Source organism: Miscanthus floridulus, chromosome 8 (assembly GCF_019320115.1).
Source record: "Miscanthus floridulus cultivar M001 chromosome 8, ASM1932011v1, whole genome shotgun sequence".
Classification (NCBI taxonomy): domain Eukaryota; kingdom Viridiplantae; phylum Streptophyta; class Magnoliopsida; order Poales; family Poaceae; genus Miscanthus; species Miscanthus floridulus.
The window spans coordinates 73,670,928-73,742,397 of NC_089587.1; the positions used below are offsets into that span (position 1 = coordinate 73,670,928).

Consider the following 71,470-nt stretch of genomic DNA (forward strand, 5'->3'; position numbering starts at 1 on the left):
AATCATTTTTATTGTATTTCTGAGCCTCTACCCTCTATCTCATCTTCGAACATATCTTTTGCAAAAAACTTCTTTGGAGCCTAAGCTGCCCTTTGGGCAAAAGGTGGTGAGGGAGTTGCCGTAGCCTAGAGGCGTAGGCCGTCTCATGGCTCGGTCGGCCTTTTGGCCCTGAGACAGACTTTCGGTCCTTAGGTTTTTTACAATCGATTTGTCAGAGTACGCGAGAGAGTTTGGCGTAGAAATTTTTTTTGAAAAATGACTAAAAACGGTGTCTGGGACTTTAGGGGGGAGGTCCCCCCTTCTAGCCCCCGAGGGAGGTTCGGTTCTATAGAGGCAGAGCCGAGTCTTGTTCGAGCCTCATGGTGGGCACCTCTGTAGAGATAGAGCCGAGTCTCCTTATAGCGTTATCATAACGCCGATCCCCCATCGATGGGCTCGGGGGTTTCTCGAAAAATTAGAACAACTATAGAACGCTTCTTTATTGTATTTCGAGAAACAAAGTATACAATGCTTGGGAATTTAAGGGTAGAAGTGATGTAGCTGTTCTATGTCCCAAATGTTGGTGAGGATTTCACCCTTCTCGTTGGCTAGCTTGTAGGTCTTCTTAAGCATGTCGTCGAAGAGCCCGGGGCCTCTTCCCTCCGCTTCCCCTTGGCGTCGTTGTCGGGGAAGAAGGCCCTGACAGCCTCTTTGCCCAAGGCAAAGTTGGTGGTGATGTCGAGGAGCGCGGCCGCTGTGGTCGGTACGTTCCGGCCTAACTCTCGGATTAGGTCTCGGCAGGAGGTGTCAGAGAGGAACGCCTAGACAATTTCCGAGTCGCCGACGCTGGGCAACTCGGTGCATTGCTTGGTGAAGCATCGAATGAAGTCTTAGAGAGACTCGTTCAGCCTCTGGCGACAACTCTTGAGGTCCCAGGAGTTCCTGGGGCGCACGTATGTGCCCTGGAAATTCCTGACAAAGACCTTTACCAAGTCGCGCCAGTTGTTGATCAGTAAGGGAGGGAGGTGTTCGAGCCAGGCTCGTGCCGAGTCTGACAAGAACAAGGGGAGGTTGCGGATGATGAGCAGGTCATCGTCCACGCCGCCTAGCTAACAAGCCAGGCGGTAATCGGCCAGCCATAGCTCGGGGTTGGTCTCGCCGCCGTACTTTGGGAGGTTGGCCGGTTGCCGAAACTAGGCCAGGAAGTGGGCGCCACGGATGGCCTTGCTGAAGACTCGAGGGCCAGGTGGCCTAGGAGAAGGACTACGGTCCTCCCCACTGTCGTAGCGATCGTCTCGGTGCGGGTGATAGCCTCGAGCGGGCCCATCAGTGTCGTGGCGCCGTCGCCTACTGACCACATCACGGTTGCCTTGTGCCTCGCGTCGGTTGCTGACGCGGTCATGCACCGAGGGGCCTTGTTGGCTATCGGTTCCCGAGCAGGCTCGGGACGAACCGAGGCCTCTCTATCCTACCGCGGGTAGTTCCAAGGTGCCCCCGTGCCATCGAGAGGCGGAGCTTTTGGCCTGCTATACCGTGGCGGTCTCGAGGAGGTCTCGGAGCTCGCCATGGACCCGTTGCCCCTCCGAGGTAGAGGGCTCGGGCATTGTCTGGAGTAGCATCGCTGCTGCCGCGATGTTTTGGCTGACGCGATTGAAGATAGGGGGTTGCTCGCCCCCTTCATCGTTGTTAATGCGGTGGTTGACGTCGCAAGCCCTCTGCCGGGCTGCTCCGCCGTCACCGTGGCCCTGCTACTCTTGCTCGAGAGTGTCTTGGAGCTACTACAGAAGGAGTCGGTCTTGTTCGACTTTGGCCTGAAGCTCATGGAGCTGCTCTAGGTCTAGGCGTCGAAGTTCCTCGGGGGCGGGGTTCTCATTCTGCGCTGCTGGGGGCTCGACGCGTGGAGGTGTGGCGTCGCCTGCCCCCTCGTCCTCATCGCTCGCGCTCGGCATCCCGAGCTCGACATTGAAGGACTCACGAGTGGGATCGTAAGTGCCTTCGTCATCGGAGTCAGAGCAGCCGAAGCAGTAGTTGCTCGCGGCCATGAAGCGACGCATGGCTTCAGGGTCGCGAAGCCTAGAGAAGTCCGCTCCGGCCCACACCTCGTCCTCCTCCGAGGAGTCAGAGTGGGTGTGGGTTGGGGTTGTGGCGATGAGGTAGAGGGCTAAACATTGGTAGGTGGCGGCATTGCCCAACCCGAAGGGGTACGGGGATGATGTCATCACCGGGCTCCGCTCCACCGGAGTCGACTCCTTAGGAGGTGGCGGGGCAGAGCTTGATGACGGGGCATCACTGCGTGCCACCAGCATCTTTCCCTTACCCATGCTTAAGCTAGACAGGTCCCCAGCCAGGGACTCTGTACCAACAGCCGAGTATGGGATACCGGCAGAGCGCGGTGCATCGCCCTGAGCTCGCGCGGTGTTGGGGTTGTCCCACCCGCGTCGTGCCTGGCGAGCGCGACGAGAGCGGCGGCCCAGGCGCCACCTGCGCCTAGGCTGCTAGTGCGCGATGTCGTCGTCGGTCAATGGGGCTCTGGGTGGATGGAGTACCATATCGTACTCATATCGCACGGGATCTGCCATCCAGAACTTGTTGGGATGATTGAGCTGACACGTAGTAGCTCCCCTACCTGGCATGCCAACTGTCGGTGTTTTAGATCCGGGGGTCCTCAACCGACTAATCCCAGATGGTGATGCAAAGAGACACAAGGTTTATACTGGTTCAGGCAATAGGTGCCCTACGTTCAGTCTGAGAGAGCGATCTTGTATTCCTTGCACCGAGGTGCTTGTAGTAGGGGTTTACAAGCTTGGCGAGAGAGGGAGCTAGTCCCAGGTCTCTGCATAGAGTGGCGTGGGTTGCTTGAGATGTTGATCTCTCGCAGTGAGGAGGCGTGTGTGTTACAGAGCGTTGTGCATTGCTCGTGCGTGTATGTGTGTGTCTCTAGAAGCGGCCCCGGTCACTCCCTTTTATAGTCGAAGGGAGGCACAGGGGCGGTACATGGATTTGCTACGTGGCGTTTTGTGAGCAGAGGCGGCATGTCCGGGCTCTGTAGCTCGTCACTGTGGCGGTATGGTCGGTGGAGCGGCCTTGTCCTGGTGCACTGGAGCGACGTGGGAGCTCCTGTGGTGGCATGCGCGCCTTCTTCTGTTGGAGGCATGCCGGTCCCAGAGTGTTGACAACATAGAGAGCCAAGGCCCAGTCGGTGCAGAGGCTGAACCATTGTGGGGGGCTCGGCGGGCGTGAGTCCCGAGGCTATAGGGGCCCGAAAGCAGATAGCCGAGGCTTCGGAGGGAGCAGTTGGTCTTGTACGTCGATTCCGAGGCTACAGGGACCCGGACATGATGTTCCACGCCGTGCTGTCCTTGGAGTAGGGGTTAGGCAGCATAGTGCAGCATGGGTGTCAGCCGTGGGCACAGTGCCGAGCACAGTGGCCGGTAACCCCTACCCCGTCCTGTCCCGGACGGCATGGCGTCGATGTGACTCCCGTCTCGTCGGCCACTCCGTTGTATCGAGCCATCATTCAGCTGACGTCGCGGGAGTGGTTGGACGCGTTAGTTGGACGTGACGTCCTGTTAGACAAGTCGGTCAAGGCGGAGGTGACGGGGTTGATGCCGAGCCTGCCTCGAGCGAGCCGGAGAATCAGTACCTCGTCCGAGGCCTTACGCGCGGGGCCTCGGGCGAGGCGGAGAATCGGTACCTCATCCGAGGCCTTGTGGTTCGGGGCCTCGAGCGAGGCGGAGAATCGGTACCTCGTCCGAGGCCTTGCGGTTTGGGGCCTCGAGCGAGGCGGGGAATTAGTACCTCGTCCGAGGCCTTGCGCGCGGGGCCTCAGGCGAGTTGAAGAATCAGTACCTCATCCAAGGCCTCGTGGTTCGAGGCCTCGAGCGAGGCGGAGAATCGGTACCTCGTCCGAGGCCTCGTGGTTTTGATCTAGGCCGAGCCCGCTTCGGGTGAGCCCGGATATTGTTCGAGGTGGGCCGATGGTTGTCTCTTGGCTCCGATATTTACAAGGTCTAAGCGATTTTTTCGGTTCTTGCTTAGGGGACCCCTTTTTATGGTACCCAACAGAAAGCACGAGACATAGAGTTGTCAAACTCACGATCGTTGTCACATTGCACGGATTTGATGGTACAACCAAACTGAGTGTGCACAGAGGCGTAGAAATTGGAGAGGATAGTAAAAGTGTCGAACTTTAATCGAAGAGGAAAAGTCCAAAGAAAATGAGAGCAATCGTCGAGAATAACGAGATAATATTTAAATCCAGATACACTGACAATAGGGGATGTCCACAGGTCACAATGTATCAGATCGAAATTTTTAGTTGCTCTAGACAAGGAACTAGTAAAAGGCAAGCGAACATGGCGCCCAAGCTAACAGGCATGGCAGATGGAGTCATCTTTAGACTTGCTGCAGATAATGGAAGATGACTGGGCGAGACTCTGAAGGGTAGCCTTGCCGGGGTAGCCGAGACGACGATGCCAGGTAGTTGGAGAAGGAGTGGCCACAAGAGCACAAGGATCAGAAGGCAACGACGGGAGCTGCAAGGTGTAGAGAGCCCGTGAGCTGTTACATCGAAGGAGGGTGTTCCTGGTACGGAGATCCTTCACAGAGACACCAAGAGGGTCAAACTCCACAGAAACAAAGTTATCAGTAGTGAACTTGCGAACAGAAAGAAGATTTTTAATGATGTCAGGAGCTATAAGGACATTGTTGAGACGGAAAGGGCCAGGAAGAGTGGAGTATCCGGTGCCAACAACCGGGAGAGTGGCGCCATTTCCCACAACAATGAAGGAAGGAAAAGAGGAGGATGGAGATACGGTAATCATACTAGGGTTGGAGGCAATGTGAGACGAAGCTCCCGAGTCGATCACCCAGTCCGAGGAGTTCCGTGGCGGGGTGAGGGTGACGGTGCTGAAGGCATTGGCGAGGGACTGGGGATCCCACGGTGACCAGAGTGATCGTCGCCGTCCTGAGAGTCGTCGTCGTGGAGGGAGTCCGTGCGGAGACGGTCCCGGAGGGCAGCGGCCTGCTGTTCCAGGGCGTCGACCTGCGCGCGCTCCTTGTCGAGGGCGTCAGCAGCGGCACGAACACGATCCTGAGCAGCAGCAGCGGACTTGAGGAGGTCGGCCTCCATCTGAAGCTGCTGCGTTCGGTGTTGGTGGAGTGCAGGGAGGTGGCCTCCTGCTCCATCTTCTGGGCGGCGGTGAGAGCTTCATCACGAAGCTTGATCGCGCGCGCTCATGGCCACTTCGACCTCTGGCGCCTCCGCCGCGGTTACCGCGATCAAGCTTCGTGATGAAGCTCTCGCCGCCACCCAGAAGATGGAGGAGGAGGCCGCCTCCCTGCACTCCACCAACACCGAACGCAGCCAGCAGCTTCAGACGGAGGCCGACCTCCTCAAGTCCGCTGCTGCCGCTCAGGATCGCGTTCGTGCCGCCGCTGACACCCTCGAGAAGGAGCGCGCGCAGGCCGACACCCTGGAACAGCAGGCCGCTGCCCTCCGGGACCGTCTTCGCACGGACTCCCTCCACGACGACGACTCTCAGGACGGCGACAATCACTCCATCTCCTCCGACGCCACAGCCATCGCTCATATGCATAGCCAGGCTGCCGCTGTCCAGAACATCAAGAACTTGATTCCAATCGTTCTGGACCTCCAGTCCTCCAACTACTCCAGGTGGCGCGGCTACGTCCTCCTCATCCTCGGCCGCTTCGCGTTGAAGGACCACGTCCTCAGTGACGCCTCCCTCTTCAACAATCCAGCGTGGTCCCGCATGGACTGCGTGGTCGTCTCCTAGATCTTCAACACCATCTCCACCGACCTTCTAGACGTCATCCACGAGCGTGACGGCATCTCCGCTCGGGCAGCGTGGCTCGACATTGAACAGCAGCTCTGATACCATAATAGAGGAAGGGCAGTAGGCTTAAATTACTTAATCAGATTACAGAAGAAGTTCCACGTATATATAGGAGAGTAGGGAGAGCCCAAAGGGCCTGGCCAGCCTGGATGTGGCGCATAGGACTAAGAGATTACGGCTAAGAGGTAATTAATTCTAACAGTTAGAAAGACATGGGCGCAGCGTTGCCACGCTCTCCTTTTATTGTCCTATGTGAACTCTGAAATCTGTATATGTTGAGTACCAAACTTAGATCCTGATCATAAATAGGTAACATTATTATCAATAGATAACTACAGGCGACATAAACATTCAAAGGCCCTAAATAGTCCTCTCTGGTTCTCCGTTACTTCTTTTGCTCCAATTGTCTGCCACAGGCTTTCAGAGGCTCAACATAGAGGTATTCTGCATCTTCAGATACTTTCCGACACATATTGTGTACCTACTGATCCTGAGATGCTCCAGGTCTTAAATCATACTAAATTGCACGAATGCAGTTCAGAATTTCAGATTATGGCATGGTAAATTCTAGAAACAGAAGTTCAGAGTTCTTAAATCTGCAATCTTCGTGTGTCTACTTGCCCCACTGCAGCCACGTCGGTCATGACATGGATGCCTACTTTGAATATGTGCCCCCAAGAACACGGTAGGATTTCATAAGAGAAGAGAAGGATAAACAACCGAAAAAGCATGAGCACCCTGCTTTGAATGCATGCTTTACATGATGCTCATGGATTCTGCTTGCAGTTGCAGATTTGAGGAATTCATTAAGGGCGTACCCAGTGCAGAGAGCTCCTGCTCTGTACGGGGTCTGAGGAAGGGTGTCGGTGGCAAGCCTTACCCTCGCTTGTGCAATGCGAGGAGACCACGACTCGAACCCGGGACCTTCCGGTCATAGGCGGTAAGACTCTACCGTTTGCACATTGTTGCCCTGAAATCATGTTTGTTCCTGAACTAATCATGGATGACTGTTACACTTACTGTATTCCTGTTTCACACATGGAAGCCAGGCAACTCAGACACGACATCATGGTGTGAACTCAGAAAACGCTGTAGCAACTAATCCTTGGCTAGTATTTTCTTTTGGTGACTTGACAACGACCTGGCTGAGAGGATCAAACAAAAATGAACAGCAGCTGCTCTGTTTGTTCCTCAACCCTCATGCTCTTTCTCCATCAGACGCAAAAATGGACCTATGGCTTCTCAGAGCACAACTTATGCCTCTTTCTCCCATGTTCATATCTTGGGAGCGAAAAAAACATGCTGCCACTCCAATTCTCACGCAAGAAATACGGCAGCAGATTTCCCACGATTTCCCTTGCCTTTGCTATTGTTCTGCTCCTCTTCTTGGCCTCTCCCACAAGCTTTTGCACCGAGCACGAGAGCAACTCCCTGCTCCAGTTCCTCGCAGGGCTCTTGCAGGACGGCAACCTCACCATGTCATGGAAGAATGGCACAGACTGCTGCAAATGGGAAGGCGTTGCCTGTAGTCCAGACAAGATGGTCACAGATGTCTTCTTGGCTTCTAGGAGCCTTCAGGGATTCATCTCACCATTCCTCGTAACCTCACGGGCTTGTTGCGCCTCAATCTATCCTATAACTTGTTGTCTGGTGGCCTACCGCTGGAATTGGTGTTGTCCAACAGCATCACTGTGCTTGACATCAGTTTCAACCAACTCAGTGGAGAGTGGAGACCTGCAAGATCAGACATCTGCAGCCTCTGTACGGCCTCTGCAGGTACTGAACATCTCAAGTAACTTGTTTACAGGGCAGTTTCCATCGAGTACATGGGAGGTCGTGAAGAATCTGGTTGCACTCAACGCTAGCAACAACATTTTATTGGGCCTATACCAACTGTGCTTTGTGTCAGTGCACCATCCTTTGCTATGCTTGACTTCAGCTACAATCAGTTCAGCGGAAGTTCCCTCCAGGCCTTAGCAATTGTTCCATGATGACATCTCTTAATGCTGGGCATAACTACTTCAGTGGGACTCTTCCGGATGAGCTCTTCAATATTACCATGTTGGAGCACCTCTCTTTTCCAAAAAATCAATTGGAAGGATCACTCAGTAGTAGTATCAGCAAACTCATTAATTTGGTGACCCTAGACCTTGGAGGGAATGGATTTGGTGGCAATATCCCAGATTCTATAGGTGAGATCGAGAGACTGGAGGAGATTCATTTGGACTACAATCACATGTCTGGGAACCTTCCATCAACTCTTAGCAATTGCAGAAATCTTATAACCATCGACCTCAAGAACAACAATTTCTGTGGAGAACTCACCAAGGTTGATTTCTCCAACTTGCCCAATCCAAAAACCTTGGATCATGTGTGGAACAACTTTACTGGAATAATCCCAGAAAGCATATATTCATGCAGCAATCCAACTGCACTGCGGCTATCTGCAAATAAGTTCCATGGCCAGTTGTCAGAAAGAATTAGCAGTCTCAAGTTTCTCTCATTCCTATCACTTGTTGACATCAACCTTACAAATATCACAGCTGCACTTCAAATCCTTAGCAGTTGCAGGAACCTAACCACCTTGCTAATTGGGTATAACTTCAAGAACGAGGCCATGCCAGAGGATGAAATAATTGATGGTTTTGAGAAACTCCAGGTCCTTTCCATGAGTTATTGTTCATTGTCTGGATTCTGGAAAGATACCCCAATGGTTAGCAAAGCTCACAAATTTGGAGATACCATTTTTATATAACAATAAACTAACCGGACCAATACCTGACTGGATCACCAACCTAAATTCCCTCTTCTATGTAGATTTATCAAGCAACACCCTTACAGGAGAAATTCCAACAGCATTAACAGATCTGCAAATGCTAAAAACAGACAATGTTGCACCAAAGGTTTTTGAGCTGGCTGTTTATAAGGATCCGTCACTTCAATACCGCATTCCCAATGCCTTCCCTAAAGAGCTAAATCTACGCAACATCAACTTCACTGGCACCATCACAAAAGAGATTGGTCAGTTAAAAGCACTCCTTTCAGTCAATTTGAGCTCCAACAAACTATATGGAGAGATCCCTCAATCAATCAGCAACCTCACAAATCTGCAGGTGCTCAACTTATCAAGCAATAATCTCACTGCTACAATTCCAGATGCACTGAAGGGTCTGCACTTCCTTTCTCAATTCAATGTTTCCAATAATGACCTAGAAGGCTCTGTTCCAACTTTAGGCCAGCTTAGCACATTTCCAAACTCTAGCTTTTACGGAAACCCAAAATTGTGTGGTCCAATGCTTGCAAATAGTTCAGGTAAAATAACATTGGGCTCCAAGAAGCGGCAAAACAAAAAAAGCTATAAGCTATCTTTGTGCTTGCATTTGGCATAACTTTTGGAGGGATTGCCATTCTATTCTTGCTAGCTTGCTTCTTTTTCTTCTTCGGGACTACAAATTTCATGAACAAAAACAGGAGCAACAATGAGAATGTCATACGAGGAATGCCATCCAACCTCAATTCAGAGCAATCCTTGGTGATGGTTTCACGAGGCAAGGGAGAAGCAAATAAGCTCACATTCACTGATCTGGTGAAGGCTACAAATAACTTTATAGCAAGGAAAATATCATAGGCTGTGGAGGTTACGGGCTAGTCTACAAAGCTGCATTATCTGATGGCTCCAAGGTCACCATAAAGAAACTTAGCAGTGAAATGTGTCTGATGGATAGGGAATTCTATGCAGAAGTTGATGCACTCCCCATGGTGCAGCATGACAATCTCGTGCCACTCTAGGGCTATTGCATCCAGGGAGATTCAAGGCTACATGGAGAATGGCAGCCTGGATGATTGGCTCCACAACAGGGATGATAATGCGAATTCATTTCTTGATTGGCCGAGGAGGCTAAGATGGCACAAGGAGCAAGCCAGGGTCTGTCATATACATCCACAATGTGTGCAAGCCTCACATTGTTCACCGTGACAGCAACATCCTACTGGACAAAGAATTCAAAGCCTGTGTTGCAGATTTTGGGCTATCCAGATTGATCCTCCCCAACAGAACGCATGTTACAACTGAGTTAGTTGGCACTCTTGGTTACATCCCCCCTGAGTATGGGCAAGGTTGGGTGGCTACCCTGAGAGGCGATAAGTACAGTTTTGGGGTAGCCCTGCTTGAACTGCTCACAGGCCAGTTGCCCGTTCCAATCTCGTTTGTGTCAAAAGAACTCGTCCAGTGGGTATGGGAGATGAGATCAGAAGGAAACATATTGAAGTTCTGGATGCAGCACTACGGGGCACAGGGTATGAGGAGCAAATGTTGAAGGTGCTGTTGCTTGCCAGTGTGTCAACCATAATCCATCGATGACGCCAATAATACAGGAAGTAGTCTCTTGCCTGGACAGCATAGCCGCCAACCTGAACATGCAAGATATTTCAGTGAATACAGAGTAATGTGCATGATAAGTGTACTTGAGTGCATAAGATGTACTTGCTTTTAGTGTATAAGATGTATAGGTTCACAAGCACTAGTTCTGCTGACTTATCACACTACCTTTTGTACATCTCAACAGACTGATAGACTTTGTTAAATTCACCTCTCTGACCCCCTCTCGTGAACAACCGTCCATAACAATTCATGAGAAACAAGCTACATTGTAAGACTAATCATGAGTGAAACATAGGTTACTGAAAACTATTCAGTTCCACCTCGATTTGTTCCCATGAATTTCTGGTGTAAAAAAAATATTTGGTCATTTATGCGGCTACAGTTGCAGTGTCAAAACTGCCAACTAAATGCAAACCGGAAAGGTAGTAGTGATAAAAAAGCAGCAGCATCCTCGACAAATCAGGATCGAAACAGTGCGACAATCAAATAGGGAGTCACCAACACCGAAACGGCAAAGGTCGATAATGCCTCCCGATGTGAAGGCCCATCCCCAATCCGCGACCACGCCATCCTCAGCCTGTAGTTGCGACATCAGAGTCGAGCGCTCTGCTAAAACCTATATGTGCTCGGAAATCTCTCTCAACGCATCGAAATCACTGATGAAGTGGTGAATCAAGTAGAGGGTACAGAGTAGTCCCACCCAATAACATCGCCCCACACTACAACAAGCGAATAGAAGGCAAGAGAGGTGATGAGCTGACCCAAGTAGGCGCGCAGCTGGCTCTCCGTTCGGCCGCGCGGACCTCCAGAAACGGCAGCGCCGCCGTTCGCCGGTGCGGCGCGGGGAAAGGAAGCGGAAACGCGAAACGTGGTGAAGGGAGAAAAGGCCGATTTCGCGTACGTATGGACCGGCAAGCGGGCCCATGTTGGTGAGGCCGCGAGGAAAGGATAACATTTTGATTTTTTTCTTTCAAAAAGTCCACGTTACCTCACTAGTCCTCCCTAAACTCTAAAACCACTCCCTGAACTTTTAAAACCATTCGTTTTACCTCCCTGACTGGTTATAAGCAGTTTTCAAAAGCGATTTTATCTTTTTCTTGTTTATTTATTTTGGCTGAATCTTTGGAAAATCATAGCAAATCACAGAAAAATCATAAAATAAAAAATCCAATTTTGTTGGACTCCACATGAGTAGATCTAAACAGTGAACATATAATATGGTGTGTTTTAGAACAAATTTTCTTATGTATCTTTAGATCTACTCATGTAGAGTCCAACAAAATTGGACTTTTCATTTTTATGATTTACTATGATTTTTCAAAGATTCAGCCAAAATAAATAAAAAATAAAAAAACCGCCTTTGAAAAGCTACTTATAACCGATCAGGGGGTAAAACGAACGATTTTAAAAGTTCAGGGAGGTGGCTTACCCGGTTTTAGAGTTCAGGGAGGAAAATTAGACTTTCGCAAAAGTTGAGGGAGGTAATATGAACTTTTTCTTTTTTCTTTTAGCAATCTCCATCCTTTAGGCCTGTTCGGATATCTTGGAATGGACACCTGGAACGATTTCCAACCGGAACGATTGTCTAATTTGTATAACATTGATCAGCAGGAATAATTCCTGGCCTCGTTCCACACTAACCGAACAGGCCCTTAAGGAAAAAATATCTCCAAAAATAAAACTGATACCAGCATCAGTTTTGTACAGAATATTTAGCATACTGATTTAGCCACCTCTGGTGTTGAACTTTATTATATACAGTATAAATACATATTTTTACTCTGAAGTCCAAAAATTGATCATGTCTGTTTTACAAGTGAAGAATTGCATTCACAGGTAATTATAATTTTATTTATTATGCATAGTGCAGAAACACAAACAAAAAGTGTGATAAAAATTATTGTCTAATACTTAGGTTCAAATAGAGCCACGAAAGTAGCCAAATCGTTTTCGGCCTGGTACTGCACGCGTTAGTATATATGAGAGCTGTTTACATCACAAACCATTTGTGCAGACTGCCCAAACCATTATAGCAGAGCAGCCACAATGAAGATTTGGAGTGAAAATGAACTTTATACGACCACCACATTTGCACTAAACTCACAAATTATTGCCTACAAGACAAGGTACTTTACAAAAAAAGATAGAAAAAATTGTATGCGGTATTTTTTTCTGAGATATTTACCGAGTTAGTGAGTTTGATACAAAGCCGAAGCCGGCCTGAAATCACCAGCTGAGTCCGACATACATTTAAACCAGGTCGTTGTCATCCAGTATCCACCAGAAACCCACAGGGCCACAGGTGCCAGCACAATGGAAAATTTCAATTGTCAAACGCGTACCACAGCCACAGCTAGCTAGGCTTGATTATGACGACAGCCAAAAAGTAAACGCTTCCTTGGGTCAATAAGAACCATAGCACTCAGCATAAATTCATCTATCTCGCCCTCCATCACTTGCCCTTCTGTAGCCATGTTCATACCCCACACAAATGGACGCTTTGAATTATTGCGTGCGATTTGTCCCTCCAAGGGGTGTGTCCTTCGTTCAAGATTTTGTCTGTAAGGCAGGTTTGTTATAATGGAACTGATAACAGAAGTGATCCCAAACAAAAAGTAAAAGACATGCTGTAGCATTTTTAAAAGCAATCAATCATGGATGGCTAGTCCTAGTATTACGTACCATTTGGCACATGGAAATCAGCTTACAAAGTGTTGTAGCAGATGTAAAATCCAGACAAGGATGTGCCTGTAGCAGCCGCTGCTCCTTTTTGTACTTCGTGCTCTTTCTTCATCCTATCTCAGTTAAATTTATAAACTCTCTGGGCACAGCTTACGCCTATGCTTATGCTTCCATGCTGATTCCTTGAGAAAAGAAAACATGTGGACTCCCCATTTCTCATTCATGAAATACAGCAGCAGATTTCCCATGAGTTTCCTTGGCCTTGCTCTCATGTTGCTGCTCCTCTTCTTGGCATCTCCGACAAGTTCTTGCACGGAGCAGGAGAGTAACTCCCTCCTACACTTCTCCGCAGGGCTCTCGCAGGACGGTGGGCTCACCAACTCATGGCAGAATGGCACAGATTGCTGCACTTGGGAAGGTATCACGTGCAGTCCATACAGGATGGCCACCGATGTCTTCTTGGCATCTAGGAGCCTTGAGGGGGGAATCTCACCATTCCTCGGCAATCTCAGTGGCCTACTGAGGCTCAACCTATCCTACAATTTGCTGTCCGGTGTCCTACCATTGGAATTGATGTCGTCCAGTACCATCATCGTCCTTGATGTCAACTTCAATCAACTCAATGGAGGCCTGCAAGAGCTGCAATATTCAACCCCTCTCTGGCCTCTCAAGGTACTGAACATCTCGAGCAACTTGTTTTCAGAACAGTTTCCATCCACCACAAGGGACGCGATGAAGAGTCTGGTTGTGCTAAATGTGAGCAACAACAGCTTCACCGGGCAGATACCTTCTGTATCAGTGTCACATCCTTTGCTGCGCTTGAACTCAGCTACAACCACTTCAGTGGAAGTGTCCCTCCAGGGCTCAGTAATTGATCCAATCTCACATCTCTAAGTGTTGGGGACAACAACCTCAGTGGGACTCTTCCAGATGACCTTCTCCATATTGCCCTATTGGAACACCTCTCTTTTCCAAATAATCAGTTGGAAGGATCCATCAGCGACATCAGTAAGCTGAAAAATCTGGTAACCCTTAAGGGAATGAGTTCAGTGGTGATATATAGATTCAATAGGTGAGCTTACGAGACTGGAAGAGATTTGTTTGGGCAACAACAACAACATGTCTGGGGAACTCCCATCAACTCTGAGCAAGTGCACAAAACTCCAAATTATCGACCTCAAGAGCAACAGTTTCTGTGGAGAACTCACCAAGGTCAATTTCTCCAACTTACCAAATCTAAAAACCTTAGATCTTATGGGGAACAAATTCAATGGAACAATTCCAGAAAGCATCTACTCACGCAAAAATCTAACTGCACTACGACTATCCTCCAATAGGTTCCATGGCCAGTTGTCAGAAAAAATCAGCAATTTGAAGTCCCTCTCATTCCTATCCCTTGTTGACATCTCCCTTACAAATATCACAAGTGCATTTCAGATCCTTAGGAGTTGAAGGAACCTGACCAGCTTGTTAATTGGACTCAACTTTAAGCATGAGATCATGCCCGAGGATGATATAATTGAAGGTTTTGAAAATCTTCAGGTTTTTTCCATGAATGATTGTTCTTTGTCTGGGAAAATGCCTCCTTGGTTATCTAAGCTCAAAAACTTGGAGAGGAAACCTGACTGGATAGGAAACCTAGACTCCCTCTTCTATATAGACATATCAATACAGGTGAAATTCCAACAGCCCTAATGGAGCTGCCAATGCTAAAAACAGGCAGGGTTGCACTAGATGTCTTTGAGCTGCCTGTTTATCCGCTTTATACACCTCAATCACTTCAATACTGCACGCCTAGTGCTTTTCCTAAAGTGCTGAAACTAGGCAATAATGACTTCACTGGTGAGATTCCCAAAGAGATTGGTCAGCAGTCCAGCCAGAATTTAGTTAAAGTTCCATTACCAACTGTGGTTTGTACAGCAACACCAAAGAACATTTGAGCAATACGTGGGACTTGCACTGGTAAACCTGCCCAAAGACATTCCTCATCAGTCTTTTGTGCCATCAAGACTTTTTGCACATAGATTACCTTGGATTGCAAACCTATAATATCTGGAACTGGAAATAGAAATAGAAACGGAATAAATGACGGGCACATAGGGATTACAAGTAAACATCTTATTACACATAAGAGAAAAGTTAAGAACCTGAAATGTGTGCTTCAGATATTAATCTTTACCTTTCTTGTTTGAGCTGCATTAGAGAAATCTAGGATCTAAGCATCTTCAAGAGATGATCCACAGGAGAAAGGCACACCATGCAGTAGTAAACCTGTCGAGAAATGATATGTATGTGATATCAGATTATGCATTATGAATAATACTTTTTGTGACTATAATTTTTTCTACAAAGTAATATTCAAACAATGAGGAAACAATGAGGAAAGCACTAGTCATCATATTCAGGGGCAGCATAACCATAGGTTCCACCACCCCCATTGATACATGGGTCTCATTACCTTCAGGAATCAGGACCAGCTTTTGCTAGGCCAAAGTCAGATAGTTTAGCATTATAAACCTATGGCACTGGAAACAAAAAGAAAAATCATTATGTCAAACGTATATATGTATTGCCGGTGGATGATATGCATAGAACTGAAAAATGAGAAGAAAGCACGAGCAAGCAACTAACAGTTAAGGAGGCAAGCAAGCCCTTTAGCAGTTCCCAGTGCGATTGAATCCTAGTGCCCCAGGATTATGGTGCAGCTGTCTCTGTGAACATGGAAAACAAGATATGTGGTCAGCGTGGTACAGAGCCACAGCATGGTGGTGGCGAGCACAGTGCAGAGGAAGGCCGGGAACGCGCAGCACAGAGAAATGGAGAGGGAGGAAGACCGCGCACGGCAACGAGGGAGGGGAGGCACTCCGCTCGACCCGCGCTCGGCTGGCCGTGAGGAGCTGGGAACGGCGGAGGGCGGAGTTCGGCGCGGCAAGCGGAGCGGCGGAGGGGACATGTGGCCGGTTGCGGGCTAACGGACGGGCTACGTAGCAGCTTTGATATTTTGGTTTGGTTGGGAACGGGGTTAACGGGTTGGGGTCCGGCCGGACGGACCCGATTACTGGACCTATTATATACAGGAGGGCCTCTTTCGGCCCAAATCCCTAGCAGCCCAGCCCACTTTCTCTCCTGTTCCACTCTCGCACGCGAGAAAGCGACTCGAGATCCACCAGCCGGCGGCGGCGGCGGAGCGGAGATGGGAGCTGCGGGTGGAGAGGGAGCGGGCGGGGAGGACGCGGGCCGTCCAAGGGCGGTCCATCTCAACGATGTGCAGGTGGAGTTCAAGTGCGCTCGACGTGCTCGCTGCCGCGGGGGATGTACGAGATCAAGTGGCTCAACGGGCACATCAAAGCCTGCCGCGACGCGCAGACTGACCGCCAGAAGAAGGATCAGGAGCGCGCGGCCCAAAGGCGTGCAGCAAAAGGACGACAAGGCCACGGCCGCTGAGGGGTGAGGGCCCAACCATCGGGTTCAGGTTTCAATGGATTGACTTCGCAGTTCTATACCTAGGGTTTTTGATCAGATGACCTATCTTATCATTTCTCGTGAGACTTATATACTTTCGCCGTTTGAATCGGCAGATCTTATCGTTTTATGTGGCGATGACATTGACGGGAGTTTCAATAATTTCATTCGAATCTGTCTATCCACGTAATGAATTTGCTATGTAGCATTTATTGCTGTCCAATATGTTACATTTATTGTTGTCCAGTTATTCCTCCCTAGTGCCTCGTATTGCCTTGTGTTTTATATCAGTCATATGTGGAGCATGCAATTAGAACTTTGCTTTACATATGGCATATTCAGAGCATTCAATTAGAGCTTTGCTTTACATATGGCATATTCAGAGCATGCAATTGGAACTCTGTTTTAGATATGGCATATTCAGAGTTATGACTGTCCCAAATAAGATAAGCCCATTCAGGTTTTGGCAGCTGTTTCAAGAAAAAAAATGATTAGATGGCAGAAAAAAATCATAATATGCATTACTCTGTACTAGGTATTTGTTTCAAAATCAATAAAACAGAAAAGTGCATTGAAAAATGAACTAAATTGGAAAGGTGCATTGACAAATAAACTAAATTTGAAATGGTTCAAAAAATAGTAGAGCACTCAAGGAGTTTTTCCGATTTTAAATGGTTTATTTTTCAAACCATTATGTTTCTCCAAAGTCTCCAATTGGTTTTTACACATGAGTTCCAATTTAGCTTTTGTGAGTGCTACTTCCAATTTAGCTTCTGAGTGCTAGTTCCAATTTAGCTTCTGAGTGCTCTATGCAATTCACCATCTCTTGTCTGATTGGATGGCTTTTAGGCTATTTCCTTTATGGGCAGAGGCTATAGCCATCAGATCCTAGTTGTTCCAGTTAATGAGAGTTAATTCTGTTCATTGTTTGTTGGATACTTTATAAGCATGGGTTTGCTAGAAGATACATGTAATGCTATTTGCGTTGCTGCCATGCCAATTATTTCTCTTTCCATGCTAGCAAAAATAACCCATATCCTGAAATAATATGCCTCTCTGTAATCATTTGGTTCATTTTTTAAACATTTCAAATGGGGCATATATAGGCCTTACGTTGAACACAGTTTATACAGTAAACACAGTAGAGCAGAACTTTTGGCATATACAGTAGTGGAATGAAATTTTGGCATATACAGTAGTGGGATGAAATGTTGATTATTTGAACTTCTGGCAAGACTAGCAATTTTAGGTCAGAGCTGCTTGGCTGAGCAATATGGAATACCTCAGATTCAATTTTGGCATATACATGGCTGTGCTCTAAAGCAATGTGTTTCCTTTTTTATAAGAATCATAGTTATTGCCATAGCTGATAACTAGTGAGGCAATCGGATGCATTACCTTTCAGAATTATCTTGCTGCTATTCTGAGTTTCTGACATGGTGGTGTAAAGGAAAAAAATGTGGATTTCCTTTTGTTTTATAAGAATCATAGTATTAGGGAACTGTTATTGCCATAACTGATAGCTAGTGAGGTACATCGGATGCCTTGCCTTTAAGGATTATCTTGCTGTGGTGTACGGGAAGGGTGAAAGATGTGGAGCAAATTTGATGTGCTTATTTTAGATATATTTGTGTAGTCTCATATTTAATTACTTGACTTTTGAAGGATTGCACATATGTTGTGACACAATAGAGTTGAACATGATGATAATTTCAGAAACTAGCATTCACCTGACATAAAATCAAATTCGTTGGGTTGGTAAATGGTTTTGCATGTCACCAGTTCAGTGAGGTTTCTCTGCTTGTCTACTGATATTGTACGAAATAAACACAATATTTACCTCTAGCTTGCAGAGAGTCTCCATATGTTCAATGATTGTTGTTTCTTGACAGTTCCATCAGTACCTGCAAGAAGAGACTGCACTGAAATGTTGATTTATAGGGATTTCATATGCTGGTGGGGAAGAACAAAATTCATGATAAAATGGGATACATGGGTGGGTACACTACACGGGAAATAATAACTTATGTATTGGAGCAATTCCATATCAGAACTTGATGTTGATGTAGGTGCATCTGTTGCTGTTGTGTGAGTAAATTGATTTGGAAGTATCAGGTTGGGTCACTGGAGCTGCATGTGAATGATCGTCATCTATAGCGTGCTCATAGCCATAGGAAGCGATGATGGTCATTTCGGTATGAGATATCAAGCTTATAGTAGCTCTGTTGTATGATGCCAATTTCAAAAAGACATAAATAAACCTTCACTAAGTAAAGTTAGGGCATATTTGCGAATGCTCCACCAACTCCAACTCCACCATGGAGTAGCTCCACAAAACCTGGAGTTTCTAGAGCACCCTTTTAGGTGCTTTACGAACTCCACCTCTTTTTCTGGAGCAGAGCTGGTGGAGTTGTTCTTATTTGGCTAGCGAAGTTTGGAGCAGAAATGAAAAAGGTGGAGCAGAGAATTCTAAAACATAGCCTTACATGCCCACGAAATTACTAAACCGGGGGGGGGGGGGGGGGGGGGGGGGGGGCTAATAATTCATAATATTGGCATTGTACAAGCACAATGCCAATCATGGATGCACGGCCTAAATCTTTAAACAGAGGCAAAAGTCAACACGTGAAATCTTTTTGTGCAGCAATGTATTTGCTCTTACAATTAGCAATTGTTCAACACCACTTGCAGCGAACTATATGCTTGGCTATAGTATGCAGCTAATGCGTCAAGTTTTTGTGCTGCTACCTGGGTATAGAAGTCTAAGTTAACCTAATTGATCAAATACCAAGGCTATACATTTTTTTTAGAATAAATTCTAAACCTGTGTGTGAAATACAAGGACTCATGAAATTGCATCACACATGTGCTACCCATATAAAATTACATGACCCATATTTTATCATGTTCTTCTGAACGACACAATACCTCTTGTGGAGTTTTTGCAGAACCTATGAAAAATAGCAAGTACACAAATAAATAACTTAAGGCAAATAGTCAACACTGATCTACATCTATGTGCATTCTAGTTCCAGATGGCATGCAAGGAAAAATTAAAATTTAGTTTATAACCATGTTGCTGGCACATGATCAGGTAATGATGAACTGAACTTTGTCTAGGCTAAACCATGTGCTTAACTGCTTATAATTATATAGTTACCATATTGATCTTGAATGGGCTACATGACAAAAAGTAGTCTACAGAACTATTGGTTATGAATGAAAATATTGTATTAAAAAAAAGATAAACAAAACTGCACACATATACAACCTCCAACTCCACTGTTTCATAAAGGGACGATGCTCCAATGCAACATGCTTAGATATAAAAGAAATGCACCATACAACCACAATTTCGAGGGAGTATCCTACCTTCATTAGAGCAGGACAGCAAGAAACATGCCAGCATTAGCTGATTAGCGTTTGCATCCCTGAGCTGCAAGAGTAAAACCAAACTCAATTCAATAAGATTCAGTAGCAGAACAAACACTGGCTATGCAAAAATAAAGGAATATATAGGATTCGTCTTGCAACCCAGGTGATGCCGTGATGAACCCCAAAACTGGACCAAACCAAACTCAATTCAATTAGATTCAGTAGCACAACAAACACTGGCCACGCAAAAATAAAGGATTACATAGGATTCATCTTGCAACCGAGGTGATGGAAACCAAAACTGGACCACCAACTAAACCAATTGAAAATCTGGCTGTTCACACTAATTTGGAGCCCACAAACGGCCAAGGAGGCATTAAGTTGTGAACCAATGGACAATTTCACTCCAGTCTAAGAAAAATATACCAGGAAAAAAGAGAGAATTAATTGTCTATGTACATTTGCTGCAAACTATCACTGCTTTTAACAGCAAATCATGGCAGTGTGAATTTATGAATATGCGAAGGTCTAGTCTGCAGCTCGGCAATAGCCAAGGTGGAATTAGCTCTTTAGTATAAGCCACTTATGCATTTCAATCAATCCTAAAACAAAATAAGGGAAGACAGACAACTTTTATTTTCTCCATGGCAAGTACATATCGCCACTGCTTCTAATAGCAGTCCTCACTATGAATCCCTATCAATCGAAACACTTACTTTCCTCGTCTCGGCCTCTCATGCTCTGTTTACTAAAAAGGATACATATGCGAAAGCATACTAAAAAGGATACATATGCGAATTGCAGAAAACTATTTACCAAGCAGCAAAGGCTGGAGATGACACAGGACAAACATATCCTAATTGCTAAGCCTCACCGCCCTCTTGTCTTCTATTCTAGAGAATTGAATTTACATATGATTTGAAACCCACATTTTCTGAATAGGAAAAGCTACATTGCATCATGACTACAAATAAAGACCAGAATTCCAAACACATCTAGTCAAAGGGAGAACTGCTGCCTTTGGAGGCAGGACCAATACACAAACAAAGCCATACAGGTATTGAATAAGGATCGCAAATTTATAGAGTAATTCTAGGTCAACGCACTGAAATGAAAACACTATAAACATGACTGCAATCCTGAATCGATGAAAAGCCTATCAGCACCGGCGATGCAGTAATACAAGTGGCTCATCTTTATTGATGGGGTTGACAACCACTCAAGCTCAAAGGCAACGGTACCCAATTTGGCTCGCTCGAGCGATAGATAGCAAAAATCACTGGAAAAATTTTGCTAGCCCAGAGGCAGTTAGCTGCCTAGCCAAATGCATCTGCTGGCTTCAAATCTTTGCTCGACAAGATTGAGACAAGGCTTGCCTGAGGAAGGAGGCTTTCAAATGATTGTGTAATGCATATTGCGAATTTTTTTTATAAAAAAAACTAGGGAGTTGCAGTTGCATCTGTCCATTGCAGTCGCAGGACAAAGTTTGGAATTCAGGTTCAGAGTAGACTAGTTTACAACAAGCTTGCTGTGGGGTCCAGCATACGGTGTCCTCCAAAGTTGAGATGATACATATATGAATATGATAAACAAAAACATCCCAGATAGCCAGATCTCCAGTTCCCTTAACAGCACAGCTTAGCGTGGCGAGCTTAGGGCATCTCCAATGTATAAAATCACCCCTTGTTCTACAATAATGTGATGTCACCTATCAAATTCATCACAATGCATTCGTCACCTATCAAATTCATCACAATGCATTCAATCATAGGTTGAATCCATAAGTGGGACCTATGAGATTTAAAGAAATAGACAGCCCAACCACCTGTCCGCTGTCCCCAAGCTGACACCACCCCCCACCCCCACCCCCCGTGCCGTGCCCCACCCGCCACTGCAGTCGCCCACGCCACGCCTGCCTGGGGGCGAGCTCGCCCGCTTGTCCGGAGCTGAGTCAGCAAGCAGCAAAGACAACTTCCCTGCAGCAGGAGCAACAGCAGGAGAGAGAGAGGGGAGGATGGGAGCATGTCCTACAGCAAGCAGCGGCGCCTTCATGGAGTTGGGTCGAAGCAGCAGCACCCACTGCTGACGCCCTGTGGATCCACTCGAACGAAAGACAGCAAAAGACGATGGGTTGATGGAAAATATATAATAACGCGATGCAGACTAATGATGCCACTGGGACTGTGGTATGATTTATCAGAAGAAAATAAACATGGATATGGGGAGTGTAAGGAAGGTTACTACTACCCATACCCTGTTCTTGAGGAGCAGAGTCTGTTATACACACTAAAGGAGTAGATAGACTCTGTTCTCCCCTGTTCTGCGGGAGTGTAGACTCTGTTCTACACCCTAGAGGAGTATACTCTGTTTTGCAAGGAGTGTAAGTGTAGACTCTGTCCTCGAGGAGTAGGCTTGGTGCCTGCCGAGCCTCGACTCGCACTCGAGACGAGCGCCTGCATAGGGCCGCCGTGGCACCTGCGACTAAGGGAGCCAGAAGAGCATGGCCTCAGACGCCGCCGCCGCTGGTCCTGTTCTGTGGTGTCGCAGAACGCCGTGTCGCTGCTGCGAGCAGAATGTGCAGATCGATTTGTGTGAATCCATCCATGGACGGAGATCTATCTTTGGTGTGCGAGAATTTAAATCCAGCAGCCTAGCGTAACTGTACATGAAGGAAGGTGTCGCACCAGGGGCCGCGGCGTCGGTTCAGAACGCGGCGGTCTCGGCGGCCGATAAGTCAGCCGAGTTCTGGCGAGACCCCGCTAGCGCCGGTGCCAGTCCGGCCGCCCGGGAGAGCAACCGCCGCGCCTCCGATGGAGCAACCGTAGGGGGGGCTTCCTTGCTAAGCAGAACTCCCCTGCCTGGGCGTGCGCCGGGAGCAACCGCAGCTCCTCCTCCTGCGGTGATAATTCTTAGGTCCTGGATTTGGTTACAGGTAATCCACACTTTAGCCAACGGCATCGCTAGCGTAGAGTAAGTGAGTAACTAGTGTTGGATCGAGATAGATAGTTATCTTACCTTTGAGATTTTTCATCATCCTTGGTCGCCATCGCCGGCCACCGCATCCGCTTCGATCCGGATGTAGCAGATCTGAGCGTGGTGCGGCCTGGACCGTCACTGACGGGCCGGGCGGCGACCGCCGGCCACCAGACATCCTTGGAAACTGACCGGGAAACATGGCACAGGTTTCTGCCCTCCGCCTAGCTCCCTCCCCTCCCCTCCCCTCCCTGTGATATGTGGATGAATCACATGTTCACATGGAGGGATTTCTTCCATGCATGGAACGGACTGGAAGGAATTCGTAGATCTCAAGCCTCCCCCCTCCTGTCATGGAGCTCGAGATAACGCGGATTTGACTTGCATCCAACAAGGGAGCCGGGGAAGACCTCCCACTTCCACCCCACTATGGTGCTCCGGCCGGTTGGAGGGAGCGACCACAAGGTCCAGCCAGACACAGCCGGGGGAGGTGAACCGGAGGAGTTGTGTGGAAGGAAGGGGAATTGAACGAGGAAGGAGCGAAGAGGAAGACGATAGGTATGGTAGGCCAACCGACAGAGAGAGAGGGGTATATATATTGTATACTCCTAGGATTAGTAACAACAGCGTCGTAGGAGTATACGGTTTACATACAGATTATTTATTAATTAATTAACAGCTACAGTGCACGACAAGCTAGCGGGAGAACAATAATAATTCGAGTCCAGACTAGTTTAGCGCAGGACTGGTTTATAGCGGTACAGGGTATGAAAAGAAATCGTCCACGGAACGACGGAAGGAAATTGGGGAGAGATCCGGCCAAAGCGGAAACGTCCGTTTCCCCCACAAAAATCCGCTGCCAGCCCAAGCTGTTGTCAAATGCCCAAGTAAAGACTTGCGTTTGCAGTTTTTTCTTTTCTTTTTTGTGCCTACCATCATCAACCCTGAGCAAGATTTTTGCCTCGATAGGACGACGCTGAAGCTTCTTCCCCGGAATGAACAGCAAAGCTTTGGTGACGACGATGACGACCTAATTTTGTGTCGTGGCCCAATTCGCTTCGCTGAAAAAATAAATCGAAATACTGTTCCGACTGATTTGTTGTGAGAGAACAACACTGTTTTGACTGAAAAAATAAGCTAAAAAGTACGGATTATAAGAGAAACGAACAGATCTCATATCTTCAACTCTTGTTTCGGGTGTTTGAATTTCATCGAGATGTTACCTGTTATTAATTGTGCTTTCGTGTTGGATTCTAGCTACAGCCAGCTGTGCTACAACTTCATTTCTGGGTCGTTTCTGCTATGTGATTATGTGTTCGTGTTCACGTTTTTTGTTGCGTCGTCTTTAAGCTCACTCAGTTTTTGGCTCATTTTCTCCTTCACAAACGACTATCTAGGTTCTATGTCAGCTCATAATTTTTGGGAGGGTTCGGTTGAGCTGGATTTAAGCTGTAGCTACTGCTGTAATAGTGTATTACTGGGAGGCAAAACTGCCACAGCAACTCCTCCTTTCCATTTACACCCTCAACATATATAATAAAGCTACAGGATCTTTTTTATCTACCCACCTGGCTAACAGTTATTAGCACTTAATTTTAGATACCAAATAAGGGGGTAATTATGTGCTAATGAAGACTAATTAATGGTTACAGCCCATTAACTCTTATTAACCCATAATCAGCCTATGCTTAGCCCACTATTATAGGATGACCTAACTTGTAGCTCTGGTATCTAAACACTCTCCTGCTCCCTTTGTCCTAAAATTATAGTGGCTTTTGAATCACTACCACAAAAGAGATTTTCACATAAATTTCCATAGATGGGCAGGGCAGGGATCATGGTCCCGTTAACCATTGTTTTCAAAGACGGTTATAATGCACACCTCTGAAAAATAGATTAAAAAAAAGTCATAGGCCCGTCGATGAGCCTGTTACCGAGCCCGCTCCCAAGCTCGCCACCATCGCCAAGCTCACTCGCTCCTAGGCACATCAACACCATCGAGACCCACCACCCCACGTTGCCCTATACAGAGAGATGACGAGGTGACGACAACGAAATCAAAGCTAGATCTAAGAGAGGGTAAGAGCAGGATCTCACCGGCAGCCACTTCTGAGCATGTGGATCTCGCCGGCAAGAGCGTCGCCTCCCTGTGGCCCTCTCGCCGGGACGGTCGCCACCTCTGCTCGCGTGAATTTCGGTGGCAAGGTTGTAGCCTCCAGATCCATTCGCCCCTAGTTGGGGCGGCCACCACCTCTTTGCAGCCCTCGCCGGTAGTGGCGGAGCTACGTGTAGGCCATAGTGGGTCATGCCGCCCTTGACAATTGAGTTTTCTTAAGGATGGGAAAAGATGATGCTTAGCAAGTAATAGGTATTTGTACACCATAGAAAACTTTAATACTATTGGCCCCTCTTGAATTTCTTTCAAGCTTTGTCATTGCTCCTCGAGATGGCCGCTGACTCTGCGTGGATCTCGCAGAGCCAACTATCGCCATCGAATCTGTGCGGCACTATTTAGGCCTGCCACCACCTTTGCACAGCCCTCATCGGGCCGAGCGCTGCCTCCACGTGGCCCTAGCCGAGCTGGCTTTGCATGTGGAGGTGCAAGCGGCTCCCCACACATGCGTTGTGTGGGTTGGTGGAGATAGGTTGCCTGCACCGGTGGAGGTGAGGGGCGTTGGTCGAAAGAGGTTGCTTATGCCAACAAAGGTGAGGGGCGGAGATCTTAGAGAGAGAGAGAGAGAGAGAGAGAGGAGAGAGAGAGAGAGAGAGAGAGAGAGAGAGAGGAGAGAGAGAGAGAGGGGGATGGAGGGATGGAGGGGATGGAGGTGAGTGATGGGCGAAGTGAGAACGATAGCTAATGGGTGAGAATCTAGGAATGAGAGGATGCGAGTTAGGGTTCCCTTTCTACTGGGCTGGTGAGCCTCGTTGCTTTTTCCTGAGGCAGACCACTTAAGAGGCCTTCCTCTAAAAACAGGTTTTATTTTCAGTAGTGGGCTCAACCTCTATTAATCAATTTTCAGATATGATTGTTGGTTGTACTGTCTTCGTAAATAAATCGTCCGGCTTTGAAAATAGCTAAGCATTTTAGGAGACCAGAACATTTATGCCAGCTCAACAACATGTGACCCAAAATCGATGTTTTTATCGTGAGTTGAAGTCAAACTAACCTAAGTTTAACTATTATAAAATGTATTTTTATACTTTACCTATTTTAGGTCGTAGATGCTTAACATATCAATTTACTCAAACTTATGGCAGTTTGATTTAGGACAAATTAATTATATTCAAGAACCGAGGGAGTATATAGCAAGGTGACATTGTTTCAGCTTATTTTAGTTTTACCCTTTCATACTAGTACCCTGGACTAGTTGTTAGTCTTCTCAAGTTTTGTTATAATCTATCTAAACAGATGGACTAAAAAGGTGGACTCATTTTTAGTGTAGTTCAACTAATTGTTAGTATCTTCCTATAGTCGATGTATCTAAATAACATAGGACCCAACTTTATTCAAATAAACTTTACTAGGACTAACAATTAGTCACTGGTGATCCAAACACACCCTGACACGAGGTTTCAGTTCTTTAGAGAAAAAAAGGAAAAGGAGTTTGGGGGACGTTTTGGTTTAGTTGTACAAGAACGCAAGATCCAAACAATTAGCAACTTTAGCATAGCTTAGTTGGTTGTGGTGGAACCTACCTGCTTAAGGTTCAAGTTCTTGAGTTAACGCTTGCACTCGTATTTTTTTTGAATTTATTTTAGGATTTAATAGCCTCTTTCTTTTGGTGATAGACAATATGCCCGTTGACAGCGAGACGTCATCTCACCAAATGTTTGGCTAGCCATACTTTTCTCTTCTCATTTTACAAGCAGCTTTTACCAGTTCTTTGGCAAACAGTTTCTACGCTAAGGTTTTGGCACGTCACACCTGTAGTTTGGCCATGTGAGGAAGCAAGCCAAACACACCCAAACTCAAATCCATCTCTTGAGCACTCGTTTCTTCGCTAAGCCGTCAGATTCATGTTTGTCACTCTTGGGACTTTGCCCCTAGATGGCTTGGCTTTGCCCGTAAAGCTCCCAACCCATGTGATGAAGCTCCAAAAAGTTTGTATTACCCTTGCTTTCTAGAATTTCTTGAGCTTGATCTCCATGGTCACTTGAGAGGAGGATTGGAGTTGAACGAGATTCTGGACTTTTATGGTCACCTCAACAATGATGTTGACATAGGCATGCCTTGGTGTGTGGCTAAACTTCGAGTAATCTTTTTGTCTTGTGTGCTTGTTGTGGTTTCCTTTGTTTCAAACCCCTTCTCTCCCTCTCTCGTGTTGTGAACTTTACTTTTTCCACCCAATCTATCTCTAATATGTGGCTGCTAGGATTGAGAGGGAGAAAGAGCTGAGGGAGAGGCGACGACGGGTGGGCTACAGTCCCCACGGTGCTACAGTAAGGCGGGTACTGTTCACGTCCGTAATTGTGGTGGCTGGGGCTGCGAGGGAAGCCAGAGGCCGCCCGGGGTCCTTGCCCACGGCCGAGCAAGAGGGAATGGATTTTCTTCTTAATTCTTGATTGATTAGATTAATATATCTCCTCTCCTTATATAGAGAGGTTTACTTGACTCCCAAACAAGGCTTACTTGACCCTTAAGCAAGCGATCCTTATCTCTAATTAACCCTAACACTAGCGGCTATACCGCTAGCCCAGGCCCAATAGGCTCATGACGTACTCTAACAATCTCTTAGCAACATTTTAGGTCAATAGAAGGGTACAAAGGGGGTGTAGCAACATCAAGGAAGTATGGTAATTTGGTGATCTATTTTTCACTGAGTTTTGATGGTGATTTCATGAGTTTCCGTGATCTTCGAAATTTCTAGAGATTTCTTTGGAAATTCTCGACATCTCAGAAATTTTTGGACAATTTTTCATAACTTCCAGGCTTTAGCTAATCCCCTGTTTTAAGTGTGAAATAATTTTTAGGTTTTTAGGCAATGTTGATCCTTTTTGTATTTGCTCACAAAATTGGCTAGGCCAAGATATCAAATCGGCTAGGTCTGGTTGCTTGTCCGAGTAGAGTTTGGAGATTCATGTTGAGTTTGAGTTATAAACACTCTCCAGGTGAGATAAGACCACACACCATATAAATATGAATGGGCACAACCAATCAAGGGTATCCAATCAATCAAACACAAACCACGTATACTTTATCGTCTCTCAAACTCTAGCTTTTCAAACCCCCATTATTTGATGTTTCTGCAAGCTCCTCTATGGCGTTTGTATAGACGTTCTAGGTGGCCTACTGACCCTAGAAAAATCCAAGGTGGATACTCCTAGGATACAGTGGCGGAGGACAAAATAAAATCTAGGTATGGCAAAATCGATAACATATATATTTAAATTAGAAAGGTTTAAAATTATTCATATTTACTTTCGATCATGTGACCGGACATTGGGCCTCTGACTGACCGGACGCTGGAAGGCTGTGTCTGCTCAGAGCTGACATAGCTGCACAGAAGTTAGGGTAACTGACCGGAAGCTGGCTGTGTCCGGTCAAGTACCACCGGACATGTCCGGTCGAAGAAAACTGGTTTTGGAACCTTACTGTAAACGACCGGACGCTGAGGGTTCAGCATCCGGTCACCTGTGCCAAAGCGCCTGGTCAACTGTCGACCATTGAGATCTGACGATTATAGTTAAACGCAGAATGACACGTGGCCGCCATCGGGCGGCCGGACGCTGAGCCCTGCGTCCGGTCAGTAGGACCAGAGTGTCCGGTCACTCCGATCAGTGTCCAGTGAAGGGGTACAACGGCTCTATTTCGTGGGGGCTTCTATTTAAGCCCCATGGCCAGCTCAAGCTCATCCGCTTGCACATTTTTCATTGACATAGCAACCTTGTGAGCTTAGCCAAAGCACTCCCACTCATCTCCATCATTGATCCATCATCTTTGTAAGATTGGGAGAGAATCCAAGTGCATTGCTTGAGTGATTGCATCTAGAGGCACTTGGTATTCGTGTTGCACTGCGGATTTCGCTTGTTACTCTTGGTGGTTGCCACGACCTAGACGGCTTGGTGCAGTGGTGGAGGATCGGCACGAGTTGGTGATTGTTCATGGCCGTCTCCGGTGATTGTGAGGGGAGTTGTACCTTCCCCGTCGGAGTGCCGAAAGGTAACTCTAGTAAATTACTCGTGTCATTGAGTTACCTCACTCGTGGGTAGGTTCTTGCGGTGTCCAATCGTGTGGACGAGGTTTGTGCAACACCTCTTAGCCGCCGAACCACCAAGTGTTGGTCGACACAATGGGGACGTAGCGTGTTGGCAAGCACGTGAACCTTGAGAGAAAATCGGTTGTCTCTTGTCATTTGTATTCTTCTGGTGATTGACGTAATCTTCATCTTGTGATTGGTTCATTCCTCTACACAACGGTATAATCACCCGACTTACTCATTTATATTCTTGCAAACTAGTTGTGGTAAGCTCTTTAGTGTAATTAGAATTGAGAGCTTGCTTTGTTGTTTTAAGTTCATCTAGTGGAACTCTTTAGAGTAGCAAGATTGAGAGCTCTTAGTGAGTAGTAACATTGCAAGTTGTGTGCCTAGTAATCATTGCAACTAGAATTGTTGGATAGGTGGCTTGCAACCCCTATAGAGCTAGAGCAAGTTTGCATTTCGCTATTTGACATACTAATCAAATTGCTCTAGTTGATTTGTAGATTTTTAAATAGGCTATTCACCCCTCCTCTAGCCATATTAGGACCTTTCATCCTCGCTCCTCGGTGCTCGGTCATCGCCAACGACGCCGGGGACTCCTCGCTCCTCGGTGCTCGGACATCGCCTCCTATGTTGGGGATTCCTCGCTCCTCGGTGCTCGGTCATCGCTAGCGACGCCGGGGACTCCTCGCTCCTCGGTGCTCGGACACCACTAGCGATGCTAGGGACTCCTCGATCCTCGGTGCTTGGTCATCAACAGTGACACCGGGGACTCCTCGGTGCTCGGTCATCGCCGGCGACGCCGGGGACTCCTCGCTCCTTGGTGCTCGGACATCGCCGCCGACGCTAGGGACTCCTCGATGCTCGAACATTGCTGCCTACGCCAGGGACTCCTCGGTGCTCGGTCATCGCCAGCGATGTCAGGGACTCCTCATTCCTCGATGCTCAGTCATCGCTAGCGACGCCGAGGACTCCTCGCTCCTTGGTGCTCAGTCATCGCCCGCGACACCGGGGACTCCTCGTTCCTCAGTGCTCGGACCTCGCCAGCGATGCCGAGGACTCCTCGCTCCTCGGTGCTCGATCATCGCTAGTGACGCCGGGGACTCCTCGCTCCTTGGTGCTCGGACCTCGCCAGCGACACTGGGGACTCCTCGTTCCTCGGTGCTCGGTCATCGCCAGCGACGCCAGGGACTCCTCGCTCCTCGGTGCTCGGTCATCGCCAACGATGCCGGGGACTCCTTGCTCCTCGGTGCTCGGACCTCGCCAGCGACGCCGGGGGCTCCTCGCTCCTCGGTGCTCGGTCATCGCTAGCGACGTCGGGGACTCCTCACTCCTCGGGGCTCGGTCATCGTCAGCGACGCCGGGGACTCCTCGCTCCTCGGTGCTCGGTCATCGCTAGTGACGCCGGGGACTCCTTGCTCCTCGGTGCTCGGACATCACCGCCTACACCGGAGACTCCTCGCTCCTCGGTGCTCGGACATCGCCGGCGATGCCAGGGACTTCTCGCTCCTTGGTGCTTGGACATCACTAGCAACGTCGAAGACTCCTCGCTCCTCGGTGCTCGGTTATCGCCAGCGATGTCGGGGACTCCCTTGCTGCTCGGATCTTGCTACGTCTTGTCGGTGTGCTATCAAGCTACTCCATGCTATTCGGATCAGGGTGCTGATCTTGGGCAGCACGTCTGGGGGCTTAATACGCGCATGTCAGACGACGTCAGCAAGCTTTTAGACTTCTTTGCCCCTGCTACAAGATTCATTCTTCATCTTTCAGCAGGCTCGGGGACTAAGTGGGCACACTTCACCTTGTGGTGAATGTGCTTGTTCTCATCTCGAGGCTACGCCCGGGGACTGGCTTTCTGCTCAGCTGGTCTTCTACTTTATGACCTTGGCACCATGTGACTATGTGACCTACTGTCAGGCTCAGAGACTAGCTGTGGGGGTATGGCCCCCAAGACATAGGCTGCACCATCAGAGGTGGCTTAGCCCATAAGATCAAGGCGTGCACGATGCTGCTCGGCGTGTATCGCAAGATATTGTATAGTACCAAATAGGATACTTTACTTGTAACCCTACCCCTCCAGAGTATATAAGGAGAGGCAGGGGTCCTCTACTCGACATCATGTATTCGATACAATACACCAAAGACACAGAACGTAGGGTATTACGTCGATCAGACGGCCCGAACCTATCTAAATTGCTGTCTCTATGCCTTGTGTCACCATCCGGTTCCTGATCATGCGCACCCCACCGATAAATCTACCATCGCGGGATACCCCTTGGTGGACTGCCGACGATATTCTATTGATACTAATGAACATGTTAGATCTCATCTATCGCTATGACTAGTGGGGCATGAGGCAGAATCATGCAGGCCGTAGAAACAACAATAGACTCAACGACACTAACTTATTACTAATATCAGTGAGGCATGAGGCAGAATCATGCAGGCCGTAATACAATAATAAGATCATGGGGCTAACACATCTTTCAACCTATCGTTACTTCAACGATCTCGTGATGCGAACTGTTCATGAAAGCGCTCGATATTGGCTAAAACAGCCGATTCAGGCATAGCGCATAGTTAGGGTCATGTCCTCTCAGGAACAGATCTACCAAACAACTATCCCCACTCCATGGTGCTAATAGTGGGGTATGAGGCAAAATCACATAGACCATGATAACTGACCATAGAACAATTTTCGCTAGCCAATAAATCTACTCAAGATCAAACATGCCTTAACCGCACGCTATGCACGATCAAGATTGATGTAAAACAGCCGATAAAACATAACTCATCATTTAAAGTGCAGATTAGATCAATTTAGATTAACAAACGATGGGTTAAAAAAGATATAAGGCTGATCTAGATCAATCTCAATCGGACGAAGTGATATTGCTTTAATTAAATAAATAATGGAAGCAATAAGCAATATCAGTAACTTAATGAATCTATCAAAGGAACGCCACCCTTAGATAGAGTCGATAACTTGACCTTAATCTAGTTCGAGCAGTGGAGGTCGACCGGATCGATGCAGCCGTACCTGAACTAAACAAGAGTCGATAACTAACTTATACTAGAGTCGTAGTGGAGGTCGACCGAATTGATGCAGCCGTATGAATAGAGGTATAAGCCATGACGGTACTTACAGACAAGCAGTGGAGGTCAACCGGATCGATGCAGCCGTACTTGATAAAGAACTCACCGAGATCTACTCTACTCCTTCTCCTAAGGGATGGCCGGAGCCAAAAAAAGTAAATAACTTGTATTTGATTGATTGTGTCTTTAATAATAGCCGAGGTTTGATATTTATACCCAGGACCGACACATGACTCCTATCTAAGCATGACTCATCACAATCTTTGACCCTAGAGAAAACATTTCTAATTTAAGATTACTTGAACTCTAATATTTCCTTTTTGTAGAGTCAAACATGTCTTATCCCGACGCCGATCGTAGCCTTTGTCGTTATCTGTTGGCGCTATCTGAAGAAAGCCGATTCTAGTTCTGCATTCGAATAAGCTAATATCGGTCTGCACGTGATTGATTCCTTGATGACATGACCTTGGGAGCTTTCAAGCCCCTGCGACTCTTCTTCCAAATTTTGGTGTAAACACATTTATAGCATTTAAGATATATTTAATCCATCCTTGAGAGACGCTGGCTGTGGTACCCTATTGTTCTGGGGCTCAGAGCAACACGATCCAAGCGAGGGAGGGGGAGGGAGCAGCTGCGATAGTGACCACTGTAACACCCTGGTGTTACATTGTAATGTTTTGCTGAAGCATTTCGTAAGCATCTGAATTATGTGCATTTGTGTATGATAGGCTTTATAATCAATGTTTGGCATTGAAACATTTTTACGAAACGGGAAAGCAAATGTTAGGTTTTGTGTCACATAACGTGTTATTTATCTTAATCAAATTCTTGTTAAAACAAAATGTTATAAAACGTTTTGCGAACGGCGATAAAAATGTGCGGTCGAAGACATGGATGGCTAGCGAGTACGTCCCGGGGATCGGGTTTGGGATTCGACGCGAAACCATTCGAAATCGACGTCCTCCGCGTAAGTTTTTGAAGAGGTCGACGAAGCCACCTTTGGCAATATTTGTAGAACGATTGGCTTAAGGAGTAGAACAATGTCGCGACTGTGGGTGATGGCTCGGTGTACCCCTTTTCGCATCGAGCAATTAGCTTAGCGTTTGGAGCACGGCGTACACGTTTTCTAACCGCTTTAAAAACCATGCATGGCCTCTAACTAATTCCTGAGCGCGGTCACCACCCCGGTTAGCTTGCCAGCGCGCTCTGCCGCGTGGGTCAGAGCCCACCGCCGCGCCCGGCTGCGCTTGCTGCGCCGTGCACGCGCACGACCTGCGCGTCCTGGCCACTGCCTCGCTGCTGCTCGCCTCGCCAGCTGACACGTGCGCCCTGGCCGCCGGCCGTGCTCTGCAAGCGCCTTGCCCTGCCCTGTCGTGGCCGTTGTCGCCACCGGGTCCTGCGTTCGCGTCGCCAGCGGCTACGCCGGTACCGTGCCTTTGACTTCCTTGGCCGCTTGCGTGCTGGGCAACTGCCTGCTTCGCCATCACCTCGACATCGCGTCGCGGTGCCCGTTGGCTGGCACTACCTGCTGCGGCGCCATGACGCGTCTCATCGTTTGCTGCAGCGGCCGTGCGGGCGGCTGTCTGGAGCACGCCCTAAGGTTCCCCATGACCAGGCACGTCGGTACCGAGTGTTGACGCCACAGACGAGCCATGCCGTGCTAGGACCTTCCCTGTCTCCGTTGTCCCCTTGCCCGTCATGACGACTCCGCCAAATTCACCGTGGCAGCAACGCCTCGTTTCAAATTGAGCATGTTTTCGACTCCACTAGGTAGCTTGCTACCCTACCGACCCCGCATAGCCGACTGTAGCCATGCCATAGGCCCTAATTTTGGAAAGGCGAGTTTCGGGTCCTTAAGACCAGGAGTGCCTGCGCCGTCGGCTATCCTCGCCACCAAAGCCGCTCGGTCCAATTCCTTGCGCTAATAGGCTCTCCTCCAGTAGGTTGTCACCGTGCTCACCATAGCCTAGGCCCTACCGCCGTAGTGCAGCCCGTGGCGCGACCGTGCCATTGCCGTGCTCCGCCGCACTCATCGCGCACACGTGGCCGGCTCGGCCTGAGCCATCTCCGATCATTTCTTCACGTCTTCCGGTTCCGTGGTGAGTCGCTGGTACTCGTCCGCTCCTTGCTTTGTCCCGGCCGTGCTGATGTTCACCGAAACGGCATCGCCGTACTTGCAGGGTGCCCACCGTCGTGGTCCGAGCTCGCTGCGATGTCTCGGTGCGTGTGTCTCCGCCCTGCGCTTTGCGTTCGCACATAGGTGAGTGTCGGCTCTTTATTTTGGTAAGGGGAGGGCTGGGGTGACCGACGTAGTCGCCAGTGCCGCGCCGTCGCGCCGGTGCGTGCCCTAGATGGTCAGGGACTTCGCCGCGGTGAAGACGTAGAAGTCGGAGGCTGTTGTTGTAAAAGCGCAGACTGATTAAATAGTGACTTAGAGTTTGCTGCGATTTCATTGTAGTATGGCGGTGTCCGTGCATAACTACCATCGTGCGCGGGCCTCTCCCGTCGCGGGCCGTGGCCGGCTGGGCCGCGCGTGTGCGCATGGGCCGCGCTGCTCGGGTGGGTGCGCCGCGCAGTCGTGGGCTGAGGTCGCGCGTTTTGGGCCACGAAGCCAAGTTTCGGTTTCCTCTATTTCGGTGTATTGGAATTTGTTTATTTATTTAGGTTTTGAACTGAACTTCGATAATTAGTAGTAAATTGCATGGTTGTCCAAAAATAGTGAAACTAAGTTTGTTAGGTTCGCAAAAATGTCATCTACCTGTTAGTACAGTTAGTTCACCATTAACTGTTAGGATGGTAGGCTCATAAGATTAAAGTAGAGAGCTTAATGGTATATCGATCTTTAATTGCAGGATTGGTTGTGGTAAACCGACAGTAGTTTTAGCTTCAAAATTGTTACGGTAGGGTCCTTAGACCTTTACATACTTGCTGTAAAATGGGTAGCCGTAGAGCGAGTTGCTTAATGGTGTAGTTATTATCCTTGCTTTAGGGTATGTGTCGTAAACTGGCATTAGGAGTAGGAATATCCGTAGTCACCGCAAGAATATATGACACGTTCATACTTGTTAGTAGTGCGGGTACGTAGCTTAGACTTTAGTGGGTAAATCTCACTTAGTAATTTAATAGGGGTACTTTTGCATTGAGAATTGCTGTTGCTATAGTGTTAATCATTGCATCGTCATTTCATGTAGATCACGAACAGGTAGACTTCATACCCGTCGGTGATCCGGAGTATGACGAGGTGATCGAGGAGTACGAGGAGGAGCTCTTCGCACAGGAGGGAGCCCAGGAGCCTGTTGGTACTGACCTTGCTGACCCGGCACCTACCCAAGGCAAGCCCCGGTGCATAACCCCTATTTTTAAATGATCACTGAATATATTTATATGATATGCATTTACGTTACAGGCATTTTATGGAAACTACATGCATAAATATATCCACCATGAGTCCTACTAGTATAGGTCGAGTAGCTGCTATGCTCAGGATGTCGGTAGCGTGAGTAACCTGTCGTTACTCGCAAATAGGTGATTAAACTATGATATCATGATGAAATAATGGAAAGGAAAATGGTGACCGGACAGGGATGTGGATTTAGTACTGGTGGGTGTGAGGGGTTGTGTCCTACGGCCAACAAGGCATAGCCCGGTTACACTTTTTCCCTATCTGTGTCGATTAAGGACCGGTCGTTGCATATGACTCTAGGCAAGTCACAGATTATTGTCCCGAGCACATACTTGGGTATAGGCGCAGGGAAGACTTGCTGCTCTCTTGTCGTGGATCCGGCTCTTTTCGGACCGACTGATGGGAAGAGGAGGTGGTGGAGGTCCTTGCACCGCACTGAGTCCGGGACTCAGAGGCGGGGGCTTGGAGTCCAAGTTTGGACAGGGACCTAGACACCCGGGACAGGAGAGTGGTGGGTTAGTCCTGCTTGCGCCTGGGGTACAAGCGGGGCATGTGTCTTCGGGGCACCCAGCTGGGCACATTGATTCGCAAATCGCCGGGTTATCTGGTACGGCTTGTCTGCGGTTTAGCACCATAGTAAGAACTGGAAGTGGAAAAGGAGAAGGAACAGTATCAATTGCTCAACCCTTGCTTGAAAGTAGAACATGTGCTTATATAGATTGACTAGATGAAAACTTAATACGGCTGATGATAATAATGTATCAATAAGGACTCACTATTAGTATTGCTTTTTGTTAAAAAGAGAAATAGCAAACCATAAAGCCTAGCATATTCCTTAGAGTCGGAAAAGTATTCCCACTGGTCGGATAAGTCTTATGAGTACATTGTGTACTCAGGGTTTATTTATCCCTGTTGTAGGTGATGCTTGAGGAGTATCTTGTGTGGAGGATTCTTCTGGTGGGCTCAGACGAAATCCTCGTTATCTTATCGCTAGATGTTATCTTTTAATATTCCGCTGTTTATCATTCCGCACTCTATATTTGGTATTGTAATAATGTACTTTTTAAGAAACTCTAATGTATGAGATGGACTTGTGTTGTAACTCGTTTTCATTATTGGATCCTTGGGAAAAATGTGGATCTTTCGAGTTCTCCCTCGGGGTGTGCCCGATGGACATCGCTCATTGTAGTTGCTTTCGGGGTGCTTAGTGTCTGGTGGAAGACGAGCGCCTCCGTAAGTACGCTATTTCGGGTGGTTCTGCCACAGTTGGTACCAGAGCCAATAATGGTCACGAGTTCCTCACTCTTTTACAAAACTAAAAGTTGACCAACCAAAGTTTTGTGAAAAGTAGGATGCGATTAAGTTAAGTATAAGCCCTAGCTATATGGTATATCTAGGATAGCGGCACTAGTTTTATCTAATCAGTTTCTGCAGGTACACTGACTTACGTGACGTAAGAAATCGCTTAGTATACGGAAAGTGAGTGTGCGATGTGCCGAAAATTTTACGAACGCCGCTATATTCCGGCTTGAGTGAACGTATAGGTCGAAGCATGCATCATATAATAGCATCTTACTTGAACTAGGAATCCCCCTTCACGTATAATGAAAGTAGTAAATTGGTAGGACTAACTTAATGAATGCCTTAATAAATGTGCTACCATTTCTTTAATCCCTGGATCCTGATCGAGAAGGTGTCCTAATGGATGGTTCATCTCTCTTACAGATGAATCTGAGGTCCAGACGTGGGAGCACCAGTTCGGGAGCAGCCAACGAGGGCCATGGTGACAGTGCTCGGGCCTTTGAGCGTGACAACGAGGGAGCTCGAGAGGTTCCACCTTTGGTTCCTCATCCTTTCCCACCACCGCCACCACCTTCGCCGCTGTCCCCCGCGGAGGTCATGGTGGAGTTGTTGGCTGCTCGTCAGGAGTCAGCCGCTGCTCATCAGGATACAGCTCATGCCATGGAGATTATGGCACAGGCCATCACGGGTCTCGCCCGTGGAGGCCCCAGAGGCAACGGTGGGAATGGGGGTGGTGCTCACCGTCCTGAGGGACAGTCCTCTTACCAGGACTTTCTCAAGACCCACCGACCCACGTTCACACCGTCGGACGATCCGTTGGAGGCGGAGCACTGGCTTCGCACGCTGGAGCAGAAGTTTTGGCTGCTAGGAGTGGCCAATGAGCAGAAGATGCACTTTGCGTCCCAGCAGCTTTTGGGGTCCGTAGGTGCCTGGTGGGAGACTTTCCAGGCCGCGGAGCTGCCGGATCACCCGGCAACGTGGCAAGAGTTCTCCATCGTCTTCCATGAGTTCTTCATACCTGCTGGTGTTATCCACCAGAAGGTGACCGAGTTCATGGAGCTACGTCAGGGGAGCAGGACGGTAATGGAGTATGTGACCCAGTTTAACCACTTGGCTCAGTATGCCGGTAGTCAGGTGGACATGGATGACAAGAAGAGGGATCGCTTCTTTCGTGGTCTCACTCCTGCTCTTCAGGAGAAACTATACCTAGGGAACTATCTGACCTTTGGGGCTCTGATGAACGCCGCCATTGCTCTTGAGGGTTTTCAGTGGGCATCTCAGGTGGATTGGAAGCGGAAGCGGGTGGTAGCTGGATCCTCCAGCCACCCTCATACTCAGAAGGTGCAAATTGTGAGGCGGGGGCCCTATCAACCATCCGGTGGGCCTCCGTTCCGGTCACCCCAGCAGACATCACAGACTTCCGCTACTCCGTACAAGGCACCTCAGCAGCAGGTGCAGCCCCAGCAGACTCAGGGACAGCAGGTCCCACCTCGTCAAGGATTCGGGAACAAGCCTGGTGCTTGTTTCAAGTGTGGCAAGGATGGCCACTATGCCAAGGAGTGTCCTCAGCAGCAGACAGCTCAGCCGTCTCAGCCGTCTGCAAATTCTAGGCTGATTAAGAGGACTTTCATCAAGAGGAAGGTGCCCAGTAGATCTGGTCAGGTGCACTTCACGGATGCTCAGCAAGCTGTGCAGCAGGAGACAGTTATGGCTGGTATGTTTACCATTGAATCCCATCCAGCTTTGGTGTTGTTTGATTCTGGTGCATCGCATTCCTTTATGAGTATGGGGTTTGTAGAGCGGCACAACTTATCACTATTGGCTATACCGTATGCCTATAAGATCCGTACTGTGGGTTCTCAGATGTTCATCAATACCCGCACGGATACAGTAAGTTTGGTATTAGCCACCCACACTTACCGTCTATAGTTCATGATAATGCCTGGACAAGGCATTGATGTTATTCTTGGAATGAACTGGTTGCGGGTGTATGGGGTAGTATTGGATATGAAGAGAAAAAGTGTAGAGTTACGGCTTCCGTCTTCTAAGGATAGGATGTCTCTCATCATACCCTCAGAACCGGTCTTACCTGTTGCTGCCCATGCTGAAGCCATTCCTGATCTTACCTCCATTCCAGTAGTATGTGAGTTCCCAGATGTTTTCCCTGAAGATCTTCATGGATTGCCACCAGACTGTGAGGTAGAATTCTCCATTGAGCTTGAGCCTGGTACTGCTCCTATCTCCAGACGTCCATACCGCATGGCTCCAAGAGAACTAGCAGAAATGAAGAAGCAACTGGAGGAGTTGATGGACAAGGGTTTCATCCACCCAAGTTCTTCACCATGGGTTGCCTAGCAATTTTCATGAAGAAGAAGGATGGTACTCTATGGATGTGTGTGGATTACCGCCCCCTCAATGCGGTAACAGTTAAGAATAAGTATCCCTTGCCCCGCATAGATACTTTGTTTGATCAGTTAGCTGGTGCCATGGTATTCTCGAAGATAGATCTCCGATCGGGCTACCATCAGATCAAGATCAGGCCACAGGATATACCAAGGACAGCTTTCTCTACTAGGTATGGGCTGTATGAGTACCTAGTGATGTCTTTCGGCCTCACCAATGCCCCGGCCTTCTTCATGTACCTGATGAACTCAGTTTTCATGTCGGAGCTGGATAAGTTTGTGGTAGTTTTCATTGATGACATCTTAATCTATTCCAAGAATGAGGAAGAGCATGCCCGTCACCTTCGGATAATACTGACTCGGCTAAGGGAGCACCAGCTGTATGCTAAATTCAGCAAGTGTGAGTTTTGGTTAGATCGAGTGCAGTTTTTGGGACATGTGTTGACACCTGAGGGCGTTTCTATAGATCCCAGCAAGGTGCAAGATGTATTAGATTGGAAGTCTCCTAGGTCTATGCACCAGATCCGTCAGTTCCTTGGGCTAGCTGGATACTATCGATGTTTCATCCCTGATTTCTCCAAGATAGCCCAGTCCATGACTAAGCTGCTCTAGAAAGAAGCTAAGTTTGTTTAGAGTCCAGCTTGTGAAGAAGCTTTTCAGTCCCTGAAGACTTTTCTGACCACTGCTCCTGTATTGGCTCAACCTGATATTGAGAGGCCCTTTGATGTTTACTGTGATGCCTCAAAGATGGGATTGGGGTGTGTGCTTATGCAAGAGGGGCGTGTGATAGCTTATGCTTCGCGCCAACTGAAGAAGCACGAGGTGAACTACCCTACCCATGATTTAGAGCTAGCTACTGTAGTTCACTCTCTAAAGATTTGGAGGCATTATTTGTTGGGCAACAAAGTGCATATCTTCACTGACCACAAGAGCCTTAAGTATATTTTCAATCAGTCGGAGTTAAACATGAGGCAAAGGAGATGGTTAGAGTTGATCAAAGATTATGATTTGGAAGTCCACTATCATCCAGGAAAAGCCAATGTGGTGGCTGATGCTTTGAGTCATAAGTCGCATCAGGTTGAGAAAATACCCTTGTCACTCCACCACACTGAGGTGCTAGCCCAGATTGCATTGACCTCAGAATTGCTGGAGCAAATTATCCAGGAGCAGAAGGGAGATCACGAAGAGATTCCTCACATCAAGAAGTTGCTAGCAGAAGGGCGTGGACCTCATTTTAGCATTGATGAGCAGGGAGTCATAAGATACAAGGATAGGCTGGTGGTTCCATCCAATGAAGAGCTGAAAAGAAAGATTTTGCAAGAAGCCCTTCATTCCAAGCTGTCTATCCACCCTGGTAGCAACAAGATGTACCATGATCTGCGCAAACTGTACTAGTGGTCCTACATGAAGCAAGATATCACCCAGTTCGTTGCGGAGTGTGACACTTGTGGTAGAGTCAAGGCAGATCATATGCGTACTTCTAGATATCTGCAGCCCTTGCCCATTCATGTTTGGAAATGGGAGGATATTTCCCTGGATTTCATTATGGGTTTACCCCGCACCTCCTCGGGCTTTGATTCTATTTGGGTCATTGTGGACCGTCTCACCAAGTCTGCCCACTTCCTTTCGGTGGACACTAGATACAATGCCAAGAAGTATGCGGAGTTATACTTTGATTGGATTGTGACCCTATATGGAGTTCCTCTCACCATCATCTCTGATAGAGGGTCAGTTTTTGTCTCTCGTTTCTGGGAGAAACTCTAGGAATGTTTGGGTACTCGTCTTCTCAGAAGCTCGACATACCATCCCTAGACTGATGGTCAAACTGAAAGGGTGAACCAGGTGCTCGAGGATATGCTGCGGGCTTGTACCATCTCTTTTCCTGAGAAGTGGGATCGTTGTTTGAAGCTGGCAGAATTTTCTTATAATAACAGCTATCAAGAGAGTTTTCGCATGGCGCCATTTGAAGCTTTATATGGACAGAAGTGTAGGACGCCACTAAACTGGGTTGAAGTAGGAGACCGTGGATACTTTAGGCCTGATTTCATAAAGGAGGCTCGAGAGAAAGTAAATATAATTCGTGAACACTTGAGGTCAGCTCAGAGTCGACAGAAGGCTTACGCAGACAAGCGAAGAAGACCTTTGGAATTTGTAGCTGGAGATTATGTGTATCTCAAGGTATCTCCTTTGAGAGGGGTACATTGGTTTGGTGTCCATGGCAAGCTAGCCCCTCGGTATGTGGGTCCATACAAGGTGTTGCAGCAGTGTGGCCCCGTTGCTTATCGTCTCCAACTCCCTGAAATTCTCTCGGTAGTTCACAATGTATTTCACGTCTCGCAACTGAAGAAATGCCTATGAGTTCCTGAAGAATCTGTGGAAATAGGACTTCCGCTCCAACCTGATCTGTCCTATGTGGAGCATCCTATAAAAATCTTGGATGAGAAGGAGAGAGTGACCAGGAATAGGGTAATAAAGTTTTACAAGGTACAATGGCAAAACCATTCAGAGGACGAAGCCACCTGGGAGCAAGAGAGCTACTTATCAAAGCATTACCCCCATCTCCTCTCTGGGTCGGATATTTAGTTTTGCGCAAAATGTACTCCCTACATCTTTCTCACACTAGGCACAAGAAATCTCGGGTCAAGATTTTGTTTTAGGGGGGTAGATTTGTAACACCCTGGTGTTACATTGTAATGTTTTGCTGAAACATTTCGTAAGCATTTGAATTATGTGCATTTGTGTATGATAGGCTTTATAATCAATGTTTGGCATTGAAACATTTTTACGAAACGGGAAAGCAAATGTTAGGTTTCGTGTCACATAACGTGTTATTTATCTTAATCGAATTCTTGTTAAAACAAAATGTTATAAAACTTTTGTGAACGGCGATAAAAATGTGCGGTAGAAGACATGGATGGCTAGCGAGTATGTCTCGGGGATCGGGTTTGGGATTCAACACGAAACCATTCGAAATCGACGTCCTCCGCGTAAGTTTTTGAAGAGATCGACGAAGCCACCTTTAGCAATATTTGTAGAACGATTGGCTTAAGGAGTACAACAATGTCGCGACTGTGGGTGATGGCTCGGTGTACCCCTTTTTGCATTGAGCAATTAGCTTAGCGTTTGGAGCATGGTGTACACGTTTTCTAACTGCTTTAAAAACCGTGCATGGCCCCTAACTGATTCCTGAGCGCGGTCACCACCCTGGTTAGCTTGCCAGCATGCTCTGCCGCGCGGATCAGAGCCCACCGCCGTGCCCGGCTGCGCTCGCTGCGCCGTGCACACGCACGACCTGCGCGTCCTGGCCACTGCCTCGCTGCTGCTCGCCTCGCCAGCTGACGCGTGCGCCCTGGCCGCCGGCCGTGCTCTGCAAGCGCCTTGCCCTGCCCCGTCGTGGCCGTTGTCGCCACCGGGTCCTGCGTTCGCGTCGCCAGCGGCTATGCCGGTACCGTGCCTTTGACTTCCTTGGCCGCTTGCACGCTGGGCAACTGCCTGCTTCGCCGTCACCTCGACATCGCGTCGCGGTGCCCGTTGGCTGGCACTACCTGCTGTGGCGCCATGACGCGTCTCGTCGTTTGCTGCAGCGGCCGTGTGGGCGGCTGTTTGGAGCACGCCCTGAGGTTCCCCATGACCAGGCACATCGGTACCAAGCGTTGACGCCGCAGACGAGCCATGCCATGCTAGGACCTCCCCTGTCTCTGCTGTCCCCTTGCCCGCCGTGACGACTCCGCCAAATTCGCCGTGGCAGCAACGCCTCGTTTCAAATTGAGCATGTTTTCGACTCCACTAGGTAGCTTGCTACCCTACCGACCCTGCATAGCCGACTGTAGCCATGCCATAGGCCCTAATTTTGGAAAGGCGAGTTTCGGGTCCTTAAGACCAGGAGTGCCTGCGCCGTCGGCTATCCTCGCCACCAAAGCCGCTCGGTCCAATTCCTTGCGCTAATAGGCTCTCCTCCAGTAGGTTGTCACCGTGCTCACCACAGCCTAGGCCCTACCGCCGTAGTGCAGCCCGTGGCGCGGCCGTGCCATTACCGTGCTCCGCCGCACTCATCGCGCGCACGTGGCCGGCTCGGCCTGAGCCATCTCCGATCGTTTCTTCGCGTCTTCCGGTTCCGTGGTGAGTCGCTGGTACTCGTCCGCTCCTTGCTTTGTCCCGGCCGTGCTGATGTTCACCGGAACGGCATCGCCGTACTTGCAGGGTGCCCACCGTCGTGGTCCGAGCTCGCTGCGACGTCTCGCTGCGTGTGTCTCCGCCCTGCGCTTTGCGTTCACACATAGGTGAGTGTCGGCTCTTTATTTTGGTAAGGGGAGGGCTGGGGTGACCGACATAGTCGCCCAGTGCCGCGCCGTCGCGCCGGTGCGCGCCCTGGATGGTCAGGGACTTCGCCGCGGTGAAGACGTAGAAGTCGGAGGGTGCTGTTGTAAAAGCGCAGACTGATTAAATAGTGACTTAGAGTTTGCTGTGATTTCATTGTAGTATGGGGGTGTCCGTGCATAACTACCATTGCGCGCGGGCCTCTCCCGTCGGGGGCCGTGGCCAGCTGGGCCATGCGTGCGCACATGGGCCGCGCTGCTCGGGTGGGTGCGCCGCGCAGTCGTGGGCCGAGGCCGCGCGTTTTGGGCCGCGAAGCCAAGTTTCAGTTTCCTCTGTTTCGGTGTATTGGAATTTGTTTATTTATTTAGGTTGTGAACTGAACTTCGATAATTAGTAGTAAATTGCATGGTTGTCCAAAAATAGCGAAACTAAGTTTGTTAGGTTCGCAAAAATGTCATCTACCTGTTAGTACAGTTAGTTCACCATTAACTATTAGGATGGTAGGCTCATAAGATTAAAGTAGAGAGCTTAGCGGTATATCGATCTTTAATTGCAGGATTGGTTGTGGTAAACCGACAATAGTTTTAGCTTCGAAATTGTTACGGTAGGGTCCTTAGACCTTTACATACTTGCTGTAAAATGGGTAGCCGTAGAGCGAGTCGCTTAATGGCGTAGTTATTATCCTTGCTTTAGGGTATGTGTCGTAAACTGGCATTAGGAGTAGGAATATCCGTAGTCACCGCAAGAATATATGACACGTTCATACTTGTTAGTAGTGCGGGTACGTAGCTTAGACTTTAGTGGGTAAATCTCACTTAGTAATTTAATAGGGGTACTTTTGCATTGAGATCACGAATAGGTAGACTTCGTACCCATTGGTGATCCGGAGTACGATGAGGTGATCGAGGAGTACAAGGAGGAGCTCTTCGCACAGGAGGGAGCCCAGGAGCCTGTTGGTACCGACCTTGCTGACCCAGCACCTACCCAAGGCAAGCCCCGGTGCATAACCCCTATTTTTAAATGATCACTGAATATATTTATATGATATGCATTTACGTTACAGGCATTTTATGGAAACTACATGCATAAATATATCCGCCATGAGTCCTACTAGTACAGGTCGAGTAGCTGCTATGCTCAGGATGTCGGTAGCGTGAGTAACCTGTCGTTACTCGCAAATAGGTGATTAAACTATGATATCATGATGAAATAATGGAAAGGAAAATGGTGACCGGACAGGGATGTGGATTTGGTACTGGTGGGTGTGAGGGGTTGTGTCCTGCGGCCAACAGGGCATAGCCCGGTTACACTTTTTCCCTATCTGTGTCGATTAAGGACCGGTCGTTGCATATGACTCTAGGCAAGTCACAGATTATTGTCCCAAGCACATACTTGGGTATGGGCGCAGGGAAGACTTGCTGCTCTCTTGTCGTGGATCCGGCTCTTTCTGGACCGACTGATGGGAAGAGGAGGTGGTGGAGGTCCTTGCACCGCACTGAGTCCGGGACTCAGAGGCGGGGGCTTGGAGTCCAAGTTTGGACGGGGACCTGGACACCCGGAACAGGAGAGTGGTGGGTTAGTCCTGCTTGTGCCTGGGGTATAAGCAGGGTGTGTGTCTTCGGGGCACCCAGCTGGGCACATTGATTCGCGAATCGCCGGGTTATCCGGTACGGCTTGTCTATGGTTTAGCACCGTAGTAAGAACTGGAAGTGGAAAAGGAGAAGGAACAGTATCGATTGCTCAACCCTTGCTTGAAAGTAGAACAGGTGCTTATATAGATTGACTAGACGAAAACTTAATACGGCTGATGATAATAATGTATCAATAAGGACTCACTATTAGTATTGCTTTTTGCTAAAAAGAGAAACAGCAAACCATAAAGCCTAGCATATTCCTTAGAGTCAGAAAAGTATTTCCACTGGTCGGATAAGTCTTGCGAGTACATTGTGTACTCAGGGTTTATTTACCCCTGTTGCAGGTGATGCTTGAGGAGTATCTTGTGTGGAGGATTCTTCTGGTGGGCTCAGACGAAATCCTCATTATCTTATCGCTAGATGTTATCTTTTAATATTCCGCTGTTTATCATTCTGCACTCTGTATTTGGTATTGTAATAATGTACTTTTTAAGAAACTCTAATATATGAGATGGACTTGTGTTGTAACTCGTTTTCATTATTGGATCCTTGGGAAAAATGTGGATCTTTCGAGTTCTCCCTCGGGGTGTGCCCGACGGACATCGCTCGTTGTAGTTGCTTTCAGGGTGCTTAGTGTCTGGTGGAAGACGAGCGCCTCCGTAAGTACGCTATTTCGGGTGGTTCTGCCACAACCACCGTGGTTTCAATCGGTATGCCGAAAGATAGAGAAATCAAGGGAGAAGCAGCAAGCAAGCATGTTCGAGGCGAAGCGGCATTTCATCGAGCAGATAGCGCACATCCAGGAGTAGTGGTGAGGGACCCCATGGAGAGGGCTATGGCCTACGGGGGGTGAAAGGGTGGGTCAGTAGGTGTGATGCTTACCAGCGGAAGGAGGTGGTTGCTCATCTGTTGGTTCCTACCCCGGTCGTCTAGTGAGCCTAGACGCGACGGCGGAGATCACGTGTTCGTGCTGCTACTGCTGCGCTTGATGGAGCGCTGCTACTACTAGTGCTGCCCAAGGGAAGGGAGGAATGGAGCTCCCTGGCCGCCTCGTCGCTTGGCCGTAGTGGCATTCGCCGTGGGAAACGCCTACGCCAGTGTCCTGTCAGCTGCCGCCACTGTAGCACCCACGCTGTCGCCCTTTACCCGAGTGAACAGGTCGACGCGCAATGACTCCGTGAGGCTCGAGAGATTTTAGGTCGGAGTCTTGGCTTGATGAACGAGGGACTCGATCGATCCGCAACTGAACTGGCGGCAGCGTCCGTGTGGCTGGACACGTTCGCGTCTCCTCGCCAATCGCTGCGCTGCCCTTGCTGCACGCCGCTCATCCGTCTGAGGAGCAGGACGGGCCAACGAGCTGTGAAGATTCACGAGCCTTCGGATGGGTAGAGAAGCAGGTAGAGACCCAAACCGCTCCACCATCGGACGGACCACGTTGCTTGTCTACTTGATCGGACGACTACTGGGCTAACGGGCGACGTGGCTCGATCCGCTACCCGTCTTTTGGAAGCAAGATGGGGGAATTCCTTGTGTGCCATTAAAAAAGATCGCAATGCCCTGTGAGCCATTGGAAAAATTTAGCGGTCTTTAGCGCCACTGCTCCAACTTTTTTGTGCCCTCCATGCCACTGCCGTCAGTTTGGGCTCTAACGCCGTCAAACTGCAGGTGTGAAAAGTCGAAAATACCCTTAAGTCTAAATATGTCATTAATTTTTTTGAGCATCTTAACGACTTCAAATAAAAAAACTCAAAACTAGAAAGTTGTAGATCTCGTCGAGATCTATAATTTTTATATAAAAATTATCTTCATTTAATTCCATAAAAAATATGATTTTTCTAAGATATATTAATCATATCAAATCATATTTTTTTGCGGAATTAAATGAAGATAATTTTTATATAAAAATTATAGATCTCGACGAGATCTACAACTTTCTAGTTTTGAGTTTTTTTATTTGAAGTCGTTAAGATGCTCAAAAAAATTAATGACATATTTAGACTTAAGGGTATTTTTGACTTTTCACACCTGCAGTTTGACGGCATTGGAGGCCAAACTGACGGCAGTAGCATGTAGTGCACAAAAAAGTTAGAGCAGTGGCGCTGAAAACCGCTAAACTTTTCCAGAGACTCACAGTGCATTATGATCTTTTTTAATGGCACACAAAAAATTCCCGAAAACAAGATTCTTTTATAGAGATTTCAAGTATTCCATGCGTGTGCGTGGCTATGCCACATGGCACTCGTGACGAACAGGGGACGTGGTTCATCTCTGGCTACTCCCTCCCTGTCCCTAAAAAAAGTAGCACCGTGGTGTCTGTGTTGGTCAAAAAATTTCTTTAAATTTAAAACTCTCTCGGTTCTAAATTATAACTTACTTTGACTTTTTTGATACGTTTTGAATATAACATATTTCTAGATATATATAGTAAAATAGATATACCAATAAAAGTCCAAGCGACTTATAATTTGGATAGAGGGAGATCTACTTAAAAAAATATTAGCAACATTTATATCTCTGTAAATAGGTTTATTATGAAAATATATTCAGTCATTCATTTAACGATACTAATTATACACCATAAATAAATATTAATATTTTTATATATATTTAGTCAAAGTTAAAATTATTTGACATCTTATAGAAAGTTAAAAATTTTATATATATTTAGTCAAAGTTAAAATTATTTGACATCTTATAGAAAGTTAAAATGACACTCTTTATGAGACGTACAGAATACAAATTATCTAAGTATAGAATCCTCTAAATAAACTAGATTTGTTTTGTACACACTAAAACCAGCCCAATTTATTTAGCGAAATCATATACATATATATGCCACACTGAAGACACACAAGTAGAGTCAGAGTCCCCGTTACAGAGATAATTGTTTATAAATAAAGAAAAATCTTATTAATTTCAGATTATTACATCGAATCAATATAATAATATAATCTAGAATAATCTATTCCAGCCTTCGCAAAAGCTCCCGATCTAATTAAAGAAATAAATGAAAATCATAAACACTAATATGTCTATTTGTCTTGTTTTGGTGCCTTCTTAAACCACTAACTCCGGAGGGAAAAGCCATGTTAATTCCTCCAATCTGCATTGGCATGGCCACCCATGTAGTGTGATGTCATGAGTAGTACAAGATGTCGTGTCAAACACGCCGTCTAGAGGCGCGCCATAGTAAATGAAGCCCTCGTGGATGTCTCCATGTGCACGAGTGCACTTACTGTAAGATCGACCGAGAAAAATCGCCTCACCCATGGCTAGCCCATCAGAGGCGGCGACCCACTTGCCCACACTAAAATCTGCTTTCAAGACCTCGACCTTGCGAGTGTAGGGGCTTGAATGCCGACATGATTGCCATTGGTGCCTCACGAGCAGCAGCTCCCCGCTCCGTGGTTGCACTAGGAATCGGCCCATATATAACTCATCCTTGGCTTCATATGGTACCTCCTGATCAAGGCCCTGTTTGCTTGAACTTATCAGTCGTACTGTCTTAGTGAAATAACAGTGTTTTTCTCTCACAATAAATCAGCATCAATATCAGCATCAGCTCGTTGTCCGATATCGTCCCATCATCATTGAAGCTATCCTCTAATGCTTGCTCCCCTAGCTTGTCATCGTCTAAGCCTTCATTTATATCCTCCTCCTTCTCCTCCTCCTCCTGGTTTCCCTCCTCATTGTTGTTACCATTCTCTTCTTGGTTAGGTTTCTCTTCGCCTTCATCATCTAGATCTTCCTCATTGCTACTTGACACCTCTCTGCAACCATTAATATGGTCATCTTCTTCTTGATTAGGTTTCCCTTCGTCGTCATTATCTAGATCTTCCTGATTGCTACTACTTAGTGTACATGTGAGATGGGAAGAAAGGCGCATGTGAGGGGTAGGACTAATCGGTTTTAACCCGGCCCGACACTTTGGTTTGATTTCTTCGGTTTCCAGAATCTGAGAGCCAATCGGTTTGTCGCAGAACAAGGAACTCACAAATCTGGTGTCGATTTTTGTCGGCTTGGTTTCTAGTTGAACCGAACAAACACAACACATACAAAAGAGGAGAAGCACCTCGCTCGGACGCTCACAAATTCTCTCATAGGACCCCTCTGACTAGAGGATGAAAGGAGAGGCCAAGAGAAAAGGATAGGTAGGGTAGCCGGTCACGGTTTCTTTATTCTAAGGAGAGGAAACCATTAAAGACAAAGCTGATGCCCGAAGATCGCAGATACTAAAACTAAAGCCAAAAAACAAAAATCAAAAACCCAAAACTGACATTTTGGCTCGGTTTTGGGTTTCTAGTTTAAAAGTGTCCAACCCTAGTGAGGGGTGATGCGCTCATGTATTAATCCAACAAACGTGCACATTTTTTACTTCCAAAAACTTGATACCTACAACCATGGTGCTTATCATTTTCAGAGGCCTTTGCTCTTTGAATAGAGGAAATTGGCCCGCTCGCTGCCTTCGTAAACGACTAGGCGGTTTTGACCCCACCTTTAATATTCACTAGCAAAAGTGCCCGTGCGTTGCAACAGAGTCGTTATCAGTTTCTAACTTCTGTCTGACTTGCCTTTCACAGTCGGTGATGGTGGCCTCGAGCTCGTCTACGGTAGACGGGGTCATGGCTCACGGGGACAACGACAATGCAGTTGGCTGTGGAGGAGGCAGAGGCGCATCGAAGGTGGGACCTAGGTAAACTAGACACGAATCCCATTTGGTGGCTTGCAACAGAGCTAGGCCCCCCTCACCTACCAAGGCTGGGGTCAGGGGACTTGCCCGCTGCCATTTTCGATCGAATATTGCAAGAAGGAGATATGTAAGGCACCGATTTTTTTGGAGATCGAGCACAAAGACTGCAGGAGAGGAGGCCAATGGGTGCACATAGTTGTTAGGAAGGGACCAACAAAGCCCTCAATTAACGGTTTGCTTAGTCCACTCGATCGAACTGCTGGTATAGTATAGCTAATAGAGTCAAAATTTCATACTTGACACAAACCGACTACATGGTGTAGTGGAAAAGGATGAGTTTCTTAACCTGCAGGTTGTGAGTTTGATTCCTCTATGTATGCTTCTTTCTTCTATTCTATTTCCTCCAATTTGTCTTTCATGTGCACAACCTCCTCGCTATTCTATTTCCTCCAATTTTATCCTTCATGTGCACAACCTACACAGGCTAGACTTGAATTTTGAGGAGGGGCATGTGAATCGCGGTCGTCGTAGTGAGGTGCGCCACCGAGAGCCGCCGTGCATGGGCAACGCGAGCCACGTGGGTGAAGCCCTGCCCCGAAGTGTGGGCGGCATGAGACGTGTCGGTGAAACCCCACCCTAGACCTTCTGCTCCGTGTGTGTGCCCTAGGGTAGTCGCGGTCACCACCGGGAAGTCACACACGGGTAGGGGGAGTTGCGCACGGGGAAAATGACGGCGCAAGCGGGGAGAAGGCGAGCGCATGGGGAAGAAACGAATGGAAATTGTCCTTTGGGGGCTCGGCCTGGGGGCAGCCCCTAGGTATGGGTGCCAGAGGGAGGATTTGTGTGCTCGAGTAGGGGCCTTGTTGAAGCTATGTTTTTGGCCTGAGCACGTATATTTAGCTATGGGGGCTCAAGTAGGGACCCTACTGGAGTTGCTTTGAGGGGGATGGGATAGACTGTCAGACTCTGATGAGTGGGTGCGGAAGTGAGCTTGTATCAAGTGACGACTCGGAGGTGAGCGAGTGGTTGGGTTGTTCTGACGAGGGGGTGTGGAAAGTTTTGACGAGGGGGTGCAGAAAGTTCTAACGAGGGGGTGTGGAAGATAGCCTATAGTGCGAGCCTCTAGCAAGTGACAGACCAAGAGGTGAGCAAGTGGTTGAGCCATTGGGAACAAGGGTTTGGGCTGGGTTAGATGAAAATTAATAGGTGGAGAGAAATTTGATCTTTTAATATTACAACAAATATGTCAGTGCGTTGCAACGGATTTGTGGAAAACAATGAAGATAATGGTACATATCTATTTATGTTTTATTATTTTTATATAAAATTTAAAAGCTATATTTATCTATGATCACCAGATATAAGTAAATGTTACCAATATTATATACCGAATTAAAATACAATCTTAGTATATGAAAGTGCAATCAAGCCATAATTATGGATTTTGGTGATAATGACCACACAATTAGAGAACTAATGAGATTTATCGAGATGACAAGCAGGGAATTTATATTCGAGGATGCTACACGAATCGTAGGAGCCTCCAATTATAAATGTGGCTTCAAACTCAAAGGAAGTTTTAAATTCTTTTATATCTTGAATTTGAGTATTAGAAAAGTCATACTATAAAGGGGGACACAATGCTTAAGCTAACATGTGCTATCAAGTGCTCAAACAACCACCAGCATCCTCAGATTCATAGCCAAGAGAGCCTACACTTCACTATTACCCTTGCTGTCTTGCGGGGTGCGAGCTCCGTCTCGCCCGACCCCTTGGGTGCGAGCTCCGACTCGCCCGACCCCAAGGTCGTGGGCTCCGTGTCGCCCGACCCTTTGGTTGCGAGCTCCATCTTGCCCGACCCTTCTCCCTCCGCTCGCCCAAATCCCCGCGCCCCTGCGTCTGAATCCGACGCGTCCTGCCCTGATCCGTCCCCTCCTCTGCTTCCCAGCAATGGGCGTCGGCCGTGTCTGCCGTGGTGGCCCCTCCTCCGCTTCCCCCGCCGCCAGTGCCGCTGTGGGTGTCCGTTCCCGAGGCTCACCACGTCCTCCTCCGCCTCCCCTTCCTCGGCCCCCTCCAAGACGGTGTCCACGTCGGTCACCAAGACGGTGAACGGCGCCCACCACTTCAAGATCACAGGCTACTCCCTCTCCAAGGGGATCGGGGTGGGGAAGTTCATCGCCTACTAGTCCTTCAACATGGGGATGGCGCTGGCTACCTCTCGCTATGTTGGTGAGGCACGGGAAGGTGGGTGAGGAGAAGGTCACCAAGGTCAGGTGGTTCCTCAACTCCAGTGCGGTGCCCGGCGTGCCTGCTGGACCACCCAAGTCGTCAGCTACTGCTAGGAGGGAATCCTTTGCGAAGAGGGCGGGGTTGGCCATGAACCCCATGGGGAGGAAGCTGTTTGAGGTGAGGGAGGTGAAGCAGAGCAACTTGTGTGTTGCGGCGGATGTTGGGACAGCAAAAGAGCTACTTGAGCTTGCTGACGAGGTATACATACCATTAGTTCTTGTGTATTTGCGATGTCTTTCTACTATTTGCTAATTGTGTGTTAATTTGTTTGCTCCATTTGTGTTGGTTGGTCCAGAGATTTGAATGTTGAATACTCAGGTTGATATCTTTTCTGATTTTACAACAGATTTTGGGGCCAAGCTTCACACAGTATGTTCTCTTCTGACATCATCTTTCTTATCTTCTCTTTTGTTGTATTACTGATCATCATTCTTTTATTGTGTGTCCATAATAGCCCAGTTGGATTTCAAAAATTGTACTTTGTCTATCACAAATCAGATGTCGGTCCTCATAGTAGAGATGTAGATGCAGTATCCTTTTGTGTAATCAAAATGGGTTGTCCGTTACTGTAAGGCAAAATTCCTACACCGGGCCAATCTACTTGGTTCTTTAGCAGCGTTAGCACAGGCTAGATAATTTAGTACTAAATTCCTACATTAGGCTCTTCCAGTTAAATATGATATTATCTTCAGTTATCAGTTATGTTGAATAATTTTTTAGTTCTCCGGTGTCATCTGATGAAAAAAATGTTGAAAATAATTTTCAGGTACAAAACTGATACTATCCTTCATCCAAGTACCAATTACTGGCCATCTAATTTATCTCTGTCTGAGTTGTAGTTTTTTTCCTTGCCTGGAGGAACTGATGCTAACCTTCCATTGATTGAGAAACAGAAATGCTTGATTATTTTTTATTTTCAGATATAGGGTTATTTGTTATTTTTAGAATCTGGCTATTTTTATGTTTATTATCAGTGCAACTGTATTTCGTAATTATAGGATATTAATTTCTTACATTGACATATTCTCCTGGTCGCCGGATCAATGATTGGTCTTTACCATCTTTTGTATGACAGAATTGTTCTCTACATTGCTTATATGGCTTGGTGTTAACCCTTTTTTTGCATGCGGATGCTGGAGCAATGCCAGTTGCCAAACAAAGTGATTCAGTTATTTTACATCAATTATGTTTATACAAGCTGTAAACAGTAATCAGCTACTTAGATTAATGTGGCTAATTTTCTATCGGTGCGGATCAGTCATCTACTGTACTCTTTCTCGCTTCTTTCGGTCTACTTGCGTTGGTGGCGCACTTGGAAAAAAAATCTCTGGAATCGTGCTGCACCTTAGCGCCCGTGCAACACCGATGGCATGCTTGCCACGTACGCGTCTGCACCCACCAGCCGAAGGAACAGAGACGGTTACTCATTGTGGCTCCACGTGGAAGGAACGCGCAGCTAGCTGGTTCAATGCATTGAGATTCGCGCACAAGGATACATGGATGGCCTACGCTCGGTGCTTCACGGGCGCCGCGGTACAGCACGACTGTAGAGAATTTTTTTCCGCGCACTTGGAGCTTAGGGAGCCATGGACGATGAAAAGCTCACGCTTGGTTTTCTTGATTCTTGCCGTAATGATCAAGTGATTATCCTAGGACCAGATTAGCTCCCATGATTACAGCTTTGGCTTGATTGATTCATATGACACATCAGAATCTTGAGACAAGTGGGATGAAGGTGATGCAACTGGTGCAGGAGCTTGTTCAGGCCGACACTAGCGGGTACAGCTAAGCTCTTCAATCACCATCGGATGCTTTCATGCTCAGGTTCATTGCTCATCGAGGCTTACCATTTGCTGAATTTTTTTCACATTCTGGTGTACTTGCAGATGTTCGAGTTGAAGGACTCAGTGTTGACATGGGAAGGAGCAGAAGCCACAAGTCATTGATTAAAACAAAAAATTAGGTGTGTAAATATTTCGCATGAGATTTATGGTACAACGTAGACACCCGTTAGTGAAGAAGGGTTTTGTCGTCATGAGGCCTAAAATTGATAACCTGACAGATGAACAAATTGGCATGAATTATCCTTGTTGTATTCAACAATATAAGTTTGATCCTTTTTGGATTAAATAATACAATAACCCTGTAAATTTGTATCGCTCCTTTTTCTGTGAATCTTCAATCTATTTTATTTTATACCACGTTTGGTTGTTAATTTGTGTCACCTAAAATGTCACCGTGGCGTTAGCACGGGCAATATACTATAGATTGTCAAACATGTATTGTGAAACACAGACTTGTTAGGATTATCTTTCCGTAGCACTTGATTTCTAAAGAACTGCAAGCTTATCTTTCGCGTATCGTAAGCATGAAGTGATGCGACAATTAATGTTGATGTTTCAATTTTGCATTCTGAAAGCATCTAGGCCCCTAGTTGGGTTTCGGTGATTAATGACAATACAAGATTACTATGACTAACGTGTGTTTTGCAGAGGCAATTAAGTTAGGTCATGGTAATGAAGATCGATTGGGCAATCAAAGTTGTCATGTCCCTACAATGGAAATCGTTTCGGTTTTCAAAGGATGGACGACAAGGTTAAGGATGACTAATTCTAAGTGTCGATTGGAGTTGGAGAGACACTTAGAGTAGTTTAGGACTTTGTTTTTCCTTTGGCCGTACTATTAAGGGGGGTATGGATGGGTAGCTTGACCTAGTTGAGTCTAGTGAGTTAGGTGTGGTGCACACTTGTTAAAACTAGCTCTAGGTAGCTCCTATGAATGCCTAAGATCCTTTGGAGCAAACTTCATTCACATATGATCGAGAGTTGGAAGTGAATGGAGGGTTAAATGCTGACCGGACGCTGGCCTCGGTGCGACCGGACGCTGGCCGCAGGGTCCGGTCAGTTCATTTAATCAGCAGTTTGCGTTCGGTGCGACCGGACGCTGGAGAGGTCAAGTGACCGGACGCTGAAAGGCAGCGTCCGGTCGACTCCAGTAAGGTTCCAGAGAAGGGAATCTACGACCGAATGCGTCCGGTCAGTACTGACCGGACCCTGAGGGTTCAGCGTTCGGTCGAGTCCAGTAAGGGTTTTATGCGACCGGACATGTCCGGTCAGTGCTGACCGGACCCTGCCAGCGTCCGATCAACACATTTTTACTGGTTCGCGGGTTGAACTGACCGGAGCGTCCGGTCAACACGACCTGAGCGTCCGGTCACCCCGCAGAAGCTCATAACGGTTCGTTTTTCAGGCTGCCTTATAAATAGAAGCTCCACTCGTGTGTGAAGTTACTTTTGCTCATTCCAACAGCTGAGAAACACGTTTGTGAGTGCCAAGAAGAGCAAGGTCCTAGTGAGGTGATTGAGATTTGAGAATCCAAGAGAGTAGCCTCATTAGTGAATCAAGAGTAGTCAAGTGTGCATCCATCTTCTCATTAGGCTTCGCGTGGTCAAGTGAGAGTTCATGCTTATTACTCTTAGTGATCGCCATCACCTAGACGGCTTAGTGGTGATTGGGAGCTTGGTGATCACCCGGCGGAGCTTGTGGGTGACCCAACTCAAGTTGTGAGCGGCTTTGGGTGATTCGCCGCGACGGAGTGTCGAAGAATCAACACGTAGAGAGCACTTGATCCTTGCGCGGATCAAGGGGGAGCTACACCCTTGCGCGGGTGCTCCAACGAGGACTAGTGGGGAGTGGCGATACTCTGATACCTCGGCAAAACATCGCCGCGTTCCTCTCTCTCTTTACTTTGAGCATTTACTTTGAGCATTTACTTTGAGTATTTACTTTGTGCAATTCAATACTTGTCTTTACATTCATAGAATTGCCATGCTAGAGTAAGTTTGGAACATAGGTTGCAAATCCTTTGTGCGTTAGTTTGATAGAAACACTTTTCTAGGCACAAGGGGTTAATTGGGCTATCCGTAGGATTTGATTATTGCAAGAAAATTTAGAATTAGCCCAATTCATCCCCCCTCTTGGGCATCTTGATCCTTTCAATTGGTATCGGAGCCTCGTGCTCATATTTTTAAGCTTAACCGCTTAGAGCAAGATGTCTCACGGGGATAGACCTCCTCCTATCTTTGAGGGAGATGACTTTCCATATTGGAAAATTCACATGGAGGCGTACTTAGAAGCTCTAGACGTTGGTATTCTTAGAGCCGCCTCACAAGGCTTCGCAAAACCTCAAAATGCTACTAACCTACAAGGCGATGAGGTTAAGTATGAAAAATGGAATGCAAAGGCTCGCAACACCATCTTTAGAGGCCTTTGCAAAGATGTGTTCAATCGTGTAAGGAACCACAAAGACGCACATGCACTATGGTCGGACGTTTGTGCGCTCCATGAGGGAACCAAGAGTGAGCGTGAGGAACGCTATCATCTTGTGATTAAAAAGCTAAATTCATTTGAAATGCTTCCCAAAGAAAGTGCTAATGAGATGTATTCTCGTTTAAATGTTCTTGTAGAGGAAGTCAATGGGCTTGGACTTACTCAAATGTCACCATCCGACGTTGTGAGAAAGATCTTGAGTGTCCTCCCCATTGACAAATATGGGCACATTGTGACCGTGCTACATCAAGGTGATCTTTCCGCCGCTACACCGACACAAATCTTGGGAAAGATCAATGCTCATGAGATGTACATGCACATCACGCCACAAGATGGCTCATCCTCTACAAAGAAGAAAGAGAAGGACTTAGCATTCAAAGCTAGCCAAGATAAGGGCAAAGCAAGACTTGAGTATGAGAGCTCAAGTGATGAAGATGGTGAAGAAAGCCTTGCTCTCATGGTGAAGAAGACCGCCAAGATGCTAAAGAAGCTAAATAAGAGTGGCATCAAGTTTGACGGCAAGAAGAAGTTCTTCACTAGCTCAAGAAGAAAGCCAATCTCCGAGATGGATTGCTACAATTGTGGCGAACTTGGCCATCTAGCTTATCAATGCACAAAGCCCAAGAAAGACAAGTTCAAGAATAAGAACAAAGGCAAGAAAGATGACTCAAGCAATGAAGATGAAGATGAGAAGAAAAAGAACAAGCCATACAAGAAGAGAGATGGCAAGAAGAGGGACTTCCACAAGAAGAAGAAGAGTGGAAAGGCCTACATTGTCGGTGATTGGCTCATGGACATTGATTCATCAAGTGGATCATCCGATGATGATAGTGACAATGAAAAGGTGGCTGCCAATGCTATTGATCTTGCATCTTCACCGCCACCATCACCATCATCCTCTACACACCTATGCCTTATGGCCAAGGGTGAACGCAAGGTAACTAAGAGTGATGATAGTAGTGATGATGAGCATGCTAGTGATGATGATAGCGATAGCGATGATGATGATTCACCTACATATGATGATCTTGTCAAAATATTAAGAAAATACACTAAGATCATTAGAAATAGTAGAGCTACCAATGAAAAGCTTGATGCTAAAAATGATTCACTCTTAGCTAAGTGTGATACATTGGAAAAGGCTAATGATGAGCTTAGAGAAACTAATGATGCTATATCATCCAAACTCAAGGAGCTCAAATCTTCCAAGAAAGAGCTTAAAGATAAACATGATAAACTTGAGTGGGTGCACAATGAACTCATCACTAGCCACAACAAGCTAAAAGATGAATACACTACTCTTAAGATTAATCATGATACTCTTGTTATTGCTCAAGAATTTTTACCAAATGAGCCACATGATGCTACTAACCATGTTGTCAAGATTGATATAGCTACTTCATGTGATGATTTAATTGATGAGAGCATTGAGCATGGATCTAGTAGCAAAGGCAAGCGAGTGGTTGAGTGCAATGACTATGATGAGTATGTCAAGCTCAAGAGTGATAATAAGAAGCTCATGAAAGATCTTGAAGAGATGAAAAGCCACAACACCATTATGCTAGAAACTCTTGATCATGACAAAGAGTTGATCTTTGAGAATGAGAAGCTCAAAGAAGAAAACAAGAAGCTCAAGGAAGAGAAGAATAATGATGTTATCAAGGAAGAGAACAAGAAGCTCAAGATGGAGAAAGAGCATCTCAAGGTGGGATTGAGCAAGTTTGCTAGAGGCAAGCATCTCCAAAGTGAGCTACTCATGAACACCATTATGAAGATGGATAGAAGTGGCATTCGATATGTGGCAAGTGTAGAGAAGAAGAAGGCTTAAGCTCAACAACAACAATCAAAGCCAAAGCCAAAGCCAAAGAGATGTTTTGAGTGTGGACAAGAAGGCCACTTTGCTCATGAGTGTCAAACTCCACCGCCACAACCCTTGCCCAAGCATGCTAGACCCTTTGCTTTCAATGCTCACTACATGCTTAGAAAAGATTCTAGTGGAAAGATGAAAGTCATGTTCTTATGACCCCCCAACAAGAGTAGGCCTAAGAAGATTTGGGTGGCTAAGTCACTTGTTGAGAAGGTGAAGAGCCCTCAACAAGTTTGGATTCCTAAAGCTTGAATCTCTTGTGTGTAGGTGAACTACAAGACCGGTGGAAGTCATTGGGTTATTGATAGTGGTTGCACTCAACATATGACCGGTGATCCTCGTATGTTCACCTCACTAGATGAAGAGGTAGATGGACAAGAGAAAATAACTTTTGGAGATAATTCAAAGGGCAAGGTTAAAGGATTGGGCAAAGTGGCAATATCAAATGATTATTCCATCTCCAATGTGCTCTATGTTGCTTCATTGAGCTTCAACTTGCTATCCGTTGAACAATTGTATGATCTTGGCTTTCAATGCTTGTTCACCGAGAAGGAGGTTGTTGTATCCAAGGTAGATGACAATCAAGTGATATTCAATGGATTTAGATACAACAACTTATATCTAGTTGACTTCACCTCCGAAGATGCCAATTTGAAGACTTGCCTATTCACCAAAACAACACTTGGGTGGCTATGGCATAGAAGACTTGCTCATGTTAGGATGAGCTCACTCAAGAAGCTTATGAAGAATGATTTGGTGAGAGGGTTGAAGGATGTGAAGTTTGAAAAGGACAAGCTTTGTAGTGCATGTCAAGCCGGCAAGCAAGTTGCAAATACTCATCCAACCAAAACTTTCATGTCAACCACAAGAGTGCTAGAGCTCCTACACATAGATTTATTTGGACCAACAACATACAAGAGTTTGGGAGGGAATCTCTATTGTCTTGTGATTGTTGATGACTATTCAAGGTATACATGGGTATTCTTTCTTCATGACAAATCCGAAGTTGCATCTTGCTTCAAGAAGTTTGTCAAGAGAGCTCAAAATGAATTTGAAGTGAAGCTCAAGAAGATAAGAAGTGACAACGAAAAAGAATTTGACAACACAAACATTGAAGCTTATTGTGATGAAGTTGGGATCAAGCATGAAGTCTCCGTAACTTATACTCCTCAACAAAATGGTGTAGTTGAGAGGAAGAACCGGACTTTGATCACTCTTGCAAGAACAATGCTAGATGAGTACAATACCCCCGAAGCTCTATGGGCAGAAGCAATCAACACCGCATGCTATGCATCAAACCGCCTATTCCTTCAAAAGTTCCTTGGCAAGACACCTTATGAGTTGCTCAATGGGAAGAAGTCGGACGTCTCCTTCTTTAGGGTGTTTGGTTGCAAATGCTACATCTACAAGAAGCGGCAACACCTAGGGAAGTTCCAAAGACGTTGTGATATTGGTTTTCTTGTTGGTTACTCATCGAAGTCCAAAGCATATAGAGTATTTAATCATGCCACCGGCTTGGTTGAAGAAACATATGATGTGGAATTTGATGAATCTAACGGCTCCCAAGGAGCACATGAGAATCTTGATGATGTAGGTGATGAACCATTGAGGGAGGCCATAAAGAATATTCTGGTGGGAGACATCAAACCAAAAGATGATGAAGATGATGTACAAGTTATTAACCAACCCTCTTCATCGAGTGTGCCACAAGATGGTGAAAAAGATGGGAGAGTAGAAAATAAAGATACTCATATCTCCCATGAGCAAATGGTGGTACAAGCACAAGATGTTGATGCTCCACAACCTCCTCCCCAAGTGGTCAATAGAAGAAATACACCTCTCCTACAAGATCATCCACAAGATCTCATCATAGGGAGTCCATCAAAGGGAGTAATGACTCGATCTCAAAAACTTACTTCATTTATTGCTCATCACTCTTTTGTCTCTTGCTATGAGCCTACCAAGGTAGAGGAAGCTCTAAAAGATCCGGATTGGATCAATGCTATGCATGAAGAGTTGAACAACTTCACTCGCAATGAAGTTTGGACTCTTGAAGAGCGACCAAAAGGTGCAAGAGTCATTGGAACAAAGTGGGTGTTCCGCAACAAGCAAGATGATCAAAGTGTTGTTGTGAGGAACAAGGCAAGACTAGTTGCAAAGGGGTTCTCTCAAGTTGAAGGTTTGGATTTTGGAGAGACTTTTGCACCGGTTGCAAGATTAGAAGCCATCCGTATCCTTCTTGCATATACATCATATCATGAAATGAAACTATATCAAATGGATGTGAAAAGTGCATTTTTAAATGGCTTTATTAATGAACTAGTCTATGTTGATCAACCTCCCGGGTTTGAAGACCCTAGATATCCTAATCATGTTTATAGGTTGTCCAAGGCATTATATGGGCTTAAGCAAGCCCCAAGAGCTTGGTATGAGCGCCTTCGGGACTTCCTCATTGAGAAGGGCTTCACTATTGGGAAGGTCAACACCACACTATTCACCAAGAAGCTTGATGGGCATATCTTCATTTGTTAAATATATGTTGATGATATCATCTTTGGATCATCAAATGAAGACTCATGCAAAGAATTTGGTGAATTGATGTCGAAGGAGTTCGAGATGTCCATGATTGGTGAGCTTACATTCTTTCTTGGTTTTCAAGTCAAGCAAATGAAAGAAGGCACCTTCATCTCTCAAGAGAAATACACAAAAGATCTTCTCAAGAGATTCAAGATGGATGAATGTAAGCCAATCAAGACACCGATGCCTACCAATGAACATCTCGACTTAGATGAGGGAGGTAACCCGATTGATCAAACTCTCTACCGTTCTATGATTGATAGCTTGTTATATTTAACCGCATCTAGGCCCGACATCATGTTTAGTGTGTGTATGTGTGCTAGATTTCAAGCTAGTCCTAAGGAAACACATTTAATTGCCGTAAAAAGAATTCTTATGTATCTTAAGCACACACCAAGCATTGGCCTTTGGTATCCCAAAGGAGCTATATTTGAACTAATTGGCTATTCCGATTCGGATTACGCCGGATGCAAAGTTGATAGAAAAAGCACATCCGGAGGGTGCCATTTGCTTGGTAGATCACTTGTGTCTTGGTCCTCCAAGAAATAAAATAGTGTGGCTTTGTCCACTGCCGAAGCAGAATACATTGCCGTGGGTGCTTGTTGTGCACAAATTTTATACATGAAACAAACTTTGCTAGACTATGGTGTAGTTCTAGAAAAAGTACCTCTTTTGTGCGATAATGAAAGTGTGGTAAAACTTGCAAATAATCCGGTTCAACACTCTCGCACCAATTACATAGATATCCGCCATCACTTTCTAAGAGATCATGTTGCTAAAAATGATATATCACTAGAAGGTGTAAGAACCGAAGATCAATTAGCGGATATCTTCACTAAACCGCTAGATGAGGCTACATTTTGTAGATTGCGGAATGAGCTCAATGTAATTGACTTTAGCAACTTCTCTAAAAATTGAGCTTGTGTTGTCCCTTGCATTCATTGTAATATACAACATGTTTAATTTTTGGCAATGCATATGGGGCTTATCTAACATGGTTAAGATAACCGCCGAAAAGCATGTGAAGAAGCTTAACCTTGGATCAAACTTGACAAGCAACTAGATTTACTTACAAGTATTGCATATACATGAATGTTGGTTTGTCGTTTTGTTCCATTTTCCCTCTTATTGCCTATTTTCTTAAAAAGAATTATAGCCTAAGGCAACATATTTTGAAAAATATGAGGGTTTGAGAGAGGTCACTCACATCAGTCCCAATTGGTGTTTATTTGGATCTTATTCAAATTGGGACTTGATTGGGAACAGGCAGCGCGAAAGGACTTCAAAGATTTGCTGGAAAAGGTGCACCGGACGCTGTACCGGATGCTGCTATCCAACGTCCGATCAGTTCACAGGAGGTGAACTGCTGCTAAAGGAGTGACCGGATGCTGTGTTTGTGCGTCCGGTCAGGAAGGGATCCAGCGTCCGGTCATTTGAAGGAGAATCAAGCTGTACTGACCGGACCCTGCCTGCGTCCGGTCATGGACCACCGGACGCGTCCGGTCCCGATTCCAGAGGAATTGGTCCTCTCTGGAATCGACCGGACGCTGGGTGGTAGCGTCCGGTCGCTACCACCGGAGCGTCCGGTCAGTGGATCCCGTGCAGCTTCAGGACTCTTTTTCGTTTCCTTATCTATTGCGCTTGGGGACCTCATTTAACCGAAGTTATCGCGTTTTTAGGCCTAACCCTAATCGCCATAGCCGCCACCTCTGGCTCTCCCGCGCCCAAGCCACCGCACCGTTGCAGCCGAGCCCCTTGCGCCAGCCACGCACGCCACCATGCCTCCCCTGCCTGTGCTCGCCCCTGCCTCGCTCGCCATCACGCCGCCATAGAGGAGCCCTCTGCCGAGCCTCTCCGCGCGTCCAAGCCGCGCACGCCAGCGACCCCCTCGCGCGCTCACCGCGCACCCTCCGTGTCAACACCGCCGTCGGCTCCCTAGGCACCGAGGGTCTCTCAAGGCCGTTGATCCAAGCCCTAATCCTCGCCTCCTCCATCGTTGGTAAGGCCCGACCTTTGATCCAAATTTGATTTGCCTATGTGATAGATCAATTGCAATGCACTAATTTCCAATCGCATTCAGGGCTTTCGATCTACCCTAGTCGGTTCTGAGGTTCCCCCGCGTGACGTCTTTTCTTTTCCTGGATTGCTGAGCTAAGCTCGCGAGTAAGGATCGAGGCTAAGCCTCGGGAGTGTTAGTTTGACAGTTGATCTTCATCAGCGGCAGTTCATCCTCTTGTTAGATCAGATGGCTCGCACCAAGAATGTTGGTGGTGGCCCAGGTGATGATGACCGGAGGCCCCCGCCTCGCAAGCCTGTAGGACCGAAAGGCAAAGCAACAAAGCAAGTGACATCCAAGAAGCGCAAGTACCTCGACGCAGAGACAGCGAGAGCAGCAGCTGTTACAGAGGCCACAGAGCATGCCGAGAGAGGAGGCGCTCGCAGTGGTATTGTCATAGCAGATCCACAGCTCACACCAGCACAGAGGGCAACAGTTGAGGAGGCTGAGCGACGTCATGGTGGTCCACCTGGGACTATCATGATGGCAGGACGTCGACTGGCTATTGAGGAGGCTCGATCTTAGGGGGAGTCCCAGCAGGAGGCACAGCAGTAGCCCCCACCAGCAGAGCCTCAGCCAGCTCAGGAGACTCAGGAGGGCCAGTAGGCGGAGGAGACCAAGCCGGCACCCCAGCTACGCCACTCTGGTTGTACCAGTGCTACAGTTCCACCGAGGCCAGCTACACAGCGCAGAGGTTCACGCCCACCGCCCAGACCATAGGGTCCGCCTCCAGTGGTACACCTCGACTTGAGGGCCGCCATAGCCAGACAGGTTCGCCAGTTGAGATTTGTTGAGTTCGATGTGTGGTTTCCTCCGAGGAGGGATGAGAGAGCAGCAGAGGGGTTCTACACGTCGCTCTAGGAGGATTTCTATAATGCTTATCTCAACAGTGGGGCAGTGTTCAGATCACAGAGAGTCTGCAGTTTGGATTCTATTATGGCAGCAGCTGGAGAGCACATCCGCCCCTACTTGTCATATTTGCTGGGGCTCGCAGATCTGATTGGCCAGATAGGAGTATATGTACCATCTTGGGTTCGGTAGTTTTATGCTTCACTCTACGTTGATCCGCATCACAACTTCATTCACTTTGCATTCAACGGCAGAGATTACAGGGTGATGAGTTTCAGGGCCCGGGAGATACTGAGGTTACAGGATCAGCCTATCAAATTGCATGAGGTATGTTATGGATAGCAGGAGCCTCCCAGGCGTCCTCATGGAGGGTTGGTGCCCCCTACAGATCTGGTGCGACATTGCTTCAAGGAGCCCTTTGGTGAGGGGTCGAGCAGGAACCCAGTGACCTGACTCCTACAGCGTGAGTATTAGAGGCCATTATCAGGAGGACACTGCTTCCTAGGTTGGGATATAGGGAGGGTCTGACTCGCTTACAGCTCTGGCTCCTTAATACCCTGATGCAGCAGACTGTGTTCGACATTTGGGACCTCCTTCTATCAGAGATGGAGGATACTATTGCTGAGGGCTTCAAGGGTCACCGACAGCTTCCTTATGCACATTGGGTCACATTCTTGATGCTACAGTGTGTGCACGTCAGGACCCCTGAGTTGGTTGTAGAGTACAAGGGTGCCACTATAGAGTTTCCCGCATATAACATGGCACAGAGGATCAGGCACAGCACTCCATAGGCACTAGCTCGTCCCAGTCATCGTCCAGATATTCCAGAGTCAGCAGCTCAGTAGGACGAGATCATTAGAGGCATTGCCGCCACTAAGGAGGAGCAGCTTGAGGCATAGCAGGAGATGACCGAGTCCAGTGATAGTTCGGATGATGACTATCTGCTGATTCCTCAGATGCCTCCATGCAGACATGATGCAGAGGCCGGTAGTTCCAGCTCAGCTCCACCAGCACCACAGATGGACCCCGTATTGATTGCCATTCTTGAGCGGATGCAGTAGGATCAGGCATGACAGGCACAGGAGACTACAGCCAACTTCGCACAGTTCCAGGCTCATCAGGACGAGTTCCAGAGGCAGTAGCAGCTCCTCCAGCAGCAGCAGTAGCAGATGCATCAGCAGCAGTTACTCATGCAGCAGCAGCTTATGGGATTCATGCAGCATGTAGTGACAGCACTTGGGGCCCCACGCCACAGCCTTCGCCCCAGCTTGCTCAGCCTACCACCACTTCGACGACTCCAGCTATACAGCCCAGTGGGCTTCAGAGTCAGGGATAGCCTCCAGCTCAGTTTGCTTCACCTACAGTTTAGGTGTCCCAGTGGTTGTCCTCACCAGTGGTTGCCCCACAGTTCACTCCATATCACACGGGCTTCTCACTAGAGCAGTCACCCTCGCTTTTTGTGCCTGACACATCAGTCTCTAGGAGTCTTGGAGCATCTTTCAGCGAGTTGACCGGCATGCCTACACCGCCTCATATGCATACCGTCGGTCCTTCTACAGCAGCCCCAGTCGCAGTGACTACTCAGAGGCTCCCCTCGTCTATCGCCTCTTCAGATCCTATGACAGATGTACTAGCAGCTTCACAGGTAGCACCAGCCCTAGCTCAGACCCAGACCACTTCAGCGACACTTCCTGCCACAAAGGGTCAGTCAGTACAGAGCTCAGGGTCAGATGATGATGGTGCCCAGTTCCAGCTTGCCCCACGTACTTCAGCGCTCGACTCATCCGCTGCAGCCCCACCGACCGACCCTTAGGTTTTGGTGTTTAACGCCAAAGGGGGAGAGGGTTCGAGTATGTAGACTCAGGGGGAGCGTGATCTAGGGGGAGCTAGTTATATAGTATTAGCCTATTATATACGTTTGGAGTTTTATTTGTGTGATATACTATTACTTATGCATTCGTGTGTTTACTTTCATGCATATTATTATATCTATGTGATAGTGTTATCTATGTGATTGTGAGATATGACATGTGTGCTCTCTACCGTACATTATTTAGGTGTCATATCACTTGTGTTATGCTCATTTGCCTTCGCTTCCGCGTTTATACTCCGATGCAAATGAGCTTTGTTACCCGTACTCATGCTTAATTCATATCCTTTGAGTACATTGTGTTGGCTTGGGTCATATAAGCTTGACTAACACTTTTGTTCTTATCGACAAAAGCTTATATGAACCAAGCCCATCAAAAACCTCACTCTTTCACATACTCGAGGTGGTATTGTCATCAATCACCAAAAAGGGGGAGATTGAAAGCATCTAGGCCCCTAGTTGGGTTTTGGTGATTAATGACAATACAAGATTACTATGACTAACGTGTGTTTTGCAGAGGCAATTAAGTTAGGTCATGGTAATGGAGATCGATTGGGCAATCAAAGTTGTCATGCCCCTACAATGGAAATTGTTTCGGTTTTCAAAAGATGGACGACAAGGTTAAGGATGACTAGTTCTAAGTGTCAATTGGAGTTGGAGAGACACTTAGAGTAGTTTAGGACTTTGTTTTTCCTTTGGCCGTACTATTAAGGGGGGTATGGACGGGTAGCTTGACCTAGTTGAGTCTAGTGAGTTAGGTGTGGTGCACACTTGTTAAAACTAGCTCTAGGTAGCTCCTATGAATGCCTAAGATCCTTTGGAGCAAACTTCATTCACATATGATCGAGAGTTGGAAGTGAATGGAGGGTTAAATGCTGACCGGACGCTGGCCCCGGTGCGACCGGACGCTGGCCGCAGGGTCCGATCAGTTCATTTGATCAGCAGTCTGCGTTCGGTGCGACCGGACGCTGGAGAGGTCAAGTGACCGGACGCTGAAAGGTAGCATCCGGTCGACTCTAGTAAGGTTCCAGAGAAGGGAATCTGCGACCGGACGCGTCCGGTCAGTACTGACCGGACCCTGAGGGTTCAGCGTCCGGTCGAGTCCAGTAAGGGTTTTATGCGACCGGACGCGTCCGGTCAGTGCTGACCGGACCCTGCCAGCGTCCGATCAACATATTTTTATTGGTTCGTGGGTTGAACTGACCGGAGTGTCCGGTCAACACGACCGGAGCGTCCGGTCACCCCGCAGAAGCTCATAACGGTTCGTTTTTCAGGCTGCCTTATAAATAGAAGCTCCACTCGTGTGTGGAGTTACTTTTGCTCATTCCAACAGCTGAGAAACACGTTTGTGAGTGCCAAGAAGAGCAAGGTCCTAGTGAGGTGATTGAGATTTGAGAATCCAAGAGAGTAGCCTCATTAGTGAATCAAGAGTAGTCAAGTGTGCATCCATCTTCTCATTAGGCTTCGCGTGGTCAAGTGAGAGTTCGTGCTTGTTACTCTTGGTGATCGCCATCACCTAGACGGCTTGGTGGTGATTGGGAGCTTGGTGATCACCCGGCGGAGCTTGTGGGTGACCCAACTCAAGTTGTGAGCGGCTTTGGGTGATTCGCCGTGACGGAGTGTCGAAGAATCAACCCGTAGAGAGCACTTGATCCTTACGCGGATCAAGGGGGAGCTACACCCTTGCGCGGGTGCTCCAACGAGGACTAGTGGGGAGTGGCGACTCTCCGATACCTCGGCAAAACATCGCCGCGTTCCTCTCTCTCTTTACTTTGAGCATTTACTTTGAGCATTTACTTTGAGCATTTACTTTGAGTATTTACTTTGTGCAATTCAATACTTGTCTTTACATTCATAGAATTGCCATGCTAGAGTAAGTTTGGTACATAGGTTGCAAGTCCTTTGTGCGTTAGTTTGATAGAAACACTTTTCTAGGCATAAGGGGTTAATTGGGCTATCCGTAGGATTTGATTATTGCAAGAAAATTTAGAATTAGCCCAATTCACCCCCCTCTTGGGCATCTTGATCCTTTCAAATTCAAATTTAGAGTTATATTTTAACTATCTATCTTTCGTGAAGACTTATGTAAAATTGATTGGAACATTATGATTGCAGTATCTATTTTAGATAACAGTATAATACACGCTCATACATATGTTACTGTGGTATTATGTGTTCCCGGTAAGTCATAGGTTTCAGTTAGTACAGTTCTGAACAATCTGATGAGGTTCCAGTGGTAACAAATAATTAGCAGCACTACTATGAAATCAGGAGGTCCTCCAGTGGTATAAACCAAGTCGGTATGAAAAAACATGTGCCAAAAATCATGAACAAGCTGCACTGGAACACATGTTTCTTTCATAGATTCATGAATAGGAGCTAATTTTTCATGATAGACCTTGGGATGCAAACAATTATACAGGAATTCTATTTTTCTGTGAAATTCAGAGCTACAAGGGCAATGCAATATACTGTCCGCCAATGAATAGTAATGAACCAACAACTAATAGCGTAGACCCTCTCGTCCAACACTTACAGAAGTTTCAAAATATGCATGTGTCAAATTTTATATAGCCATGCACAACTCCGTAATCTGCAGTTCAAATTTTGTTGGCACGTGGCCACGCACGGGCATCAAATTTGCGGTCATGTATGTTAGCAAATTAACAATGTAGGTGTTGTAGTTATTTCAGAGGCCTCACATGACGTCATCAAGATAACAGGACAGAGGCACAGAGCACGCGGATAACTTTAAATCTTTAATTGCTTGCCGATCTCCATAGAATAATAGTATATTATGTTCGACTAATGTCATCCTATATATTTTTCATGATTTTGGTTTCTCAGTTGCCGATATGGGTTCTGGCTGTCGGTCGCTCAAAAGAAAGAGGGTGTACGCTGACCCGCCGCCTGCAATCACCGATACACACATCTACAGGTAACTATGTTATATTTATCTTGTAATTGATCGATGCAATCATTTTCTATCAACATAGGTTTACTCGTGTGTTTTATCATTTTGATTGACACGGACGGGATTATAGATGGGTTGAATTCCATGAAGTGGGAATCGAACACATATCTTCCATATGGGATGTGAGTGCCATGATTTTTGGAAAGGCAACGTACAACATCACCATGGTGATACATATTTACGTATAATTTTGAAGGATGAGCAGGTGCATTTTGAGCTTATCTTTCTGGACCATGTCTAATTTTTTTTCTATAGACCATTGTTATCAATCTGTTGGATCTAATATTCTTACAGGGAACCAAAATGGAAGCGGTTGCGTACAACGACCAAACCATGAGGTTCGACAGTTTGCTTCGTATAGGAGAATGTTATGACTTCATGAGAGTTGGCTTCGCGCCTACTCATGTTGATCCTTTAGGCTACATCTTCCGTTTATATGCCGACTACTTTGTGGTTCTATCTCCACAAAGTATGGCTAATGCACCACCGAGAGAGCCATGGATTTGTTAGTGTCCTCGTACCTTTATGAAATTCGAGGATGTATACGCTCAAGCTGAGTACTTTTTTGCAGGTATACCTCATACGCCTATATTTAAAAATACATAGTTAAATGTTTATGCTCCTATTCCATCAATAACTATCGTTTGTGTTTGTAGATGTCATTGGTATAATTGTGCATGTGTCTAATATTCGAGGAAGGGATGACGTGCGGATGCGACCGTACAGATATGTGGTGCTGATGAATGAAAGGTACTTAGATTGAAAATTTTATCATTGCTCCATGCTATCAAATTTTTATTGTTCGATGCTAATCAATTTTGTAACTCGTAGGTACCACTGCATCATAATAACAGTCAAGTATACACACATATGCCGTCACTTATCGGAATGGCGGCAAGCGGCATCAGAGTTGCGCATTTTAGCTGGTCTCCATGTACAAATGAATAGAAAGAGAGGTATTGTATCACGGATGTCCTCATATGTATTAACTAAATAAAGTATCAGTTATTACATTTTTTTGCTCGTGCATTATAGGCGGAGTGACCACTACTGACGATTTCAGCGAATTGGTATTCAGTCCTATTTGTAATCAGGCGCATGATTTTCAAAGTGAGGTTCTTTTGGGGTAATTCATTGATTTAATTTATTGACTACAACACTGACCCAAAAGTTTTTTATTTGTTTATAGGCCTACGCAATCATCTGCTTGTTGATGAAGCCAGACATCGCCGAGTTCAAGAATTTGCTAAGGACACCGTGTCGTGTCTCATAAATTTAGAGAACTAAATAATATTGAAATTATTTACACGCTTGTGACATGCACTTTGAATAGATGATGGACATGAATTTAGTTTAATATAATAGTCATTTTGTGCATTTTCATTGGTCAAACAGGTTCAAAATATGTGGATTGAGCAATGTTTGTCTGACATATTTGATTGCTTCATTTAGTTTGTAATATCGGAGACTTCTTGCCGATATAAAACATTATTTTAGTCGTATCACGGAAAGATCTATATAGTATAGTTTGTGAGCCTACGGTGCCGTGCTCTTAGTGACTATTAATTTCACAAACTTTGTTTTTTGGATTAAATGTCAGTTTAATGTCTTACAGTATTGTTATCTTATTGTGCGATTTATGTGTTTTTAGTATAAAAGTTTAGTTGTCTAGTAGCAACGCACAGACACGCTACCTAGTTTGTAAATATATACATAAACCTTCGTTAATCTTTGTTAGCCAAGGGAGGGCCGAAGCACAATATGCCCTCCATCATGCTCCAGTACTTGTGCTGTTGTGAATCATCACCATTTGTTTTCTAAAAGAAAGGGTTTAGTTTTTAGAGATGACCAGATTTGTGAGAGGTTGAACTACTCACATGCCTATCCTTGATGACCACACACCAACACAGGAAAATATTTGGTGGGAAACCATCTCTTTGGTGGAATCATGAAAATCTTCTTAATACACATATTAATAATTTTTTCAAAAATTATAAGGAGATGCGCATACAGTGTATCTATAGATGTACATTGTTGTAAAAGTTGAGATTCAAACTCAATCTATAAAAATTCATATGAAAATGAGAAAATTCATGTGCATGTGCTAGAAGACAAAGTTTGTGTCTTCTAGTTGATATACACATGAAAATTTGTTATTTCCATGTTAATATTTAGAAAATGATTTTGTATCTAACTTTTTGCGACAATGTACATTTATATATTATGCACTATGAATATGCATCATTTCAAAATTTTTAGAACTTCTAGGCATGTATTTCAAGAGGGTTTTCACGGCACGGAGTGGTAATTTTCACCAATTATTTTGCCCGTTAACAGTGGCCTTGGTCTCATAGTAGAGTTCAGAGTTTACATACCCAACAGCAGCTCTAAAACCAAAGTGAAAACCCATTATCTGCAACATGTAGTCCCGACTAGAATTCCAACGAGATTTGAACGCATTTTTGGTGTTGCCAGGTCAAATGAGCTCATGATTCAAGAAACGGTAGTGCTAGCACCTGGACATCCGGACGGATGCCCATGTCCGGACGGATGCCCATGTCCGGATGCCCGCGCACTGCACAACATCCGATAAAACACATGTAACATAGGTGTGAAACACATGCAACATCTAGATAAACACACTTGCAACATGCGTCCGAAAAACACAGATGAAACATACCTCTAAAACATCTAAAACACCTGAAACATACGTTTGCAACATGCCTCTGAAACAATTGCAACATATGCAATATGCGCAACATCCCCCGATCTACTTTTACAGCATCCATATGAAACAAGTACAACATACATATGAAACGCCTAAAACACATGAAACATACATATGCAATATAGAAGAGGGGAAGGCTGGACCAGTTGATTCCGGTCGTCAGGGTCGGAGACGGCGGCGA

At 46.7% G+C, this 71,470-nt stretch overlaps 2 protein-coding genes, 1 long non-coding RNA gene and 1 pseudogene across 9 annotated transcripts; 3 read left to right on the top strand and 1 right to left on the bottom strand.

The window, feature by feature from the left end:
• The first annotated feature begins 6,346 nt into the window (after window positions 1-6,346).
• On the top strand, window positions 6,347-10,280 carry LOC136472589 (tyrosine-sulfated glycopeptide receptor 1-like; annotated as a pseudogene).
• A 2,002-nt stretch (window positions 10,281-12,282) lies between these two features.
• LOC136476681 (uncharacterized) lies at window positions 12,283-23,295 on the bottom strand. 6 transcript variants are annotated; one of them, XR_010763701.1, is made up of 9 exons: window positions 22,750-23,295; window positions 22,419-22,650; window positions 19,732-19,795; window positions 18,200-18,276; window positions 15,529-15,608; window positions 15,356-15,422; window positions 15,077-15,168; window positions 12,898-14,955; window positions 12,283-12,774 (listed from the first exon to the last, which is right to left on the bottom strand). It is a non-coding gene; the product is annotated as an uncharacterized lncRNA (long non-coding RNA). The 6 variants fall into 6 exon arrangements; XR_010763697.1 differs by having other exon boundaries at window positions 12,284-12,774; window positions 18,200-18,263; XR_010763699.1 differs by having other exon boundaries at window positions 12,284-12,774; window positions 15,045-15,168; window positions 18,200-18,263.
• A 28,679-nt stretch (window positions 23,296-51,974) lies between these two features.
• On the top strand, window positions 51,975-53,939 carry LOC136469389 (uridine 5'-monophosphate synthase-like). The gene is made up of 4 exons (XM_066467600.1): window positions 51,975-52,238; window positions 52,359-52,409; window positions 53,752-53,819; window positions 53,927-53,939. Exons 1-4 carry the CDS (start codon window positions 51,975-51,977, stop codon window positions 53,937-53,939), a joined length of 396 nt encoding a protein of 131 aa, XP_066323697.1.
• Window positions 53,940-69,041: 15,102 nt separating this feature from the next.
• LOC136472590 (uncharacterized) lies at window positions 69,042-69,980 on the top strand. Of its 2 annotated transcripts, none has more exons than XM_066470288.1 (5): window positions 69,042-69,132; window positions 69,218-69,311; window positions 69,393-69,517; window positions 69,597-69,671; window positions 69,751-69,980. In XM_066470288.1, exons 1-5 carry the CDS (start codon window positions 69,087-69,089, stop codon window positions 69,846-69,848), a joined length of 438 nt encoding a protein of 145 aa, XP_066326385.1. In that variant the 5' UTR covers window positions 69,042-69,086; the 3' UTR covers window positions 69,849-69,980. The 2 variants fall into 2 exon arrangements, with proteins under 2 accessions (XP_066326385.1, XP_066326386.1); XM_066470289.1 differs by having other exon boundaries at window positions 69,597-69,631.
• Window positions 69,981-71,470: the final 1,490 nt, after the last annotated feature.

Excerpts from the sequence above, each read along its gene's own strand:
- LOC136469389 (XM_066467600.1), top strand. The coding sequence starts at position 51,975 with ATGTTGGTGAGGCACGGGAAGGTGGGTGAGGAGAAGGTCACCAAGGTC. Across the intron at positions 52,239-52,358 it reads TACTTGAGCTTGCTGACGAG|GTTGATATCTTTTCTGATTT; the intron begins GTATACATACCA and ends TTGAATACTCAG. Across the intron at positions 52,410-53,751 it reads TTGGGGCCAAGCTTCACACA|AATCTTGAGACAAGTGGGAT; the intron begins GTATGTTCTCTT and ends ATGACACATCAG.
- LOC136472590 (XM_066470288.1), top strand. The coding sequence starts at position 69,087 with ATGAAATTCGAGGATGTATACGCTCAAGCTGAGTACTTTTTTGCAG. Across the intron at positions 69,312-69,392 it reads GTGGTGCTGATGAATGAAAG|GTACCACTGCATCATAATAA; the intron begins GTACTTAGATTG and ends TGTAACTCGTAG. Across the intron at positions 69,518-69,596 it reads ACAAATGAATAGAAAGAGAG|GCGGAGTGACCACTACTGAC; the intron begins GTATTGTATCAC and ends CGTGCATTATAG.